Source organism: Ichthyophthirius multifiliis (assembly GCF_000220395.1).
Source record: "Ichthyophthirius multifiliis unplaced genomic scaffold scaff_1120509250956, whole genome shotgun sequence".
In the NCBI taxonomy this organism is placed as follows: Eukaryota; Ciliophora; class Oligohymenophorea; order Hymenostomatida; genus Ichthyophthirius; species Ichthyophthirius multifiliis.
In genome coordinates, this window is record NW_004086341.1 from 1 (window position 1) to 52,230 (window position 52,230).

The 52,230-nt window shown below is 15.4% G+C and overlaps 6 protein-coding genes and 1 non-coding gene across 7 annotated transcripts, besides 153 other annotated features; 5 read left to right on the forward strand and 2 right to left on the reverse strand. All coding sequences in view use genetic code 6, as the record gives it.

Moving 5' to 3' along the window:
* The first annotated feature begins 1 nt into the window (after position 1).
* Positions 2–99: a microsatellite.
* Positions 3–99: a microsatellite.
* Positions 13–55: a microsatellite.
* Positions 13–87: a microsatellite.
* Positions 100–1,515: 1,416 nt separating the features above from the next.
* Positions 1,516–1,581: a microsatellite.
* Positions 1,527–1,581: a microsatellite.
* Positions 1,528–1,572: a microsatellite.
* Positions 1,582–1,604: 23 nt separating the features above from the next.
* Positions 1,605–1,698: a microsatellite.
* Positions 1,605–1,741: a microsatellite.
* Positions 1,647–1,706: a microsatellite.
* Positions 1,648–1,729: a microsatellite.
* Positions 1,649–1,704: a microsatellite.
* Positions 1,742–1,864: 123 nt separating the features above from the next.
* Positions 1,865–1,967: a microsatellite.
* Positions 1,950–2,013: a microsatellite.
* A 27-nt stretch (positions 2,014–2,040) lies between these two features.
* IMG5_118640 (hypothetical protein) lies at positions 2,041–5,374 on the forward strand (the record flags this gene model as incomplete). The annotated part of the gene is made up of 7 exons (XM_004034477.1): positions 2,041–2,136; positions 2,184–3,112; positions 3,160–3,232; positions 3,456–4,139; positions 4,180–4,398; positions 4,525–5,040; positions 5,084–5,374. 7 exons carry the CDS (start codon positions 2,041–2,043, stop codon positions 5,372–5,374), a joined length of 2,808 nt encoding a protein of 935 aa, XP_004034525.1.
* Positions 4,129–4,178: a microsatellite.
* A 28-nt stretch (positions 5,375–5,402) lies between the features above and the next one.
* Positions 5,403–5,453: a microsatellite.
* Positions 5,411–5,492: a microsatellite.
* Positions 5,493–5,728: 236 nt separating this feature from the next.
* Positions 5,729–5,794: a microsatellite.
* Positions 5,752–5,793: a microsatellite.
* Positions 5,795–7,054: 1,260 nt separating the features above from the next.
* Positions 7,055–7,149: a microsatellite.
* A 632-nt stretch (positions 7,150–7,781) lies between these two features.
* Positions 7,782–7,838: a microsatellite.
* Positions 7,839–8,335: 497 nt separating this feature from the next.
* Positions 8,336–9,724, forward strand: IMG5_118650 (hypothetical protein; the record flags this gene model as incomplete). Its single annotated transcript, XM_004034478.1, has 4 exons — positions 8,336–8,732; positions 8,773–9,119; positions 9,230–9,386; positions 9,507–9,724. 4 exons carry the CDS (start codon positions 8,336–8,338, stop codon positions 9,722–9,724), a joined length of 1,119 nt encoding a protein of 372 aa, XP_004034526.1.
* Positions 9,148–9,221: a microsatellite.
* Positions 9,148–9,226: a microsatellite.
* Positions 9,725–10,044: 320 nt separating the features above from the next.
* Positions 10,045–10,100: a microsatellite.
* Positions 10,101–11,067: 967 nt separating this feature from the next.
* Positions 11,068–11,120: a microsatellite.
* Positions 11,072–11,128: a microsatellite.
* Positions 11,129–11,280: 152 nt separating this feature from the next.
* Positions 11,281–11,388: a microsatellite.
* Positions 11,336–11,413: a microsatellite.
* Positions 11,369–11,416: a microsatellite.
* Positions 11,406–11,457: a microsatellite.
* A 101-nt stretch (positions 11,458–11,558) lies between these two features.
* Positions 11,559–11,640: a microsatellite.
* Positions 11,641–11,832: 192 nt separating this feature from the next.
* Positions 11,833–11,875: a microsatellite.
* A 119-nt stretch (positions 11,876–11,994) lies between these two features.
* IMG5_118660 (hypothetical protein) lies at positions 11,995–16,878 on the reverse strand (the record flags this gene model as incomplete). Its single annotated transcript, XM_004034479.1, has 13 exons — positions 11,995–12,003; positions 12,045–12,055; positions 12,387–12,400; positions 12,690–12,894; positions 12,939–13,371; positions 13,533–13,588; positions 14,944–15,201; positions 15,275–15,367; positions 15,406–15,745; positions 15,790–16,113; positions 16,165–16,338; positions 16,391–16,603; positions 16,714–16,878. The coding sequence occupies 13 exons, from the start codon at positions 16,876–16,878 to the stop codon at positions 11,995–11,997; spliced, it is 2,295 nt and encodes a 764-aa protein (XP_004034527.1).
* Positions 12,469–12,543: a microsatellite.
* Positions 12,469–12,557: a microsatellite.
* Positions 12,536–12,578: a microsatellite.
* Positions 13,385–13,475: a microsatellite.
* Positions 13,385–13,486: a microsatellite.
* Positions 13,385–13,490: a microsatellite.
* Positions 13,407–13,475: a microsatellite.
* Positions 13,479–13,516: a microsatellite.
* Positions 15,198–15,261: a microsatellite.
* Positions 16,614–16,695: a microsatellite.
* A 1,452-nt stretch (positions 16,879–18,330) lies between the features above and the next one.
* Positions 18,331–18,366: a microsatellite.
* Positions 18,367–18,803: 437 nt separating this feature from the next.
* IMG5_118670 (TB2 HVA22 family protein, putative) lies at positions 18,804–19,416 on the forward strand (the record flags this gene model as incomplete). Its single annotated transcript, XM_004034480.1, has 4 exons — positions 18,804–18,985; positions 19,039–19,102; positions 19,158–19,228; positions 19,279–19,416. 4 exons carry the CDS (start codon positions 18,804–18,806, stop codon positions 19,310–19,312), a joined length of 351 nt encoding a protein of 116 aa, XP_004034528.1. The 3' UTR covers positions 19,313–19,416.
* Positions 19,392–19,448: a microsatellite.
* Positions 19,417–19,450: a microsatellite.
* A 193-nt stretch (positions 19,451–19,643) lies between these two features.
* Positions 19,644–19,688: a microsatellite.
* Positions 19,646–19,688: a microsatellite.
* Positions 19,689–19,726: 38 nt separating this feature from the next.
* On the reverse strand, positions 19,727–20,805 carry IMG5_118680 (hypothetical protein). Its single transcript, XM_004034481.1, has 2 exons — positions 19,867–20,805; positions 19,727–19,813 (listed from the first exon to the last, which is right to left on the reverse strand). Exon 1 carries the CDS (start codon positions 20,366–20,368, stop codon positions 20,045–20,047), a length of 324 nt encoding a protein of 107 aa, XP_004034529.1. The 5' UTR covers positions 20,369–20,805; the 3' UTR covers positions 19,727–19,813; positions 19,867–20,044.
* Positions 20,806–20,945: 140 nt separating this feature from the next.
* Positions 20,946–20,990: a microsatellite.
* A 147-nt stretch (positions 20,991–21,137) lies between these two features.
* Positions 21,138–21,188: a microsatellite.
* Positions 21,148–21,188: a microsatellite.
* A 193-nt stretch (positions 21,189–21,381) lies between these two features.
* Positions 21,382–21,435: a microsatellite.
* A 168-nt stretch (positions 21,436–21,603) lies between these two features.
* Positions 21,604–21,645: a microsatellite.
* Positions 21,646–21,721: 76 nt separating this feature from the next.
* Positions 21,722–21,763: a microsatellite.
* Positions 21,764–22,222: 459 nt separating this feature from the next.
* Positions 22,223–22,254: a microsatellite.
* A 257-nt stretch (positions 22,255–22,511) lies between these two features.
* Positions 22,512–22,563: a microsatellite.
* Positions 22,521–22,583: a microsatellite.
* Positions 22,584–22,875: 292 nt separating this feature from the next.
* Positions 22,876–22,972: a microsatellite.
* Positions 22,973–23,254: 282 nt separating this feature from the next.
* Positions 23,255–23,288: a microsatellite.
* Positions 23,289–23,293: 5 nt separating this feature from the next.
* On the forward strand, positions 23,294–23,374 carry IMG5_118690. Its single transcript has one exon. It is a non-coding gene; the product is annotated as a tRNA-Ser (tRNA).
* A 95-nt stretch (positions 23,375–23,469) lies between these two features.
* Positions 23,470–23,517: a microsatellite.
* Positions 23,518–23,960: 443 nt separating this feature from the next.
* Positions 23,961–24,009: a microsatellite.
* A 75-nt stretch (positions 24,010–24,084) lies between these two features.
* Positions 24,085–24,184: a microsatellite.
* A 772-nt stretch (positions 24,185–24,956) lies between these two features.
* Positions 24,957–25,006: a microsatellite.
* Positions 24,971–25,008: a microsatellite.
* Positions 25,009–25,613: 605 nt separating this feature from the next.
* Positions 25,614–25,668: a microsatellite.
* A 272-nt stretch (positions 25,669–25,940) lies between these two features.
* Positions 25,941–25,975: a microsatellite.
* Positions 25,976–26,007: 32 nt separating this feature from the next.
* Positions 26,008–26,121: a microsatellite.
* Positions 26,068–26,100: a microsatellite.
* Positions 26,100–26,182: a microsatellite.
* Positions 26,152–26,212: a microsatellite.
* Positions 26,210–26,271: a microsatellite.
* Positions 26,218–26,273: a microsatellite.
* A 22-nt stretch (positions 26,274–26,295) lies between these two features.
* Positions 26,296–26,363: a microsatellite.
* Positions 26,364–28,811: 2,448 nt separating this feature from the next.
* Positions 28,812–28,849: a microsatellite.
* Positions 28,850–29,375: 526 nt separating this feature from the next.
* Positions 29,376–29,483: a microsatellite.
* Positions 29,484–29,798: 315 nt separating this feature from the next.
* Positions 29,799–29,835: a microsatellite.
* A 1,220-nt stretch (positions 29,836–31,055) lies between these two features.
* Positions 31,056–31,099: a microsatellite.
* A 3-nt stretch (positions 31,100–31,102) lies between these two features.
* Positions 31,103–31,141: a microsatellite.
* Positions 31,142–31,314: 173 nt separating this feature from the next.
* Positions 31,315–31,369: a microsatellite.
* Positions 31,315–31,386: a microsatellite.
* Positions 31,322–31,367: a microsatellite.
* Positions 31,335–31,421: a microsatellite.
* Positions 31,381–31,447: a microsatellite.
* Positions 31,390–31,508: a microsatellite.
* Positions 31,436–31,491: a microsatellite.
* Positions 31,448–31,504: a microsatellite.
* A 12-nt stretch (positions 31,509–31,520) lies between the features above and the next one.
* Positions 31,521–31,558: a microsatellite.
* Positions 31,559–31,840: 282 nt separating this feature from the next.
* Positions 31,841–31,921: a microsatellite.
* Positions 31,841–32,000: a microsatellite.
* Positions 31,845–31,921: a microsatellite.
* Positions 31,845–32,005: a microsatellite.
* Positions 31,894–32,018: a microsatellite.
* Positions 32,019–32,046: 28 nt separating this feature from the next.
* Positions 32,047–32,089: a microsatellite.
* Positions 32,087–32,202: a microsatellite.
* Positions 32,088–32,178: a microsatellite.
* Positions 32,088–32,180: a microsatellite.
* Positions 32,103–32,183: a microsatellite.
* Positions 32,104–32,203: a microsatellite.
* A 3,735-nt stretch (positions 32,204–35,938) lies between these two features.
* Positions 35,939–36,050: a microsatellite.
* Positions 35,947–36,036: a microsatellite.
* A 64-nt stretch (positions 36,051–36,114) lies between the features above and the next one.
* Positions 36,115–36,149: a microsatellite.
* A 1,024-nt stretch (positions 36,150–37,173) lies between these two features.
* Positions 37,174–37,212: a microsatellite.
* Positions 37,177–37,222: a microsatellite.
* A 142-nt stretch (positions 37,223–37,364) lies between these two features.
* Positions 37,365–37,433: a microsatellite.
* Positions 37,390–37,449: a microsatellite.
* A 51-nt stretch (positions 37,450–37,500) lies between these two features.
* Positions 37,501–37,666: a microsatellite.
* Positions 37,502–37,610: a microsatellite.
* Positions 37,505–37,608: a microsatellite.
* Positions 37,519–37,688: a microsatellite.
* Positions 37,520–37,695: a microsatellite.
* Positions 37,531–37,686: a microsatellite.
* Positions 37,537–37,709: a microsatellite.
* Positions 37,650–37,711: a microsatellite.
* Positions 37,670–37,719: a microsatellite.
* A 128-nt stretch (positions 37,720–37,847) lies between these two features.
* Positions 37,848–37,880: a microsatellite.
* Positions 37,881–38,028: 148 nt separating this feature from the next.
* Positions 38,029–40,473, forward strand: IMG5_118700 (MORN repeat protein; the record flags this gene model as incomplete). Its single annotated transcript, XM_004034482.1, has 4 exons — positions 38,029–38,143; positions 38,235–38,315; positions 38,375–40,210; positions 40,260–40,473. The coding sequence occupies 4 exons, from the start codon at positions 38,029–38,031 to the stop codon at positions 40,466–40,468; spliced, it is 2,241 nt and encodes a 746-aa protein (XP_004034530.1). The 3' UTR covers positions 40,469–40,473.
* Positions 38,186–38,230: a microsatellite.
* A 303-nt stretch (positions 40,474–40,776) lies between the features above and the next one.
* Positions 40,777–40,818: a microsatellite.
* A 705-nt stretch (positions 40,819–41,523) lies between these two features.
* Positions 41,524–41,667: a microsatellite.
* Positions 41,668–41,816: 149 nt separating this feature from the next.
* Positions 41,817–41,864: a microsatellite.
* A 398-nt stretch (positions 41,865–42,262) lies between these two features.
* Positions 42,263–42,326: a microsatellite.
* Positions 42,263–42,343: a microsatellite.
* Positions 42,271–42,319: a microsatellite.
* Positions 42,275–42,343: a microsatellite.
* Positions 42,287–42,345: a microsatellite.
* Positions 42,302–42,454: a microsatellite.
* Positions 42,308–42,363: a microsatellite.
* Positions 42,455–42,791: 337 nt separating the features above from the next.
* Positions 42,792–42,822: a microsatellite.
* Positions 42,823–43,276: 454 nt separating this feature from the next.
* Positions 43,277–43,316: a microsatellite.
* An 18-nt stretch (positions 43,317–43,334) lies between these two features.
* Positions 43,335–43,376: a microsatellite.
* A 1,492-nt stretch (positions 43,377–44,868) lies between these two features.
* Positions 44,869–44,916: a microsatellite.
* A 370-nt stretch (positions 44,917–45,286) lies between these two features.
* Positions 45,287–45,332: a microsatellite.
* A 381-nt stretch (positions 45,333–45,713) lies between these two features.
* Positions 45,714–45,778: a microsatellite.
* A 73-nt stretch (positions 45,779–45,851) lies between these two features.
* Positions 45,852–45,908: a microsatellite.
* A 58-nt stretch (positions 45,909–45,966) lies between these two features.
* Positions 45,967–46,004: a microsatellite.
* Positions 46,005–47,887: 1,883 nt separating this feature from the next.
* Positions 47,888–47,917: a microsatellite.
* Positions 47,918–48,280: 363 nt separating this feature from the next.
* Positions 48,281–48,346: a microsatellite.
* Positions 48,347–48,382: 36 nt separating this feature from the next.
* Positions 48,383–48,418: a microsatellite.
* An 83-nt stretch (positions 48,419–48,501) lies between these two features.
* Positions 48,502–48,592: a microsatellite.
* Positions 48,513–48,592: a microsatellite.
* Positions 48,514–48,592: a microsatellite.
* Positions 48,514–48,598: a microsatellite.
* Positions 48,521–48,598: a microsatellite.
* Positions 48,552–48,637: a microsatellite.
* A 458-nt stretch (positions 48,638–49,095) lies between these two features.
* Positions 49,096–49,213: a microsatellite.
* Positions 49,113–49,138: a microsatellite.
* A 245-nt stretch (positions 49,214–49,458) lies between the features above and the next one.
* Positions 49,459–49,505: a microsatellite.
* An 888-nt stretch (positions 49,506–50,393) lies between these two features.
* Positions 50,394–50,460: a microsatellite.
* Positions 50,461–51,902: 1,442 nt separating this feature from the next.
* Positions 51,903–51,987: a microsatellite.
* Positions 51,907–52,011: a microsatellite.
* Positions 51,915–52,042: a microsatellite.
* Positions 51,981–52,062: a microsatellite.
* Positions 52,063–52,089: 27 nt separating this feature from the next.
* Positions 52,090–52,150: a microsatellite.
* Positions 52,096–52,142: a microsatellite.
* Positions 52,151–52,158: 8 nt separating the features above from the next.
* Positions 52,159–52,204: a microsatellite.
* The last annotated feature ends 26 nt before the right edge of the window (positions 52,205–52,230 follow it).

Consider the following 52,230-nt stretch of genomic DNA (forward strand, 5'->3'; position numbering starts at 1 on the left):
TAATATAAAAATATAAATATATAAATATATAAATATGTAAATAAATAAATAAATATATATATGAAAATCGATAAATATATATATATAATATATGAATATTTTTTTTATATATTATTTAATAAATATAAAATAATTACTTATTTTATAATTTTTATATTTTTTCTTGTTCTATTTCTTTAAATATTTAATTTATGCTATCTTTTATTTGATAATTTTCTAACTCTTCTGTTTTTTTTATACTTTTTACCATGCCTTTTTTTGTTAATTTATTTATATAATAATATACATATACTTTTTCTAAAACATCTTATGCACTTTTCATTTCTTTTTCTTATTAATAACCTTCTTATGCGAATTTTTTTAATAAAGTTTTTTACTCATTTAATATTTTCCTATATTTTACTGTTATTTCTGTTTATATTTATTCACTTAAATTACGTGATTATTCACTTCTATTCATAATGTTTGTTTTAAAACCACCTAATATTGTGTAAAATGTTCTTTTTATATTTTTTTTATAAAAAAACTATTTTATTTTTTGTATTTATTATTTACTGCGATTTTCCTGTTTATAATTTTTTATATTTATAATGTTATTTTTTCCATTGTTTTTGCATATGTTTATTCTGCATTCGCCCTTTCTTCTAAAATTTCTATTAAATCTTCAAATATATTTATATTTTCAGATTATAATTTCAATAAATATTCAAATTTATCCCATAATTGATTAGAAAAACTCATAATTATAATTATAATTTATTTTTATTTTTGATTTTATTATTTTTAATTAATATAAATAAAAATATAGATAATATTTATTATCAAAAAAACATTTTTTTATAAATATATATTTTTTATTTAATTATAAATTAATATAATTAAATATTTTTATTAATATCTAATCTAAAATAAGAAAAATTAAACTTTTTTATTATTTTAAAATTTTATATGATTAAATGTAAAAAAAAAGATTACAATATATTATTATTTTATTAAAATATTTGAAATAATAGAATTTTTATTTAAAAAATAAAAAATTTATATTAATAAAAATTTAATTTTTATCGAATATATATTTAACAATAAATTGATTAAATAATTTTTAAGATTCTCAGATTTATAATTTTATAAAATAATATTGAATATTTAAATATTTTTATTTATTAAATATTCAATTATGTAATTTAAACTATTTAAATATTATATATAAGATATATTTAATAAGAATAATTACAAAATTGATAATTATATATTATTTAGAAAAATATAATTGAATTAATAACAAAAATCATAAAAAAAAAATCATTTTATATATAAGTAAGTATATTAAATTAATTATTTTCGAAAAAAAAAATATAAAAATAAAAATAACTAATTTATATATAAAATTATATATAATTATTATAAAATTAAAAGAAAAAAATTTATAAAAAAATAATAAAATTTCTTTAAAATAAAAAAAATATTATAATGGTTGATAGAAACTCAGATAAAATTTAATTCAATGTGAAATATAAAATATAGACAAAAAAATATAAAAAAAAAATAACAAAATAAAAAAAAAAAAAAAAATGAAAAAAATTTATACATAAATCTAATAATGCTATATAATATGATAATATGATATAATTATATATTTTAAAAAAAAATATATATATATAAATATATATATATATATATATATAATAAATAATATATTATATAAAAATAATTATTTTAATTAATATATATTTATATATATTTTTGTTAAATTAAATTATATATTTTCTTTTTAAAATTTACATAATTAAATTTAAGAAAAATTAAAATAAATATATATCAATCTATTTAACAAAAAAACTTTCGTTTTTTAAAAAAATCCTAATTTTTAAAACGAATAAAAAATAATGTTAAAAACGATTAATATTTTTTATAAAAAACTAAAAACAATTTTGAAAATTAATACTTTTTTAAAACAAAATAAAAATTATAATTAAGAGAAAATAATAATAATTATTAAAAAAGAAATAATAAAAAATAAATACAATAAATATAATAAAAATGAAAGTATTAATTGCTTTATCTTTAATTTTATTAATAGTAAACGCCACTATGGTTGTTGAAAAAAGAATCATAACTAAGAACATTATATAATAAGTAAACAAATAAAACGATTTACTATTTAAATATTTCAAAAAAAAAAGTTATCCAAAAGCCGTTTCGGTAAAAACGTTTTCACCGCCATCTAATTAGAACTTTCTTCCAAAAATACTGATAACATCGTTAACAGAATCCTCTAATTACTCCACGAACTCGACGAAACCTTAAGAAAATAATTCGAATAGACCTCAGATGATCTCTAAGCCAAATAAGACTGGTGTAAGACTGAATTAGACTCTTTAAAAGAACAATTAGAATCCAAAAAAGAAAAATTAGAAGCCCTAAACATCTAAATTCCTACTTTACAAAGTCAATTATCTGAAAAAAAAGAAGAATTATAATCAGAAAAAGACTCAGAATCCCGTGCCGTATAATTATTAAGAGAATTATTAGAATAAGACAGTGAAGGAAAACACGCTTATGAATTATAAAGAGATCATATTAACAATATGGCCGAAGCCTTAAAAGAAGCAAGAAGATTAATTTCTTAATTATAAAGAGGAACTTTCCTTTAAAAATCAGGAAATGTCTTAGCTGAATTAAAAGCTCATCATACCAGTTTTTCCAAAATTTTATCCCCATCTAATAAATAGATCTTCAATATTTTAATGAATATGTCCCAAAACGTTGATATTTTAGCTGATTAAGTTAAAGTTAATACTGTTATTACTATAATTGACGATTTATTAGCTCATTAAATTGAAACATTATAATTTTTGGAAAATTCAGAAAAATAGAGACAAAACGAAGTCAGTGAAAAAAAATAAAACTTCGAATTATAAAGAGATAATGCTCATGCTAATATCCTTAAAATCACTTCCGAAATATCAAACTTATAATCTAATCATAACTAAGCTACTCATGATAAAGAAGTCATTTCTGAAGATTTACGTATTTTATAAGAAAGACTAGAAAGTACTTTCAATGCTTGCAATGATTCCATTAATAATTTATCTAAAGAATTGGAAAATCTGTAATTATATATACATATATATTATATACATATTTTATTTTATTTAGTTCTGAAGAAGTTAGTATTGTTAAATAAGTTATTGAAATCTTCGAAAGTCATCCCATTTAAGATATCAAGCCTGTAGTTGATAATATGAATTATTCTGAATGAGATTTTATTTATTGGTACTTTTTTTTTTTTTTTTTTCATTATTATCTAATAATCTATTATAGTTTAATATAAAAAAAATTATATTTAATAAATTGATTTGAAAAAAAAAAAAAAAATTATATACCTTAGTTTTTATTTTGTTAAATATATAAAAAAAATATATATAAATAATCTTTAAAAAATTATATATTAGACACAAAAAATAAACATGTTTGTTGATTACAGCAATAGTGAATCCGAATCCGAAATTAATAAATAAAACCATAAATAGAAAATAAACCCAGACGTAAGTACCCTTAAACTCTAAGAAGAGCAAAACCAATTAAAAAATAAATAACTCCAAGAATTAAAATAAATAGAATAATAATTAACCCGACCTCATCATACATCTGGAAAAGTAGACATATGTCATATAAATAGTTATAGTTTTGACCAGCAATTTTATAATTTTAAAAATAGAGGATATGCATATGATCCTACAACAGAAGAAAACCGTTTAATTGTAAATGATTCCAAATTTCCAGAATTAGCTTAAAAAATCTTCCATGGATAATCCATTGATCCAACCCATTTAGATAATTAGGGAGTTTTTGTTTCTTAATCAAAAGAAGAAAAAGTAAGAAGCAAGGATTTAAAGAAAAAAAGATTCAAATCAGGAACTGTTACAAACGGAAATTACTAAGGACCTTGGGCAAATTATGAAGGAGAAGTTATAAAACAACCCGAATTAACCCAAGAAGAGAAACTTAAATTAGAGACTAAAGAAATAGAAAATAAAAAACAAAAAGAAGAATAATAAAGAAATAAAGAAAAGGAAAATTCCGAAACTGAAGATAACGAAGATTCTAAAAAAACCAAAAAAGCCTAAAAAAACAAAGTAAAATAAAAAAATATAAAAAAAAAAAAAAGAAAAAAAGAATGATGCAACATCTATATTCCATGACGCTATTCCATTCTATGATTATAAAGGTAGAAGTTTCGTCCATCCACCCGTAGATTTAAAATAAAGAGAACATATGTGTTATATTCCCAAAAAATAAGTTCATTGTTGGACTGGTCATACAAAAGGAGTTTAAGCGATAAGATTTTTTCCCAAATTTGGTCATTTATTATTATCTGCATCTTTAGATACTACAGTAAAACAAAAAAAATTATTTATATGATATATTACTTTTTAAAATTTCTTGTTTCCTTTAATTAACAAAAAAAATTAATTATAATCATCTTTTATTTTAATTAAAAAAAAAATTAACTATTAAAAGGTAAAATTATGGGATGTAATAAATAATAAGAAATGTGTAAGAACATATATGGGACATAATTAAGCAGTAAGAGATATTGAATTTACAAATGATGGTTTACATTTCTTATCTTGTTCATATGATAAGAATGTGATTTATTGGGATACTGAAACCGGAAAGGCAATAAAGACTTTTAATATAAAAAAATTCCCATATTAAGCCAGATTTAATCCCGAATAAAGTAAATAACATGCATTTCTTTTAGCTTCTTCTAATAAAAAAATCTCCTAATATGATGTCCGAAGTGGAAATAGGACCTAAGTATATGACGAACATTTAGGAGCTGTAAACACAGTCACATTTATAGATGCAGGAAGAAAATTTGTATCAAGTTCAGATGATAAGAAAGTCTTTTTATGGGAGTTTGGTATTCCTGTAGTCATCAAGCATCTTGCAGAACCGGATATGAGGGCTATTACTAATACAGTTATTCACCCTTAAGAGAAGTTTTTTGCTGGTTAATGTTCTGATAATAAAGTATAGAAATTTTTTACTTTTTATTTAAAATAAAAAATGATAGGTATAAATATATGATACTAAAGGAGGAAATTTTAGATTAAATAGAAAGAAAGTCTTCTAAGGACATTCTTCATTAGGATATGCTATAGGAATAGACTTTTCACCAGATGGATAATTTTTAGCTTCAGGTGATGCTGAGGGAAGGGCTTTTTTCTGGGATTGGAAAACTTGTAAAAACTATAGAGTTATTTAGGCACATGATGGGGTTTGTATAGATGTTAGATGGCATCCTATTGAATAATCTAAAGTAGCAACTTGTGGGTGGGATGGTTTAATTAAATATTGGGATTGAAAAATATAATAATAATATATAATATATATATAAATATTTTTTTTTTTTTTTTTTATAATTTTTTTTTTTTTTTTTTTTTTTTTCGTTTTATTCTTTTTTTTTTTTTTTTTTTTTTTTTCATGAAAAATAATCAATTAATAAATTTAATAATTAAGAAAGAATTAAAATGAAAATAATTAAAGCAACAATTTAACTATTTAATTTTAGGTTTGTACTGCTTTCATTTTTTTCTTTTTATTAACTTTTGTTCTATTGGTTAATGTTTCTTGATTTTTTTTATTATTATTCATTATTATTAGAATTTACATAATAATTATTTACTTAATTTACATTATTAACATAACTATTTATATAATTATTTATTACTATATTTTATGATTATTATTATTCTTATTATTATTATTCTTTTTATTATTATTAGTTTTTCCCTTTTTCCTCATATACTAATTATATTTTTAACTCATTCATTTATTTTTCTTATATGTTTCTTATTTATTTCCTGATTTCCTTACTTTAAATATTTACCTAATATTAATTTGCTATTTAAACCAATTTTTTGCACGGTTTATTTATATCTATTTTTTAAAGCTTTATTAATTATTTATAAAGTTCATTTTTTTTTTCATTTTTTTCTTATTTTTATATAAAAATATTCAAATTTTAAATATCTTTATGCACCTTTTATAATTTTTTTTTTTTTTTTTTTTTTAAAAAAAAAAAAAACTTATATAAACAACTTAAATTTAATTATTAATTTCGAATAATTTTTCTAGATTTTCCTTCAGTAAAAAATCTAAAAAAACTCTATTTTTTCCGTCTTTATCTTATTAAAAAATATTCTAAACGAAAATTTTCTCATCCATCTTAATTTTCGTCTATATATTTTAACATTTAATTAATTCTTATAAAATAACTTAATTATTATTATTTAATTCGAGGGCTTTTTAATAATTTTTTATAGCATTTTCATAATCTTCATTAATTAAATTAGTTTTAGCCAGCAAATAGTAACCTTTTGAACTTTTACAATCAATTTTTAAAGCCTCAAAACAAGCCTTTTCCGCATCTTTTAAATATTAAACTTTTAAATGTGTTTATTTTAAATAAGTTAGACAAATATTTTAATAAATAATCACTTTTAAATTTTTTATCATCTTTTTTTCTTTCTCTGATTTACCATTATCATCTATAAATTCAAGATCTTCGTCACTAAATCCTTAGTTTTTCCAATTCTGCTTATTATTTTTTATATATCGAAATATAGTTATTGCTTATTCATAATATTATGAAGCTTCAGCATATTTCTATTGTTAAAATTTTTAGTTTCCAGCTTATTTTAAAAGATCAGATACAAAATATCTCTAAATTGGAAGCTAATAAATAACATAGGCATATTTTTCGTAATAAAATATAGTATGCTTTATAAATTAAGGAAGACTTTCGAAATATTTACGCTTTTTTTATGATTCTGAAGTTTTTAATTTAATTGCATTTTCAAATAAATCGTTGTATTCATCCATTATAATATAATATTTTAATTAGAAATTATATATGTATATAAATATATATAAAAAAAAATATATATATATAATTTTATTATATAAAAATAATAAGAATGTTAAGTAATAATATTTTATATATATTCAAATATTTTTTTTGAAAATAAAATAAAAAACGTAAATATAAATATATATATAATATATATATATATATATATATATATATATATATATATATTTATATATATATATCTATTTTTATTTATATATTTATATTTTAAAAATAATGAAATTAGAATATACATTAAATATTTTATATTTAAAAAACATCATTCTTGAAAATTATTTAAATAATTCGTATTCTGTCTATCTTATAATATATAATAAGTACTATTAACATTATTGTCAAATTGATTATTTTCTGAAAAAAAACTTTCTCTTTAATAAATTCTTTCAAACACTTCTCTTTCTGTATTATTATTAATATTATCAATATTATTAATTTGCATGCTTTAATTTAAATAAGAATCGCTTTCTTAAAAATGTGAAATTTATTTATCTACTGCTAATTAATAAAACTCATTGAGTAATTTTATAAAAGGAGATAAATGCTTAAATGAAGAAGCGTTTACTTTTTTTAATTATCTTCTTATATCTAATAAATATAATTATTATTAATCATTATCATTAAGAATAATATCCAAAACTTTCAATAAATAAGATTTTAAAGTTAATCTTATATCTTATGAGTTTATTTTTTTTTAATAAAATTCTTAAATATTATTAATATTAATTTCCTTATTTTAATTTTTTAGATTTGTTTATTTTTCTAGTTATACATTTAGCTTTTTTTATTCTGCTTTTTCTTTACTTATTTTTTGATATCCCATATTTTTTATTTTTGCGATTAATATATTTTTTTTTATTATATATAATAATTTTTTTTTAAAAGTATATATATATTTATATATTAAATAACATATATTTTAAATTTTTACAATTTCTTTTTTTATTTTATTTTAATCTTAAACAAATTTATATCTAACAAATTATGAAATTTATAATTTTTGAAATTAATTTATGTGTCTAACATATTGTAAATTATAATTTTATACTTTATTAGTGTTATTGTATTTTTTAAAAAATTTAAGAATTATTTTAAATGGAAAAAAACAGTAATAACATTTTTTTTTTTAAAAAAAAAAGAAAATATATACATATATATATATATATTAAAAATTTATTTTTTCTTGATTTAAATTTTTATTTTAATTTTATATTTATAAAAATTATTTAATAATTTTCTATTTCTTTCAAAAATATATTAAAAAGTAATAAAAAAAAAATATTTAAAACAAAATTTATTCATTATAAAATAAATAAATATACACAATAAAAAAAAAAAAAAAGGAATTAAAAATCTTTTTTATTATTAAAAGAAAAAAAGTAAAAAAAAAAAAAAATGGAAGAAGCTATCTCACAACTAATATCAATGGGTCATGAAGAAGAAATAGCAAGAAAGGCAATTCAAGCCACAAACACACACGAAATATAAAAGAACATCGAATGGTTAGACAAATACTATGATGATCTCGCTATAAAAATGTCACTAGAAGAAGCACAAAATGAAAAAAGCAAACAGGAAGATAATAAAGAAAATACAGAAAATTAATAGATTGAAACATAATAAAAACAACCAGAAACATAATAACCATAAGAATAATGGGTATCAGTATCATAATTTGTAGACTAGAATTTATCTAAATAAGTATAAGAATTAGGATACACAAAAAATATAGCAGAAAAAGCATTATTTATGACTTAATAAAAATCTATAGAATCTGCTTTAGATTGGATTGGTAAATATTTTTTTTTTTTTTTTTTTTCAATAAAAATTAGAATAAAATAAGGAAAATAAAGATTTCGAAGAAGAACTTTTAGTTAGCATTTAATAATAAGAAAATAAACCAAAATTAACAGAATAAGAAGCCAAATAAAAAGCAAGAGAACTATAGGAAAAATTAAGACAAGAAAGAGTAAAAAGAGAATAATAGGATTAAATTGAAAGAGAAAGAAATAGAATTAAATCTAATAAACTCATGGGAAATGCATAAAGGGAAATTCAAGAAATGAAACAAAAACAAGAAGCTTTGTAAGCAAAAAAATAAAAAGAATAAGACATGATAGAAAAATAAAGAATACTTGAATAATTAAAAAGAGATAAAGAAGAAAGATTTGGAAAAAAAGTATAAAATATATAAATTTTAAAAAGATTATATATATAGTATATATAAATATATATATATATTTATATATATTTATTTATATATATTTATTTATATATATATTTTTAAAGTTTGATACTTTATCTAAACCTGCATAATCTGAAAAAAAAGAACCTACTTAAATTGAAAAATTTGAAATTGCATTAAAATAAATTAAAATTGCATAGCCACGAAATCTATTTTTAGATAAGGCTTCTATTTGTTTAAAAACAATATAAGTTTATATAAGTACTAATTTTTATAATATATATTTTTTTTTTTTTATTAAATATGCATATTATATTTTTTATATATAAATATAAATACATTATTATATATAGAATTGTTTTTTTAAATTTAATATAAAAGATAATATTGTTAATAATCCCACAGAAGATAAATATAGAAAAATAAAGCTTGAAAACAAAGCTTTTTAATAAAGAGTTTGTGAATGCTTTGGTGGAAGAGAAAGCTTACTAAATTTAGGATTTATAGAAGAACCTGAATTTCTAAATTGTATAAATCCAGATTTTCAATTACTTTAAAATGCATTAAGAATATTAGAATAGGAAATATAAACTTGTTGAAAAAAATATTTTTATTATTAAAAATTTTATCATTTTTTTTTTATAAATATAAATCAATTAAATAATTATTGTTCTTATTATAATTAAGAATCATACATATTTTCTAGATTTTATTTATATTATCCATTAAAAATAATAGTAATAGCAATTGCATTTAAAATCCTTATCATATCAGCTTTTAATTCCATATAAAATCCTTTAATACCTTCTTTTTGGCAAATTATGACTAAATAAATATCTAATCCTTAATTTTTTATGTATTTAAATTCATATATATTACTCTATTATATTAAAACCTTGTCTTTATGACAATAATGAAAAATATATAATACAATAAGCAATAATTAAAATAAATAAAATAATATACATAAATAAACTTTAATTTATATTTACTCTTTCGAAGTAATAAAAATACCAAAAGATTTCAATTATTTATAATTTTATATATTCCTATTTCTTTTTTTATAAATTCATAAATCCGGGAAAATATACTCATAAATACCCTAAACCTAAATAAAAAATTAGATTATCTTTTATAAAAAACATATTAGTCACTTCCTTTTTTAAAAAATAAAAAAAATACAGTATAATTATTTATTAATACATCCTTTTTTAATTTAACTAAATTATATTTAATCTATTAATAAAAAAATTACTGTTTTTATACATTTTTATATTTATATATAAGCTTTATTATTAATCTTCTTTATTATTTTTAATTTAAGTTTATTTTTGAATAAAAAAAAATACTCATAATAGATTTCTTATTGTCTTGATATGAGTATATTGAAAATATAATATATTATAGAAATGTATTTTAAATCCATATATTTTGATTTAAATTAATATTAACTAATAAGGAATATAAAATGCAATAAAAGAATATATTATATAAGTTTATATATTTTTTTTTAATATATAAAGAAAAATTATTATGATTTAATATTTTTATAAAAAAGCATTTTAATTCTTCCCCTATATTTATTTTTTTATTTGTATACAATAAAATTAATATATATGAATAAGTAAATCTTTGGAATTTATTTTAAATAAAAAATAATTATATTATTTAAAAATAAAAATAATAGTATAGTTATAAAGATTAATAAGAAATTGTATATACCAATCTTATTTAATTTTTTTTTTATAATATCAAATAAAAAACAGAAAAATATGATTAAGCGAGTTTAAACAGCCAATAAAAACGAAAAAAGTCTATATTATAAATAAACTTAAAAGAGAAAATATTTTTATTCATTTTTTATTTTTTTAAATTAGTAATTATATGATTTTTTATTTGATTTTTTTAAATAAAATTTTATTTGAGGATAAAAATTATAGGCTTAAAATATATATAAAATAAAAATATATTAATAATATATTAAATATAAAAATAAATATAATTTTTTTTAATTAATTTTTCAATAAAATAGAAAAATAAAATATTAAAAAAAGAAATGATAGATATAATTAAATAAAAATAAATATTATGGATGAATGAAAAAAAAATATAATTTAAAAAGAAAAAAAAAATATATTTAATAAAATATATAAAGAATAAATAATTATAAAATAAATATCTTTTAAAAAAATTAATAAATATAATAAGAAAAAATATAAATTAAAAAAAGTTAAAAAATAATTAATATAAATATAAATATAAATATAAATATAAATATAAATATAAATATATTTATATATATATTTTATATAAATGTATTATTTAATATTTTTATTTTTGTTAAACAATTTTGTTTGTGTAATTATATATGTTATATATTTTTTTGTAAAAGAATTAGTTTTTTTAAATATTTTAAATTTATAATTATTATTATTTTTTTTTTATTTTTATAAGTTTTAAATATTTTTTTTTTTATTTTTATTAACATTTATATATTTATTATATTTTTTTTTTAAATTAATTATTTATTTATATAAAAATACATAATTAAAAATTATAGAATAGAAATAAAATATTATATATATAATTTAATTAAATTAATAAAATATTTTTTTTTTTTAATATTAGAAAATATATAATTTTTTATGCAAATTTCTATAAATAAATTATAAAAATTAAACTAATTTAACTTTTATTATAAAATAATATTAATACATAATTTTTTTAAAATTAATAAATACATATTTTTATATTTTTATTATAAATGTTAAATTCTAAAATAAAATTCAATTAATATTTAAGTATTATTTTTTGATTTTAAACATAAATTACTTTCAAATTAATAGAATTTTTTTTAATAAAAACAAAGTCATTTAATCTATTTAAAAAATGAAAAAAATATAAATTAAAAAAAAATACCTTCTAATAGTCTTTTAAAAGGAATAAGTTATATAGCTCTTTTTATAAGCAAATAGTCTTTTTTAAGTTTTCTTAAACAAAAAAAAATAATCAAAAAGAAAGCAATAACATATACAAAGCACCCAAAAATTAAAATGTACTACAAAATTAACAAAAAAGTATCTTTTATTCTTATATTTTCACTTTCAAACAATTCTATCATACTCTTGAGAATATGCAAAATCATTTAATATTAAACTATCACTTATTAATATTCTTAAGATTAAATTAATTTTTAATATGCTAATATATTATTATCTGTTATAATTTAAATAGAAACAGTATTTAAAATAGTTTTAATACAATTAGTTAAACCTCTAAAAAAAAAAATTTAATTAAAATTAAAAATATAAAATACAAAAAAAATTATAAATGACAATAGTATATAAATAAATATATTTTTAAATAAAATAAATAAATTAAAATTATTTTAAAATAAATATAATAAATTAATATATTTATATATTATATATATATATATATATATATACATATTTTTATAATTTTTTTTTTTTTTATGTGTATTTTAAGTTTAATTGTAATTTAATTTTTTTTTAATTAATATATTATTATTTATATAAATTATAAGCTTTTTTTTTATATTACCTTTTAAATAATCCCTATAGATTCTCAATACAAATATCTCGATGTTATTACCTAAAATATTTTTAATCACATGTATTTCCAGTATTTATTTCATAAATAATCTATTTAAAACTTTCTCCTGAACCTTCTAAAGAAATATCAATATAATCAAAAGTAAAAAACTATGATGTAATGAGTAAAAGATCATCTCTTAAATTTTTTAATTCTTTCTTTTAAAATTAATAAAAGAACTATTTAAAAAATTTAAACCTTATTATTTATTTTCCTATATAATAGATACACCATTATTTATTAAAGTAAAATATTAATTTAACAGAATTACATTATGAGTGCTAAACAAAGTAGATAACTATAAAGATGACTCTAAATATTTCCTATATCTTTCTTAAGGAGGTCCAAAAGTATTAGGAAACTATTGCATAAAACCAAAAACTGATAAAAAAAAACCTGTAGAAAGTAAACATAAAAACATTAGAATGTAGAAAAACGTGTTAAAATTAATTTAAAGATTACCAATTCTTTCAGCTAAATAATTATTTTTTCTTTGTTTTTTGCTCTTCTTTTACTATCCCTAATTAGATTAATTGATTTATTCTTCTCTATTATTATAATTACTAAAATCAATATGTAAATAATCATCATTAATAGAATTCAACTATTGAATGATAAACTATAAACCTATCTAAAGAAAATTGTATATATATAAAAATATATTAAATATAATATATAAATATATATATATAATATATATATTATATATATTTATATATATTAATATATAAATATTTATTTATAATTAATTAATTATTTTATATTGAATTAATTATAAAATAATTTATTTACCACTATATTTTCTGCTTCATCATCTGTCATTCTTGCAATTACTACAAGTATTCTTTCTGTATTAAATTTCATTGTTTTATATGATGGATATATAAATCCAAAAGATAATGTTATTAATAATATAGCTAAATTACACTTATAATATTCGTATCTATAATTGATTATTTTAGAGTATCTAAATCTTTTGAAATTTCCATTTCAGTTGTATGTATTAAAGTATACATTTATTTGATATTATTAGTTAATAAAAATCTCTATGTATTTTAATTATCTATTATATTATGTGTTTACGTTAGAGTCAATTAATAAAGACTTTCTCCAGCTTTTTTTAGAAATTCAGTAAACGGTAAATTTATATATTATTATTTATTATCACTTTTAATTTAAGCTTCGAGTTGATAATCGAAAAAATTATTCTAATAATTATATATTACAGATTTATTTAAAAAACTAAATATTGCATAAACAAAATCCTAATACCCATCTTTTGCATGATCTATCATGAAATTTTTAAATATAGGTGTTTAATCATACTATTATAGCACTTACATATTATATAGAACCAAAAAATCCGAAGTAATTAAAGCCTAAGAAATCGGAACTAATAATTTAGCGCATCTTCCCATTTCATTCATAGATGCAGTATAGTCCGTAAAAGATTAAGATATAGTAATAGTGAGAATAATAACGACTCCAATAAATACAATAAACTAAAAAAAAAAAACTGAATATAGAATATTTAAAAAAAGTGGAGTCTATAAATTTTCTGAACTAAAAACAATTTATTTTATTATAGATGTTTCACTACTATTAATACTATTTGATTAAGATTACTGATATATATGCTAATTGTTTTATTAATTTAATACTTTTACATTATCATTTTAATTCTATATATTGTTTTCATTAGAATCTAATTCAATCCTTTTTTATTATTCTTTTTCTTATATTTCATCACTAGATTTATCATCTTAGTTATCATGATTAAATTACTCTTGTTATTCAGATATTTTATAATATTGGCTTTTAAACATTGATTATTTTTCTTCATTTTTAAGCTCGTTTTCTTCTTATAATGGTGTTTAATTTTAGAGGGTTTTTTCATTATTTTTTATTCCTTATTTCTCGTTTATTTTTTACATATTTTAAAATTATTCTTTTGTAAAAAGTTTATTATCATCATCTGTTTATGTAGTTAGTAAATAATTAGTTTGCAAATTCACATTTGTATGTATGTTTTCATTAGGAACATTTTTTATTTCTCCATTTTCATCTCTAATTGTAGAAGGTTGTGGTAATATATAATTTTAAAAGTCTTAACTTTATTAAAAATCTTAAGATTATAGATAGTTTTATTATGAATTTAATGCTTCTTCTTCCTTTTTTTTTTAACTTTTGTTTGTATTTCTACTACTCATACTCAAAGACATATTAACTTCATCCCAAGGGAGTAGTTTTTCAACTTCTACAATAAACAGCCTCACAGTTTATTTTATACCTTCAAATTCTTCAATTTTAATATTTATTACAGATTCAAAGCTTTAACAATTAGCCCTTCTACCTTTAATAAAAGTATTTAAATTTATTTTCCAAGTATTTCTATCAACATTCCATTTTTTATAAAAGCTCTTATGATGATTCAAAAATTAAGTAACGAAATTGTTAATATCTATAGATATATATATATATAAATATATATATATATATATATATATATATATATATATATTTTTAATAAATACCTTAAGGAAAATCAGTTCTAAATTTTAAAAAAGCATAATCTTCTTTAGGATTATAATTTTCGATAAAATCCAAAAATTATGGTATAAAAATTCCTTTTTTTTTTTAATTAAATTAAAATTTAAATATAAACCTATATGGCATTATTTCAAATAAGATATATCAATACCTGTTGCCCCCATAATTTCTACAAATCCTTAAGACAAATCTTCTATATATCCTGAATCATTAAGTATAATAAAATGGCTTTAAGTTTAGACTTTAATAATCATGGCTGAAAATACAAAATCTTCTTATATTAGGAAATAATAGTTAATAAAAAGCTTACAAAGGAAAATAAATCCATTGCTATTTTTTGCAAACATAGTCCTATAGCTTCTCACAGTTTTTGCAATTCCAGTTTATATAAGTCTTTATAAAAACGAGTCATGTAAAACAGCTATACAATCAGGTATTAAATCAACTACTTTGTTCTTTTTTATATATATATAATTAATAATAGAATATAAAAAAAAACTTTTAATTGAAATTCGCCTCTTTGATAACCAAATATTTAAGGAATTCTTTCACTATATTTAAGAATTATACCAGAGTCTTTTTCGCTTTTAAAGCTTGCAATCACACTTCCTACATTTCCTGATAATACAGTTAAAGAAGTAATAGTATTAGAATCAACAGTTTTATCTTTATTATATAAATCTTATAAGTCATTTTCTATTTTTCGGGTAGTTATTGGATCGAAAACAATAAAAGATTTTATTAAAGCATACATTTTCATAAAATAAATATTTTCGTTATGTTCTTGTATCATTTATTACATACCGTTTTCTACATTAGTAATCTTTTTTTATCATTATTTTTTATAATAAAATAGAATAAATTATTAATTAACTTTTTCTAATAAATTAATAATATCAGATTTCATAATATTAATAGAAGTATAACCTTTAATCATTTTTTCTATTAACTCAATTTTTTATTTAATTAAATTTCCAAGAAATTTCTTAAGGACGTCTTTACTTGATTCAGATAGAACCATTTTTTCAAATTTTATATTATTAAAAGCCTAAATATATTATTAAAATTTTAAATAAATATTTTATATTATATAATAAAACGTTGCTCCTATCTTTTTAATTATAAGAATAACTATATGCTTTATCTCTTTCCTTTAATCTATTTTCTATTAAATTAGTAAGACTTCTTTCAACAGTAGAAAAAAATGTATTTTTATTTTTTATTAAAGTTGTCATAACTTTATTTTAGTATAAAGCTTTAATTTAATTTTTCTTAAATTTAATTAGAAAAAACCAATATCTGAGGCAAACTTCCTTTAATTAATTATATATTTATATATTTATATATTTATATATTTATATATTTATATATTTATATATTTATATATTTATATATTTATATATTTTTTTATATTAATTTTTACTTAAACCATTGTTTCTTCATTTTTTTTAATTAAATGAGCTATTAGTGTTTCAAATTAATAATCAATAAAAGACATAAACCATTTTTCAAATAATTTTTCATTTTAACAAATTCTTGAAAAATCTACACCTTTTATTTTAATATCTTTACCTAAATCAATAACCATTCCTCCTGAAATAGTTTATTTCTCTTCTCCTGCTTAACTATTTAATTTTTCATTTTTACAAGGACATTCATTTATATTACAACAATTTTTATGTAACTACAATGATCCAAAAAGTAATAATTTAGAATTAGATTATGTATAATTAAGTTCATATAATTCACTTAATTTTTCAAGATAAAGACATGTTGAATAAGGATAATCTATATTATAGATATAATTTTGCTTATATTTTATATATTTTAACCTCCTAATTAATTAGGGTTTATAGTCATTGCAAATATAAACTTGTTATTCCAAATAGTTTTAAAAAATCCATAAACAATTACAATTAAAATTAAAAAAATAATAACATAATTTTAATCATTTAAAACATTACTACTTTCCCTTAAAAGAAAAAGAGATATAAAAACTTCATAAACTGAAATAAGCCATCCATATATATCACTTTTTTTAAAAAATAAAATAAAATAAATATAATATATAATTATAATATTTTTTTTTATAAAATATTAATATTAATTTAAACATAATTAATATATACCTTATATTTTTATCAACTAAAGGAAAATGCATAAAATATTCAATAATTAAAAAAAACCCAAAAGTATGTGCTAATATAAAAACAATATTCACATTTTCTAAATAAGAGCTCAAAACTAATAAAATTTCTAATAAAGGCTCAAATGTTTTAAGACTAGAATATCTAGATTTTAATTAATTTACTGCATTAAATTCAGGATTATGATATACAAGTACAATAACCAAAATAATAATAGTTGAACTAAGTAAAAGAAACCCCGAAAATAATACATAAATAGACCTATAAAGTATTCCATCTCCATAAAAAACAATGTTTTTTTCACATCTACTACTAACAACAGGTCCTTCACTAGAAGAGCAAAAATACGCTCCAAAAATAAAATCAAATTTAATCAAACAATAAATCCATTTTTAATGTTCGAAAAAAATCTAAAGGCTCCCAATCTAGGAATCTTTTTTTTTTATAGTATCACAATCATCTTTAATATTGGCATTGCTCAATATCAAAATAATATAAATAATATAAATTTCATAAATTAAAATTGCAGTCAAAATCAAAATAGGAATATATTAATTATTTATACTTTTTAATAAAGGAGTTAATCTAGAATACTCAAAAAAATTAAATAAATATTAAAAATATTAATCTTTTATTTGTTTCCCAGTTAATGAACACATAAATCCACTTATTTATATAAAATATAAACATACTAATGCTACATAATATCCGCGAGTACGATTTCGCTCATTGTCTTTTAAAAACATTAATAAAAATAAATTGCTTAATGCATTATAAAATCGATCTATTAAAGGCTTTTTGACTTCAAAGATGTTCATTTTATCTTATTTTTTATTTTATTATTTCTATAGATTATTTAGGATGTAATTTACAAGTTTAAATAATTTAAATAAATATATATATATATATATATATATATATATATATATTTTATAAAAAATAGTATTTTTTTAAAAAAATTATGTTTAATTTTTAATTTTTTGTTGAGTTAATTTTTTAAATTTTATTATTATTATTTTTTATTTATATATTTTTTTAAAAAAAGTTAGTATTTTTTTTTATTTATTTTTTATATTTAAAAAATTATATATAATATCATTATTCAATACAAAAATTAATTTATTTCAAAATAATATAGAAAAAAATATAAATATTTTGTTTAAAGGAAAAAATCTATTATCAATAATAAATATTTTTTTAATAAAAAAATTAAATTAAATTAAGTATTTATTATCAAAATAATATATATTATTTTATATTTATTTTATTTTTCTTATTATAAATTTTATATAAATATTGTTTATTTTCTTATGCAATAAATAAATCCTTTTTTAATATAAAATAAATAAAATAAAATATAAAAAAAATGTTGTGCTGTCTTTGCACTTTATTATGTATTGCATCTTTATATATTTAATATATCTACCCAACATATTAGGTAGTATTAGCTTTCTAAAACAAATAAGAAGACTTACAAAAATGGTTAAGTGTTTGGACTTATATTGGAATGTTATTATTTGTAGAAAGTTATTTATGTTTCATCCCATTGTAATAAAAAAATAAATATGCTATTTTATATTTTTTATAATTTAAATTAAAAGGATACCTGGATATTGGTTAGTAAGAACATTAGTTATATTATGGTTTTATCATGATGAATATAATGTATATATAAACGAATTATATTTTTATGTTTTTATAAAATAATAATAATAAAAAGGGATCTTAATATTTATATGAAAAGTTCATTTCTAAAAACGTTCCTTAAATTCAAAAATTACTTGATCATGTGTAAAATATAATAAATTTATAGATTGTATTATATATTATTTTTTAATTAGGAAATTTATGAAAATCTAACTTAATGATAATTGATGACAAAATAATTAAGAAAAAATAAATAAAGATATAATTTGAGAAATAAATATATTAATTATATAGATTTTTTTTTATTTATTAATTAAAATTTATAAGATATTAAATAATATATATAATAAAATAAATATATATAATTTATAACTTTTTCTTTTTTTTTTTATTTATAAAAAAAAAAATTATATTAAAAATTAAAATAATAGCTAAAAATATATATATATATATATATCTTATATTAAATTAATTTATATATTTTTAATAAAAAAATAAAATAAAATAAAATATATAAAATATTTTAAACTTATATATTTATTTTTAATCTCTTTTTTTTATAAAAAAAAAAAAAAAATAAAAAAAAAAAAAAAATAAAAAAAAATTCCATAAAGTAATCATATTTTTTTTTTTTCTCTTCATTATCTAGAATTAATAAATCTCTTTAAACTACTTTCTTATTCTTTAAGAATATCAAGTATTTAAATTATAATCTTTAATTCTTCGTTTCTAATAAAATAAATAAATATTATAAATAAACAAATAATAAATATAAAAAATACCTTGTTTTGCTTCTTTCTTCATATTATAATTATTAATCATGGCAAAGAGCCTATCTTAATTATTTTTATTCACTAGAATCTTTAATAATTCTATCTTAGAAATCTTTATCACTTTAAGCTTAATTAATAGCCTAATTAAGTAACCCAATATCCCTTTCAACTTCAAGAAGATTTCTTTTCAAATCATCTGAATGATGTTAAGTTAATTCTTAACTATCTAAATTATTTTTTTTTTCTAAATTATAAACTCTTTTTTCCTATTCTAAAGATTCTCCTAATTTTTCCATTATTTAATCACAAATATCCAATATTTTTTATACTGCCAAAGGATCAGCCTATATAGGAGCAGAAGATGAAATCTAAGATAATACCTTAAAAATTCCATTTAAAGATTTCTTATTGAATTTATGATTTTCTGCTATATTATTAAAATGTCTTGAAACTTAAATTAAGTTCTTTTCTGGGATTTACATAAAAGATTGATCTTTTCTAAATTCTCCATGAATAACTTCCTTAGCCCTCATTATAGTATATGAAGCTTTTTCATAATCATCCTAAATGTTTGACCAGTTTTATTCTATTACAATTAATTCTTTTTATAAACGTTCCTTATTTTTTAATAATTCTTTATATTATTCATTATATTCGGAAAATTATAAACTTTTCTAGTCTCTAACTTAACTTTTTACGAATATTTCCTATAATAATTCTTCAGATTTTAACTATGCAGTTTATATTTGGTCTTCTAAATTTTTCAATTCAATACTACAATTATGTTATATTTCATCATTATGAGCAGTATCATCTTCTTGTTCGCGTGTTGCTTAGTCTTTTAAATTATTTAACAAATTTAATGTTTAATCTACTACATTTGTATCCGATAATTAAAGTTATATTGTGTCGAATAACTTTTTCCCAAAAGCTGTTTTATCAAGCTTTATTTTATTTAAATATAAAAATTATGGTATATTTTTTTATTTTATTTTTACTTATTATAACTAAAATATAGTTCTTTATGATTATGTTGTATATGCTTATATAATTAAAATTTAAAATATTACGTATTTTATCATTTATTATTTTCCTTTTCTTATATTTTTTTTTTTCTTTTAATTATATTTTTTAATTTTAAATATATATATATATATATAAACAATTAATATTTAGATTATTTTTCTTATTTAATATTTTATTTTATTAACAAAAAAATACATATATAACAAGAAACGTAAAAATTATTTCTTTATAAAATGTCAAAAACGGATTTTCTTAAAAACGAAAATATAAAAAATAATAAATATATAAAAAAAAAAAATTATATATATATATATATTTTAAAAAAATAATATTAGTTATTTATTAATATAATATACATTTTTTGTAATGATTATATGCTTGTATTTAAAATAAACTTTTAAATAAAAAATATTTTATATAATAATAAAATAAATATATATAAGATATAAAAATTTATTATTTAAATTTTTTTTATATATTAAATTTTAAATTTTAGTTATAATAAATAAAAATATTATTAAATAATATATAAGAAAATAATTTAATAAATATTATAATAGTTGTTATAATATATTAATTTAAAATAATTATATATACATTACATAATTAAATTTAATTTAAAACAATAATTAGCATATTAAATTAAAACTTGAAATCAATTTTTATTTTATTATAAAGTTTGTATATTTAAAAAAATAAATAAAAAATAATTACTTTAATAAAAAATAAAAAAAAATAAAAAAAATTATAAAATAAATAAAATGAAAGATAATTAAAAATTTAAGACATTTATTAATATTAATATAAATAATAATATACATTAATTTAAAGAAATAAAATAAAATATATATTTAATATATAATATATAAATTTTATATATTTTAATGTACAAGTAATCAAAAAAATTATTTAATATATATTTATTAGTATCATTACTTCTTTTTTAAATATTTAATACATGTTTATAAATATTTTTAATGATGAGATCTACATTAATTAGGATTTTTAGTTCTAATAAATTCACTCATTTTTACAAATATTTTTTATTCAGATCTATTTTTTTAGTTTTCATCAATAATAAGATATAAGTTATTAAAAAAGAACTAAAAATAATTATATTATTCTAGTTTATTCCAATGATATTTTATTTATAATTCTTCATTATTTTTATTAAGAAATTCTTAAAGAGAACTTAATTTTTCTTAAATATGTTTTATTATTTTATTTAAAGAAAAATCATTTTTATTAATTAAAAGTTAGAAATTAAAAGATTTTCTTTGTTTTTTTACAAATGTATCTTTTGTTTATTATTTTATATTTTTTTTTCTTTTTTTTATTATATTATTTAAGCATTTTATTATTTAAAGCATTATTCTAGTTTATTAATTTCTTGTTCATGATCTTATTAATATTATTATAAATTCTTAAATTATTAATATATTTCATTATTAATTTCAATATCACTTTGTATTTCTTTTTCTGTTAATAATTTTTCCAAATCAATTTATAATGAGAAAAAATCTTAATTTTTATAATTTTAGTCTGTATTATGGTAAAAACTATAAGATTACTATTATTCTAATTCGGAGTTTGTACAGAAATAGTCAAGGTTTTAATAAGAATACATTTTTAGTTATTTTATTTATATATTTATTTATTGTTATTTTTCTATTAATTTATATATGTTATTTTATATTTATATTAACCATTAATATATAATAGTATAACATACGTTATATAGCATCAGTTTGATATCTTTTATATATTTTTTAAATTTAAATATATTAATAAAATATATTATTATAAAAGCGGCAAAATTAAATTTTTGCTAAAATTTAACTTTTATTATTATTTTTTTTTAAAAAATAAAATTATTTAAAAAAAATGCTTAAATCATAAAAATAAAAATATTAAAAAAATTTTACACACCAAAAAGTAAATAAAACTTGAAAAAATAAAAAAATATAAATAAAAATATTTATATGCTTTATATAAATTTTATAAATATTAAAAATGTATTTTTAAATATTATTTAATTTTTTTAAATCTTTAAAATTTTAAAATAGTATTTTATATTATTATTAATTTTGAGATTTTATTAAATATAATAATATCTAAGAATATTCACAAAAAGAAAATAATTTTATTTTCATAAATATACATAAAAAATAATAACTTATTATTTTTTATATGATTTTAAATATAAATATAAGTTTAAAAATTAAAACTTAAAAAATAATAATATTTTTTTTAAACTAATTTTTATATTAATTTTATTATTTATATATTCAAATATTTTATTTATATATATATAAAAAATGCTAAATTATTTTATTATTTATATATTGTTTAAAAATTAAATAACTAAACTTTATTTAAATTATTTTAGTTATTTAATTATTTTAATATAGACAATTTGTCCGAGTGGTTAAGGAGGAAGACTAGAAATCTTTTGGGTTTACCCGCGCAGGTTCGAATCCTGCAGTTGTCGATTTTTTTTTTTTAAAAAAAATATTATATAAAATTAGCATAAAAATAAATATGCATATAATATTATTTTTAGTTTAAAAATAAAATTAAATTAAATAAAAAAAATATATATATTAAAATAAATAATTATATTTAGAAAAATAAAAAAATCATTTAATTTCTTCTATTTTAGGAAATCTCATTTTTAAATTAGGTATTTTTGTTAATTTTTCTTCAAAAGATTTAATTATTTATTTTTTATTTTTCGTATGAAAGAAAAATTTTTTATCATATTTAATAAAAATGTAATTCATTATAATATTAAATAGCTAATCATATTCATCTTATTATTTATTTTAATAATAATTTTCTAAAGAAATTAAGTTTTTGTATATGTAAATGTCTTAATGGCTATTTTTTTAAACTATATATTTAAATTACTAACTATTTTAATAAATATCTATATATATTTAATTTATTTTTTCTTATAGTTTATTTATATCATCAAGTACAAATTAATTGTAATTTTTTATATTAAACTTAACTAATTCAATTAAAGTTAATTTTAAGTCAGGAATATATTTATAATTTGAATAAATATTCTTATTTAAAAAAAAAATGTATATATATAAAATAAAATTGATATTTATAAAAAAATAAAAATAGAGTACTTTAATAATTTATCTATATATACCGAATTTTTGTTTCATATTTAAATTTTTATATAAAAAAATATTATATATATAAATATATATATATATATTTTAATATATATATATAATTATTAATATATATTCTATATTATAATATATATATATATATATATATATATTTTAATTAACTATATATACACTATTTTAAATGAGAAAAAAAATAACATATAATCAAAATATCAAAATATATATAAATTTTTAAAAAACTTTAACATTTAAAAATATAAAAAAAAATAAAATAAAATGGGAAACGAATAATCATAAAACTTACATTAAAATTAGCCTTCATAATACTATGAATAATAACATTTTCCTCCTGTTGACCGTTTTCGTCCCTCATCAAACAAATATAATAACTACATTTACCCCTAATCAGAAAATTAGCAAATGTAAGATTCATTAAGAAAAAGCAATAATAATCATTCTTAATATTTATAATAATAATAACCTTATTAATAAAAAGAAAACTAACGTTTTAATATGACTGAAGCGAGTATAAATAAAGAAGAAGAAAAAGAGTAAATAGAAATACAGCCATATAAATAATTTAGACCAAGAATGTAAGATATAGATAGCAGACATAGTGTATATTTAGAAAATGTAAATAAAAATGATGAATTACTACGAGAAATAAATAGAACATAGTTCAAAACAGAAGCTTCAATCGAACAAATGAATAAATAAGAAAAATAGTAATTAATTATTAACTAATTAGGTCGTTTAGCTTATTTAGAAGAAAGAATAGAACTGCTTCAAAAAGAAACCAGCAATTAGGTTTTTCACCTTTAATACAAGCATAAAAATATACTCAATTATTAAGCTGATTATAATAAATTAAGAGATGAAACAAGTAAATAAATTGTATGAAAAATATATATTTATTTTTTTATTAAAAAAAAAAAAAAAAAAAAAAAAAAAAAATTTTAAAAAAAAAAAAAAAATTAAAAAAGTTGCACATCATGCTAGAATATATGCATTTGAATAACAAACCAAAATGAAAGATTTTAGCCGAATAAATGATGAAGTGGAAGAAAAAGAAGAATAAACTAAAGCCTTAATCTAAAAAATCAACCTTTAAAGTGAACAATTAGACTATTGGAAATAAAAAGCTAATATAGATGATAATTGTATATCTATTATTACCAATTTAAGGTTTAGAACTTAATATTTAATGTAGGAAAATTAAAGATTATAAGATGCACTTTATTAAGATGAGGAATATGCGGATATTAAGTCAGTTGTATATGATGCTAAATAACTTTAAATGTAATAAGAAATATTTGAAGATGCTGAAAATTTGCTAAGGGATGCGTATGAGTCAGGTACTTATGATAATATAATGAATGATAAATAAACAACTAAAAAAGGTGATTAAAAAATTGAGAGTGTAAAAAAAATTATTAATAATACAGAGATTAAAACTAATAAATAAAAAAGATTAAGTTGATTATTAAATATTTATATATAAATTATTTTTTATAGATAAATTATAAAAAAAGAATAATTTTATTTATATTTTTTGCATATATTTATGTAACTTTTATTGATAATTTTTTTTTTTAAATAAAATTTAAATTTTTTTTTATTAATTCATAAATTAAAAATATAAAAAATAATATTTATTTCACAAAATTATTAATTTAATTTTTAATATTTATCTAAAAATTATTTATAAAAATAAAATTGTTATTTATTAAATGAAGTATCTAAAAAAATATATATTTTGTAAATTATATAATTAAAAAAATATATTTTTCTTATTTTTATTGAAATAAATAATTAAAAATTAATTATATATTTTATTTAAAAAATACAAGAATAAAAAAAAAAAAATTTATTAAAAAAAATTATAAATATTAAAAATTATTTTAATATAATATAAATAAAAAAATAAAATAAAATAAATATAATTATATTAAGCTTTCATGCAATAATAATATTAAATAAATATAACAAAAATGAATAAATAATAATAATAAAAAAATATAATTAATAAAAGAATTTAAAAATAATTAAAAATAAATAAAAATATTAATATATATATATAAATAATAAATATATATATATATATATATATATATATATATTTATATTTAAATTTATATTTATATTTATATTTTTTTTTCTTTTATAATTTTTTTTTATTTATTAATATATATTATTTTATTATATATATCATTTTTTTTATAATTATTTTATTTTATATTAAAATTTTATCTCAAGAAGAATATTATAAGTTATTATTAATTAATATTTATCTTTTTTATAAATTATTTTGATATAATATATTTTTTTATATTTATATTCAAATATGTTTTATCTTCTTTATTTTTATTTAATCTATCTGTAATAAGATTTATTTTTATTTAAAAATAAATTCTTTTTGAAAATTTTATTCTTTGTTTTTTTAATTATTTTCAAAATTTTAAAATTTATAGATTTCTTTTTAATAAACTAATATTAAGAATTCATTTAATAATTTTTATAAATAATCAAAATATTTATTTTTTTATTTTAATTTTTATTACTTATTTTTAATAAATTAGATTATTATTATATTTATTTATTTTATTTCTTCTTATTATACTTTTTTTTTCAATAATTTCTAAGTTAAAATAAGCTATATAGTATTAATAAAATTCAATTATTTAGTAAGTAAAAAATTTATGTTTTTTTTAAATATATAAAAAAACTTAAAAAATTAATTAAAAAATAATTATAAATTTTTAAAATTAATAAAAAAAATGGATTCAGATTATTTATTATATCGTCAAATATTTTGTAATAAAAAGAGTTTAATGAGAAACAGGTTAAGAGCCATATTAAATAGGAAAGCTATAAATAAAACCCGCTAAAAATATTAGGATAATATTTTTTCTATAGAAAATTTCATATAAGATATTTAAGGTAATCTTAGTATTGGATTATAAATAATAAAGCTCAAATGTTATATAAATGAAAATATAGAATATTTCTTAAATAATGTAATACTCAATGAATAAATAATAAATGAATCTATTTATATACTTAAGCATATTTAAAATTAATAAAACAAAGAATTACTTATATCTTTATTCGAATTTCTTTAGTTTTTCTTATCGAAATTCAATAATAATTTATTTATAGAAAAATATTTTCTTTAAAACGGATATATTGAAGATCTCAAAACTCTAATAATTGAAGATGAATAAAATAATTTCAATGAAACAAATATTTAAGTGATTTTTAATTTTGAAATTTATATCTAAATATAATATATATTTTATTAATTTTTTATTTTATATATATATATATAATAAAAAAAAGGCTCTACGTTTGTTAATAATAGTTATATAAAATAATAAATTAGTTGTAGAAAATATTCATAACTCATAATTTCAAAATTATTTGCTTGGAAAATATTCTTAAGCTTTAAAAGATTAATAATCTCTTGACTATTCTCTCTGTATGAAAATTATAATATTTATATAATTATTAATTAATGAAAATATGACATTTCAATAAGCATAATTAGTATATAAAATATATACTTTTTATATATTTTTTATTAAAAAAAAAAATCAGTTTAAAGGATGTATTTATTTTACAGAAAAATTATTTAAAAATTTACTTTAATAAAATTTTCCTCTTTTAGGTTCAAGTATATAAATATTTGGGATGAGCTTATATTCTATTTCACTTCATTTAAAAAAGTATAATATATAGGATTTACCATCTTAAATATGTTTATTATTTAAATCTTTTCAAATACTAAACTATAATGGAGTTTCTTTAGAAGAAAAATTTAACTTAATGAAATACGTGTTAGAAAATATAGATATATTAAGAAAAAACTATATCATGTTTGAAATATCACCCTAATTTCTTTAAATAGCTATTTAATAATAAATGAGTGAAGAAATCTCTACTGTTGTTTATTCTTTAATTTCTAAATTGATAGACCTTGATTAACTTATGTTTGATTATTTTACTTAAAATGATTTTATAAATAAATATATTTTTCTTTTCACAAACTCTTTACATGAAGAGTAAATGTTAAATATACTTTTTTACGTTTTTATTAAGTCATAAAAAGATATGTAAATATTTCCACTTGTCACAGATTAAGTTTTTCTCAAAAATTTAATTAATTTAGGCACACAAAATCTTAATATTTAAATTTAATTTATGGCAATTCGTTTATTATAGTTATGCTTTTAACTTGGATGCTTTGGTGTTTCTTAAGTTTAATAAAATTATTTTGATTTTAATTTTGATTAATAATTATAAATTAACTTTTCACTTGAAAATTAAAATGGCTAACTTAGTGATTAATCCAATAATATTATTTATTAAAATATTTAACAAATATAAGGCTTATCTTTAATAAAAAATTATCTTGATAAAGATGAGACTCCTGAAGATTAACAAAATAGAAATTATATTAGTTTACTTATGAATTATTATTATATAAATTAGTAATGAAAAATTTTATTAATTAGTTTTATATTTAATTTTAATAAAATATAACTAAATAGTAATAATCAAAATAGAATAATTTATATATATAATTTATACATATTTTTTATCAAAAAAACACTTTTTTTTTATTCGGAATTTTTTTAAAGTTTATAGTTTAATTAAATTTATATTTGAAAAATAGAAAAATTAATTAAATTTAAATTATAAATTATCCATACTATCTAATAATATATATAATGCTTTAATTTTATTTTATATTCCAAAAATATAAAAATTTATCGTCTGTAATATTTTTATTAATTTTAATATTTTTAATTATTTTAGGAAAATATTAATTATATTTAAAAGGTTATTTTTACATATATTTAAAATAGGTTTTATGTTTTATTTTTTATGAAAAATATTTATAGATTTTAATAAACTTAATAAATATATTGTCTTAACATAAAATTAAGTAAATTATTTTTAATATTTTATATGGTTAAGAAATTATTTAAATAAAATTTATTTTATTATTTATATGAATATTGTATAAAAGAAAAAATATTTTATAATTTGAATATTTAGTTTTATTTATAAATTTTTATTTTACAAATTAAAAAATATAAAGTAATAATAATAAAAAAAGGATAAATATTATTAAAAAAAATTAATAGAATTAGTATTTTTTTATAAAATAAATAAATAAAAAAAAAATATTTATTAAAAAATAATTCTAAAATAATATACATATAAATTATATATATAATAAATATTAATATATTAAAAATAAAAATAAAAAAAATTAAAAATTAATTAAAATTACATATAAAAAAATAATTAAATATTAAATGTTGTAAAATGTAAATAAAATATAAATATATATATAAATTATATATATTTTTTTTTTTTATAAATATTTTTTAAATTTAAATATTTATAGATTAAATATAATTTTTTTATATTTATTCAAATATTATATTTTTTTATAATTTTTTTTATAATATAAACATAAACTACATTTACATTTTATTTTTTATTTTTTAAACATATATTATTAACATTTTTTTATGTTTAATTCCATTTTTTATATTTTTTTTAAATAAAATTTTTATTTTTTTAATATTTATTAGTACTATAAATTAATTTTTACATTTAATATTGTATTCTTTTTTTTACTTTATTTAAATTTAATAATATTACTTTTATTTTTAATTTTTTCTTTTCTTATTAGTTTTTATAATTTTAAATAATGTAATATATATAAAATTATTAATATTTAAATTATAATTAATATTCCTTATTTTTATATATTCTTATTCTTATTATTATAATAATAAAAAAAATTTATTAAAATAAAAATTAAAAAATATTTAAATAATTACATATAATTTATAGTTTTTAATTTACTATTAAAACTAAATGTTTAATACATAAATAAATATAAAAGTAAAATGAAAAAATTATAATAAATTCTTATAAAATAATTAATATTAAATTATAAAAAATAAATTTTTTGTTAATTCAACGACTATATTCTTAATTATTTCAATATTCTGATTAATAAGAACTATTTTCAGTTTCTTCATCCGAGCTTGTACATAATAGTTATTTTCTTTTTTTTCTTTTATTATTATTTTCCTCTTAATAATTCCTATTTACTTTCTATGTATTTCTTCTTTATTTTTTTTATTAATTTTCATTTTCAAAATATAAATATTATAATTTTTCAATAATAGTTTATCCTGTTTAATTATTAATTCCAAGAATTTTATTGAAATCGTTTTTATTTTCAATTTTTTAATAGAAAAATTGTAATTTTTCATAATCATCCTCGTTTAAATTTGCAACAATTTTTTTCTTTCTCTAATTTTTAATGTTATTTTTAAATACTTCAGGAATTTCTACATCATACTTCTTTTCATAATATAGTAATAATTCGATTTTTTTCTTACAATCTTTTTATTTTTTTTCATTTATTTCTTAAGTTAGGCTTTCTTGTTTAGATTTATATGATGTCTTTTTATTATCTTAGATTGTTTCTTCTATTTATGTTTCTTATTTAATTAATAGTTCAGGAAAAAATCTTTTAGTTTATTCTAGTTAAGGTTTAAATTAGTTCAATAGAATATTATTTTTATCAATTTTTTAATATATATATGATAATTCTAATAAAACTTCACTTACTTATTTAAGTTTGCTTAGTATTTTTTCAGTTTCTTTTTGTTTGTTTATTGAAGTATGTATAAAGTTTATAAATATACTAATATTTTATTATATTAACTTCAAATAGAAATGCTAAATATTTGTATTATTATCATAAGATTGAAAAAGTAAACTATTCAACATATTATCATTTAAATTCATAGTTTTTTTTTTTTTTTTTTCTTACAAAATTATAATTATAATAATATTATTTTGATATTTTTTTTAGAAGAATAAAAATAGTTATTTGAGTAAAAATTTTGATAGAAATTATTAGAAATATTCAATAAAAAAAAAAAGCAATTAAATAATAAATTAAAGGTATTAATTTAATTTACATATACAATTATATAATTAATATTATAATTATTAATATTAATATAATTAATCAAAAATTTATATTATTATTTAAATTTATGTTAATTTTTAAAAAATAAAATTATTATTATTAATATATTATACGTGTGAATTTTTTTAATTAACTAAAGGCAAATATTTTATTTTTATTTTAAATAATAATTATACTAACATTCTTTAATTAATAATTATTAAAATTATTTAACAATAAAAGAACAAAAAAAATTAAATTTAATTTTTTAATACCAATATTAAATAAAAAAGTATATAATATAAATAATAAAAATATTAAATAAATAATATATTATATTACTAATAATAATTAAATAATATAATAATTTTAAAAATATAATTTATTAATTTAAAAAATATAATAATAAATATATAATATATTAAATATTAAATTATATATATATATATATTATATAATTTATATAATTTGATATAAATTATTTTAATGATAAATTTTAAAATTTAATATAAATAATAAACTAAAATATGTTTTAAATATTTTAATAATTAATAAACTTTCGCAAAAATATTAATAAATCTAAATTATTTGATATTAATAAAAGTTTTTGATTGTAGTTTTTTTTTTTATATTAATTTAAAATATTTAAAATTTTAGCTTTTAGTTTTTAAGATAAGTAATTTTCATAACAATTTCATAATTATTTTTTATATTTATACATTATATAGGATTTTTTTAAAAAAAAATATTTTATATATTTTTATTTTCATATAAAAAATTAAAAAAAAAAAATTACTATTTTTAATAAAATAAAAAAATAGTAAAAATAAAAAACATAATGAAAATAAAAAATTAAAAAAATAAAAAAAATATAAATAAAAAATTATATTAAAAATAAAGAATATATAAATTAATCAATAGTAAAAATTAAAAAAATATATAAAAAAAAATTTAAGAAAAAAAAATAAATAAAAATTAATTTAAAGGATAAATTAATTATAAATACACAAAAAAAAAAAAATTATAATAAATAAAAATATTTATAAAAATATATATTAATATTTTTATATATTTTATATTTATATATTATATATTTATAAATTTATATATATATATTTTTATTTAAATATATTTATATATTTTATTATATATGCATATATATATTAAAATATAATCATATAATTTCAGTTTCATCTTCTATTCTTTATTATTCATAATTTTTAAATTCATTTTAATATGCATTAATTAGTTAACTTATTTCGAAACTATTACCTGTATTAAATCTTAATTCAATATTATCATAAAACACAAATGTGGCAGATTATGGAAAAGCTTTTATCTCTTTTACATTAGAAATAGTATTTTAGAATATGACATTTTTTTTCTCCTCATTAATTATTCTAAAATATTTTTAATTAATACATACATAAACCCAATCTTCTAATAAAATATCCCATTATTTAGCTTATTTGAGTGTTTTTGAATAAGACTACACATAAAATAAACTTGATCCATAAAGAAAATTTCCTTAAATAGAATTAAGTAATAAAACTGAACTTATTTTTACAAAATTTCCTTTATATTATATTTCTATTCCGCTGCTAATATTTTTGATTTCATCTTTGATAGTTTCTATATATAAAATTAAATTATCTATCCAAACCTATTCATTTTATTATTTAAAAACAATAACTGGTAAAAAAGACTTCATATATTTAGCCAGGAAATTCTTTTATATATTATCTATACTCTCTTAATGATATATCAATAGGAAAAAAGCACCATATAGGTAATATTCTTCCATTTTTAGTATATATTTTGTCTATTTGATCTCATAATATACTTAAGCAACTATTAAAGTCAATAAAACAGGGTCTGTAGAGTAAAAATCATTCGATATCCATAAATATTTCACCATTTTTATTTTAAATGAAGGCCTTTTTTTTATTCCTAAGGATGAATATAATACGTTTTTTAATTTTTGGGATATTTCCTCTTCTTCTTCTTTTATTATTTTATAAAGTTATTCGTGTAAATCGAGTGTTTTAATGCTTTTGTTGTCATATTAAATTTATAAACGGAATTCTTGGAAAACTTAAAGACCTATTTTTTGAGCTAAAATACCTATAATTTTCTATGTATTAGCCTGTTTTTCCATTTTTAAATCGAAAAATCTATCATCTAATAGATATATGGTTATTTTAAAGAATTCACTATTTAAATAGGAAGAAGCAGATGATAAAAAGGAGGAAATTTTGGAAATATTGTCTTCATTTTATTTTAAAATTTTTTCTATTTAAGAACTATTTTATTCGTGGAAATCAAAAAAATTAACCGGCAAGCCCAAAAAACTTAAAAAGAGTTCGGATTTCCCACTTTAGAGTATAATTTATGGATTTTCAAGTATTTTTTATAAAAAATTCTCAATTTATAATTTCCTTTCTTCAATAACTTTAGTTTTCAAATTAGTTAAAAAATTTAAATTAGATAAATGAGGTAATATTATTTTTAATTCTTTCATATTTTTTTAAATAAACTCTTCTAATTTAACCATTTCCGAATATCTTAAAAAAATCTTATTTTTTTGTAAATTTTACCCCTTTTTTAGAATTATTTCGATTATATAAACTGTATATTTATTCTTTATTTTTGTATACGAAAATCTCTATTCAGTACCTATAATATTAACTTAGATAAAAAAAGAATTTTCCGGTAATTTTATTTATAAATTTTTTATTATTTAAGTATATATTTTTTATATTATGGCATTTTTTTAATCTTTTGTGTTTACAGAAAATATTAAAATGTCGTTTTTACCAATAATTTTTATTAAATTTTGAAAATATTTAAAATCTTCTAAATTTTATAAAGTAGAATATTCATTTAAAATAAGTAATTTATAAAATTTTTCTTTTTTAAAATAAATTTCTTCTGATGTATTTTAATTATCATTATCATTTTATTTTTTAACACTAATTAATAAAAATTACGTAAAAAAATACACTTCTACATTTTTTTCTTTATTTTCTTAAAAAATATACATTTTTTCACTCCATAAAAAACTATTTTTTTCCAAAAAAAATTCTTTAATTTATTTCTCGTTTTCAAATAAATTCCATAGATTTTCCTTTATTTCTAAAGTGAATTTTCTCCATAATTTCTCACTCATTTTTTTCTTTATATATTTTTCCATTTAATTATTGTTTTCTTGACAAATTTCTTAAAATTTCTTCACTCCCTATTCTATATTTTCATAATCAATATCATCTTTTTCACTATATTTTAACATATCCTATAATAAAAGGATATATCTGGGAATTTGTTAAACAGGTTTTATCATTATTGAGTCTAAATATAGTCCTTTTTGTTCCTTTTATTTCATAAAAGTGTCTAATTATTCATTTTATTATCTATTTGTTTCCACTAATTTTTATGAATTCTCATAATTATTCAAATAATCCTAATAAACTGCGAATCTAGGGGCATAGTCAACACAAATTTTAGCTGAAAAAGGTTTAATAGAGTTCATTTTTTATAGGAAAAAAGTACTAAGTTCGAAAATTTAATCAACATTAGAAAATATTTTCTAAAGTTTTTGTTAATTGAAAAATTTAAGATTATCAAATGGAATATTAAATTCATTTTTCAAAATTTTCAAACTATCATTATATTTTTATTCTTTTTAAATTAATTCATTAATTATATTTTATTTATATTTAAAACGCTAAAATTTAATTTTATATTTTCTTCTAATTAATCTTCCCTTAAATAAAGCTTATATTTTTACGATTTACTTATAAAATATAGTATCTTATTTGATTTTTGTTTAAATATCTTAAGAAATTATTGATATTTCGGAATTTAATACGTTTTTTTATTTTCCGATTACTTTTTTAGATATTGTCGATAAAAATTATGAAAAATTGGAACTTTTTACATCCGACATAGATACACTATTATTTTCGCCTATATTTATTTAGTATTATTTACTTTTTTTATATTTTATATTTTACATAATTAACTTAGTTCATCATTATCATTATCTTTTTATTTTATATTTACGTCCATTTTTTTTTTTATTTATTTGGAAATAATAATAATTAATAAACTAATTTATTATCATTAAAATTTATAATGGATTTATAATGTTATTAAGTTTTTTTATAAGATATAAATATATATTTACGTTATGCATTTAATAAAATAATATATTTAAAGATATATATTTTTAAGTGTATACCTTTTTTTTATTTGATTGAAATAAAAAATCAAAATCAAATAAAACAATTAACATATTAAATAATATTTTTAATACATAAACTATGTATTATTTAATAAACATTATCAATTAAAAAAATAATAATTATACTTTTTTTATTATAAAAAAAATTATAAATTTAAATAAAAAATTATGGAACATATATGTAAATAATATTTGTATTGTATAAAATGTTCAAAAAATGCTTGCCAAATATGCCATATAAATTTACAACATGAAGATTACATAATTGATATAGACTAATGTTATACCTAAAATATTAATATACTTACTTAAAACACATAAGATTACGCTATAATATAAAAGAGCCTTGAATAAATCAAAAATACATGTGAATTACATATATAATAATTAAGTGCAACAATAAATAATATATTTTTTAACAGCAGAATAATTGATCTATATAAAGAAAAAAATTACACTAAATTTATACAGTTATTATTAAAAAACTATAATTATATTTCTCAAAATAAATTAGAACTAAAGCATAATAGAAACTTATAAATAGATAAAAATTTTATGTAAGAAAATTTTTATTAATCAATATAAACATTAAATGAATATTTCTAACATTAAATCAACTTTATAAGTAATATTATACTATAAAATATTCAAGATACCTAATAAATATAATAATAATAATAATAATAATAATAATAATAATAATAATAATAATAATAATAATTTTAATTTTAATAATAACATTTATAATAATAATAGCAAGTATAATAATTATTATTAAAGTAATAATAAATTCCATAAGAAATTTTAATTAAAAAAACTAATTGTATATAGTCTTGTTTAAATAATGAAATTGTTTAAAATAATAAATCCATAAATAATGATAATAAAAACGATCATTTTAACTTTATAGCCTTTAAAAATACATAAATATATAATATTTAAACATTTTCTTTATTAGATTTGAATATGTGTAAAGAAATATGTCAATAAAAACAGGTAGTAGTTTGCTTTTCGTTTTAAAAATAGATAAAAATATTATTTTTTGATGAAATTAATTAAAAATTCAATGAAATAAAATAACATATATTCTAAAATGACCAATATGAAGGAAATATAAAAAAATTTAAATAAATACATTTTGGCACTAAAAATATTATTTTTGTACTTTTATTCAGTGGTGAAATATATGTTTGGAAAAGTAATTAATAAATGAAACTTTTCTATAAAAACGTAAGTGATTTCGATATTATTATTAATAAAAATAGTCTTTTTTGTATAATATACACTTTCAGTTAATAAATAGTTATGTATAATGCCAAATAAGGGACTAAAATCGATATTTTTCATACTAAATAGTGCTCTTAATTAATTTCTTGGATAAATAGTAATAATATATATATTTCATTTATACATAATAATAATTTTTGTGCTCTTCTTTTACATAAAAATAAAACTGAAGCGGAAAAATGCGAAATATTATATGAAACAACAACTTATGACTTATAAGCTATTAGTAATTTAAAATATTATAAAGAAGATTAAGTTATATGTACCAGTCCTAAAGGAGACTTATATATTTTCGATATATAGAGCTAATAATAAACTTATATAAAATATAAAAGAGCTTAAGAAAACTAATAAATAGAATTACTAGATTTATAAATTTTTGAAAATAAATATGTATTTATGTGTTTTAATAACCTTATAAGAATTAAAAATTTAAGAAATTTATATCTTCCTTAAACTATTTTTAAATGCGCTTCTATGGAAATAAAAAATAATAATTTTATTATTTATTATTTAACTTATAAAGATGATTCTATATAGATACATAATATTTAATTCTGATAAAATAAAATAAAATAAATAATATATTTTAATTTTATTTATTAATATATATATATATATATATATTATATATATATATATATTTTATTTATAAGTTATTATTATTATAAAATTTTTAAAATTTATTATTCTATATTGTTCATCAACATATATATTAATTATTTTTCATATTATTATTTAGAAAATATTTTTTAATTAATAGGTTACATAATTTTATAATATGTATTATTTTTATTATATATATATAATATTAGAAAAAAAATATATATTATATTTATAATAAATATAATATATATTATAATTTTTATATTTATTATATAGACTTAAAAAAATTAAAATATAATGTATTTGGATACAAATAATAGTATATAATTTATATTATTTTAATTTTTTTTTTTATATATTTATTTTTTATATTTAATATTATATTTTTTTATTTATTATAGTTTTTTTTAATATTATATTTTTTTTTTTTTTATATTTTTTATTATACATCTTTTTTTTTATATAAATATTATATTATATTTTATATTTTATTTTATTTAATATATTTATTTTTATTTAATTTAATTAATTTATTTTAAATTAATATACAAAATTAAATTATAATAATAATATTTTATTTAATATATCCATAATATGAAGAATAAAATAAAATTTAATAATTAATTTATTTTAAAAATTATACAAATACAAATAAATATGTACTCTATTTTATATTCAAATAAAAATTAAATTCAAATATAAATTATTCATACTAATTATATTAATTTTGTTTTTCTTTCCTTTCATTATATAAATTGAAATAAAAATAAATAATTTTTATCTTTTTAAAATCAATAGAAATACAAAAATAAAACAAATATAAAATAAATTTTTTAAAATATATATATAAAAAAATGGGAAATTAGTGCTGTTCTTAAAGCGAAGCATAAAATTAATAACCTTAAACAAACATTCCAAACAATTTTACCGAGGAATAAGCTGAATAAAATTTATAAGCCAATTAACATTGTAAAATATAATAAAAAAAATACTTATATATATTATTATTATAAAAAATTATGAAAAAATAAAAAAATTAAAAATAAAATAAAAAAAATAGAAGTAGAAGTACAAGTTCATGCAAATTAATAGGATGAAAATGAGGTGTTAGAAGGTATAGAAAATACAATATAAGTAGATGGTAAAAAAAAAAAAAATAAGAAAAAAAAATTTAAATTAAATAAATATTTAAAAAATTAGAAAAAAAATTCAAAATAGAATTATAATCACTCCGGGAAGCTCTTTAAAAAGCTGACGCATTTAAAGAAATATTCTATAATAGTTAAAATTTAACACGAACAATATATGAACTTGAATAAATATTAAACTATTTTAGCAAAACAATAGTAATTCCTTTACATATCCTTAATGTAAAATCTGATCTTTTAGGCCTTTATGGCGACTTATAAAATTTCAGATCTTTCCATTCCCGTTTTACTTTAGAAAAATCATTTTACGAGCACCTTCCTGCAATAACTCAACTTTTAAATTTTATAAAAAATTTTATTTCCTCAAATTCTAAATACATAGAAAAAGGTGTCATAAATTACTAATAATTAGTTTTTGATTTAAATACTGATTAAAATTTTGATGAATCTTATAATAAAATAAAACTCTTAAGAAGTGCCTAAAATGAAGTTTCTGGTACAAACTTTTCCACTTTACCCAATTATTTATATGTGGCCTTGAAAGATAAAAAAGGTTTCGAATTATGGGAAACAATACTTCCTTACTAATTTGAAGTTTCGAATAAAGATTTTGTAGAAGTATATATAAACGAGACCTATAGTTTTGATGTAAAAGATAAAATATTAGCCCTATTATATAGTATGGACTTAAATAACGACTAAAGGATTGATATTTACCAATTTCTTTCATTTGTGGAAAGTTTCGACAATTATTTTGACAATGACGGCCGCATAATTATCGAAAAATTAGATGAATTATAAAGCCTAATCCATGTTTAAAGATTTCCTCCTAAATAAAATGTTAGTAAGTAAAACTGCTACGTTTACTAATCTGGAATGGAATATGAAGGAATTATGAACGATAAAGGTGAAAGGACTGGACATGGAGTTTTAAAAGATGAAGAATATGAATTTCAAGGCGAATTTTTGAACGACCTTCCTCACGGAAAAGGTATTGAAATAAGAAAAAAAGTAAAATATGAAGGAGATTTTTTAAATGGACTTTACCATGGATAAGGTACTTTGAGCTTTCCTAATGGAAGATCATATACAGGAAATTTTATAAATCATTAATTTCATGGACAAGGGGAATTAATAGGCGATGATGGTATAAGATATAAAGGAGAATGGAAAAACGGGTAATTGGAAGATGGAGTAATTACTTATCATGACAATTCTTATTACATAGGAAAAATCAAAAAGAACTTTTTTAAAGAAGGTAAAGGAATATTTTACAGCGGAGAATATTCATATACAATTTTTGAAGGAGAATGGTATTAAGATAAGCCTTTTCAATGCAAACAATTCAGTCTAGATGACGGAGTTACAATGATTTATTAAGGACAATTCAATAATTATTATATAGAAGGAAAAGGTTCTAGATTTTATGCTGACGGAAGTGTCTATGAAGGGGAAATGTTAAGAGATAAAAAACAAGGGGAAGGTACATGTACTTATAAAGACGAGTCTATGTTTACTGGTATTTGGGAAAATGACTTCTAGGTAGATGGAACTTATTATTATAATAAGAAAAATCTTAATAATTACTACAAGGGTACTTGGTAGAATGGAATTTAGAATGGAAAGGGAAAACATTAATACCCGTCAGGAGGTATTTATGAAGGTGAAATTTAAAATAATAAAAGACATGGATATGGAGTTTATAAATACTCCAATGGCAATGTCTATGATGGATAATGGGTTGAAAATAATTAATAAGGAGATGGAAAATTCATCTTTTCTTCAGAAGGAGATGGTAGTGGAGATGTTTATTACGGGTAATTTGATAAAGGGAAATTCTAAGGATTTGGACATTACATTTATAAGAAATCTAATAAATAATATATCGGTATTATTTTTTTGTTTTATTATTATTTTTATTTAATTAAAAAAAAAAGGGTTTTGGAAAAACGATATGTGGGAAGGACATGGAAAATTCATCAATGGTGATGGAAATATAATTAAATGTGGTATTTGGAAAAATGATAAATTAGAAACTGCAGGTAATGAAAAAGATCTTGATTTCCCTTAAAATTGGTAATAGTATAAAATTAATTTAGATGATTTAAATCGTGTTTAACCAAATTCTCAGTAAAATAATGTTTGACATGTATGATTTAAAAAGAAAATGGAGGATAAAAATTTTTAAAAATAAAATTTAATTATTTATTTTTTTATTATAATTATAAAAATAATGAATTATATATATATATTATTTTAGATAAGAATTTTGAAATTATATTATTATGATAAATTAATTAAATATTAAAATAAATATTTTATATTCATAATAAAAAAATAATATTATTTTATATATTAACTAAAGTATAAAAAAAAAAAATTCAAACATATATTTAAATAAACTAAATCTTATGTATATATATTTATGATTTTTTAACTTTTCATATTTATTGATAATTTTTTTTGTATTAATTAATTTTTTATTATAATTAATTTAAAAATATATTTATTTCATCATTCTTTTTATTCGAATCAACAAAATTATAATTAATTTAATGTATTTAATGTTCAATAAAATCAAAATTATTATTATTATAAAGGTATTCAAAAGAATCAATTTACTAGTTTTTCTATTTTATTTTTTATTCATATTCTTCTTAAACTTCCTATAATATTTACTAGAAATCCTCTAATTCTTAATTTGATTATTATATAGTTTAATCTTTATCTTTAATTTTATTTTCTAAAGTTTATATTTTTATATTTAACTTAACAATTTAATTTTCTAATTATTAAATTTTAAGTAAATTTAATTAATTAGTTTATTACTACTAATTTTAGACAGCTTAGTTTTCACAATTATTTTAATCTTACTATATTTTCAAAAAATTAATATTTAGCTACTCTAGTTATGTTTTTAAATTATTATTTTCATTATTCAATTATTGAATTACTTTAAGACTTTCATCTTTTTATAATTCTAACTATTAAATTACTACTTTAAACTATTCAATTGATTTAAGATTTTAATTGTTTTATAATTCAGTTTTTTATAAATTGATTTTCAATGATTAAATTAATTGCAAGTTTTCATTCTTTTATTATTCGAATTTCTAAACTTAATTTTTAAATTATTAAATTTCTTACAAACATTCATTATTTTATATTTAAAATTTTTAAATTTAATTCTTTAATTATAAAATTTATTTTAAGTTTTCAGTTTATTGTTATTCTAATTTTTAGACTTCATTTTTTTAAAATTCTATTTATTTCAAATTTTCGGTTTTTTATTATTCAAGTTTTAGGCTTTCGATTTTTAACTATTCGATTTATTTTAAATTTTCATTTCTAATTTTTTCCAATTATTAATTTTCATTTTTAAGAAATTCAATATATTTAAAGTTTTCGTTTTTTAAAGATACAGTATTATTTATATTTTCATTTTAAAATTATTCAATTTAATTTAAGTTTATAATTTTCATTTGTTCAATTTATTTAATATTATCTAATTTTACTTATTCTAATTTTAAATTATCATAATTCAATTTTTCGATTAATTTTAAATTTTCATTTTAAGTATTTTTTAATTATTAATATTGATATATTAATTTTTTATTTTCATTTTATATTTATTCATTTATTTCAATAAATTATATATTATCTTTATTTAATTCAGTTATTTTTAAAGCAGATTATTATAATTATTGTTTTAAATCTTCAGATTCAATATTTTACTTTTCAATTTATAATTAATAACTTAAAGCTAAATCTTAACTTTATTTTAATAATTATTAATATTTCAACAATTCTTATTTAAATATTTTTTATTAAGACTAATCTTTTTCTACAAAGCTTTAAGTTAAATAATCTTTAATTTGTGATATAGTAGTTGATATTTGTTCATTTTTTTCATCAAACTATTGTTAAAATCTCAAAACCTAAAAATATTATAAATAATAAAAAAAAATATATATTAATAATAAAAATATATATAATATATATAAATATATATATATAAATATATATGTTTATATGTATATAAACATTTTAAATTAATTTAAATAAATATTATTTTAAATATATAAAAATATCTATATAAATATAATATCATATAATTTATTTTTAAATATATTATTTTTATTTATTTTTTATAAAATATTATAAAATTACATCTTCTTCTAATTATTATTTTTCTTTTATTAATTTAATAATGTTTTGTTGCTGTATACTTTTTTCATTTTCAATTTTTTTTTATTTTTCTTCCATTTCTTTAACTTTATTATTTTACTTCTCTATTGTTTCATTCAGATTATTTTTATCTTCATTTAATTATTATATTTTTTAGCTAAGATTTTTTTAAGATTTTTCTTTTACTTTCATTGCATTTTCTAATTCTTTTTAAAGTTTAATTATTTAGTTTTAAACAGCTTTCATATCATCAGCTGTATATATTATTTCAAAATCTTCCATTTTTTTTTTATTATTTTTTTTTTTAATTATAAAATTTTAATAGAAAAATAATTAATTATCTATCTCCAATAAATTATAATTAAGAAAAAATATATTATATATAAAATATTTATTAATAATTATCTATAATAATTTAAAACATAATTTTTTATATTTTTTTTCTTTAATTTTCTATTTTAAATATTATTTAAAATATTACCAAATTTTAAAAGTTATTTTAATTAAAATATATAGTTTTTTTATTTAAAAACTTTTAATTATTCTCATTTTTTTATGAAAAAAATTCACAAATTTAACTCGAAAATAAATTTAAAATTTGAAAAATAAGAAAAAAAAAAATAATAATAATAATAGAAAATATAAGATTATTTTAAAAATAATTTATAAGAATATATAAATATATTAATAGTTTTTATTTTTTGATTATAAAATATAGAAAAATACCAAAAAATTATATTATTTTAATAATTAAATTAATAAATTGAAATTATATTTAAATAAAAATATATGTAACATAAAATTATCAAAAAGACGATAATAAATTTACATATTCATTTATATTTTACAAATTATATTTATATTTTCTAATTTTCTCCATATTATTAAATGAAGTTTAAAAAGTAAAATATTTATTCTTTAATATTATATATAAAAAATAAACAATTGAAAGTTAAATACAATTTAATAATGATATTTTTTTTTAAATTTAAAAATAATATAAATATATTATTTATCCCTCTTTTAAATTAACTTTATTAATATATTTTTTCTAAAAATATTGTTTCTTTCAATCAAATTTATTAAGTTTAATTTTCATCATTAAATACAAATTATTCGAAGCTGACCATATTTTTATTATCATTGTTATTATTATTATCATTATAATACATAATATTATACAATTTATTTGGAGTTTTTTAAAAATCTAAATTCTAATTACTTAAACTAAAAGCATTATACTTTTTATTTATTCTAATATTTTAAGAAGTTTTACATCTGTTTAGTTATTTACTAAACATATTATATCTGTTTTACTAACTACTTTATATAAAATTTCTTAAATTTAATTAAGATTCTTATTAAGTAAACATAGAAAATCTTAATAAATTATTATCTTTTAAAGACTTTTTTTATTGTTTTTTTTTTTTTTTTTAAATAAAATATTATTTATGAAAAAATAAAACAAAAATTTATATATTACTTAAGAATTCGCATTTAAAGGTGTTCTAACATCCCTTAATAATTATTAGCTTTATGAAATTATCAAATCTGATTTTTATTAAAAAACTTTAAATGATGTCTAAATTTTTCTTTATTTATTCATAAATATTTATTATTATTTATTAAAGCATTTAATTTCATTTAATGGGCGTGCTTTGTTTGTAATAGCTTTAAATTAATATTTATTAATGATATATAAAATATTAATCTTTAATATTATATATATTTTATTATACATTAAGTTTAATTTAATTGAAGTAAATCTTAATTTATTTAGTTATTATATTAAGTTGTTCCTTTCTCATAAAATAGTAATCCTTTCTACATTTTTTCACCTATTATTTTCGATAAATCTAATTAAAATGATTTTTTGAAACTATCTTCTATATAAAGTGTTTTTTGTAATCTTTTTTTTTTTTTTTTCTTTAAATATTTTTTTTTATATATATATATAGTTATATACATATTTTGAAGTATTTATTTCTTTTTAATTGATAAATTTGCACAACTCCCTTAAATTTTTAAAATAAATATAAAATAATAAGAATTAAATAATTTCTATTTTATTGTTTACTATTTTTTAAGTTTAAAAAATTTGCTACTTTTGTTTTTGCGAAATCAATTTGTTATAAATAACTTGTATATTCATCTAATGTATAAGTAAGTAAAAAATAAAAGTTTGAAATAATATCTTCTATCTAATATTTTTTAATTTGATATTCGACTTTTTTTTTTTAATAAAAAATAATACAAATTTTGGAATTTATCCATTTAAATTTCCTTTGAAAAATATTTTTTCTAAAATAACTTCTTTTTATATTTTTCCATTATTTTCTTCTCTAGATGCATAAACCTATTAAAAATAATAATAATATTTATTAAAAATAAATATTATAATAATTACCACTACTATAACTAATTATGTTTTAAATAATAAAGATTATTATATAATTTATTAAGAAAATATTTATTTCTAATCTTAGTCAATTCTAATATTATTAATTATATTAAATCTTTATGTTTTCAAATCAATTATCATTGCATTTAATTGAAAATAATTTTTGCTATCTTATATTTATAATATTAAATATATATTATTTTATTTTACATATTTATTTGACTTCTAACCAATTTACACTAAAAAAAGATTGAGGGCCTTTTAGTTTTTAATTATATAAATATTTAGAACTTTAATTCTATTAGATTAAAAGTTAACCATGGACTTAAAACATATGTTTTTATACTATTTTTTATAATTTAATTATTTTTTATAAATTTTTTACTTATATTCTTTTAATTTTATTAGTTATATTTTTTAACTTCTAAGTATATTTTTTCCTTTTAATCTTAATAATGTTTTAATGATTAATTTTTAAATTGTTTGCTTATATAATTAGTATTAATTTGTGATTCATTATTATAATAATTTTTAATATTTTATGAGCTTTAATTATTATTAAGTTTATTTTATTTTATATTCATTAAAGTTTTAAAATTTGGTTATTGAAAAAATTCTATATTTTAATTATTTAATTTAATTTACATTAAAGCATTTACATTTTATACATCAATACTTTTATAATCTGTTTTTAATAAATATATTTATAATATTTTATATTTTAATTAACTAGGTGTTTTAAGTATAAGCATATCTTTAAAATTTTTTTGAGAAACACTTGTAAATTTTCTTTTTTACAACATTTTAATAATATTTTTTTTTTAAATGTAATATATTTTTAATAATTTTTATATTAAATTAAATATTAAAAAATCATTTGAATTTTATTTTTCATTCTTATATAAATAAAATATTTCAATAAAAATGTTATTAATATGCATTTAATTTTAATATTTTAAATACCATTTTTTAAGTTTTAAATATTAATATATCATTTATATTAACTAAATATAAAAGAAAATAAAAAAATAATTGCTATTTAATAATTAAACAAAAAAACAAAAGATAATTAAAAAAAAGAAATTAAACAAAACAAAAATTCTTAAAATGTATTTATTCAAATTAAGTAATATGATGATTACTAAATATTCTTTTTTTTGCTACCTAAGCTATTTATAAAAACTAGAAAATAACTATATAGAAGACATATTCTTTTTTCAAAAAGCAAGAATGAAAAGTTAACAAAAGACAGCAGTAAAAGATACAAACCTTTCAATTACAGATGACAAGCATTAAACAAATTTTTACAAATCTTCTCTTTATACCAAATTAATTGCAATAACCGAACTTAAAACATTAATTGGTCCTCCTATAAAAATTAAATCGTAAAAATATAATAAAAATAAATTTAAGAATCATTCAATAAAGAAAACTTAACTAAAAAAATTAAAACAGACGAAAGTATTAATTAAAGGTAAATAAAAAAGATCTCTCACAATAAATATAGCTTAAAAATCCTATAAAAACTCCTCCTCCCCCCCCCCCCCCACAACAAATCTCTCTATTCTATTCATATTATAAATAGAATCTATATAAGATATAAGATAACATATTATTTCCCTCTAAATAAGAAGGCAACAGGAATAAAGGCATATAATTAGAATTTTTAAAGCATCAATAAGAAATAGAATATTTTAAAAAAGATTAATTTTGTTTAGCTTAATTGTTTTATTTAATAATTTTATTATATTTCATCTTTTTTTTATTCTATTTATTTTTCTTCTCATTCTCTCTATTTATTGGACTTCGCCTTCTCCTTTTATGCGATTATATGAATCTGATTTTAAATATAAAATACCGAAATTACAATTAATAAAATAATATATCAAAAGACAAAAATAAAATTTTCCCAAATTATCTTCAAAAAATCAAATTGTTATTTAATCTAATAAAATCCAAAAATAATCATAATCTCTTTTTTTATAAAAATATAAATTAAATTTATATTTTTTAAATTATATTTGATTTACATGACCTTATTCTCATTAATAATCCTCTATTTAATATTTTAAAAATATATAATTTAACAAAATTATAATAATAAATAATAGTTTATCTTTTAACCCTATTATGTCTATTAATGAGTATAAAATTAAAATTAATAATGATTTTATCATCCCTAATAATAAATAATTCTTTAAAGACATATTTTAGTATCCTAATATATATATATATATATATTCATATTTTGTTTTCTATTTAAATGTTTTTTTAAAATTGAGCATGAAAATCTGATCGGAAAAAACTACTATATAATATAAAAATGTGAAAGTAAATATTAATTATTACTTTAATTTTTTATTAAATTATTAGTTTTAAATTAAAAGATATTTTTAATTTTACTAAATATTATATACAAAAAAAAATGATTAAAATTAAATGATATAATAATATATTATAAAAGATAAATTTTGAATATTAAACTAAAAAATAAAAAAATATAAAAAAAAAATATTTTTATATTTATTTTTTTCCTCAAATTTTTTATTCAACTTATTAATTAATTTCAATAATAGTAGTTTCACTTTCATAATTCCACCATAAAGTAAAAATAAAAAGAACTAAAGAAACCCAAATAATAATCTTTTAGGTTTTACTTAATTACTTACTAACTTATTTTGTTTATTCATTAAGAAAACAATCCTTTTTATGTTAATTATTAAAACTATTTAATCCATGTAACTAATGCAAATCTTCAAAATCTTCTTCGCTATCTAAAATATGTTTTTAATCTAAATAATCTTAATAATTAGACTTAAAACTATATTAGAAAACTTTATCTTTTTACCTCATTTTGAGAATTTTGTTTCCCTCGCAATAATCCAGACTTTCAGGTTCTAACTAAGGATTAGGAGGAATATATGGAGGTTCATTTAATAAAGGATTCTTAAATTCTTCTTAATAAATATATTGTTCGTTTTCTTATAATTAGTTTTCTTATAATTAAATATTTTTAAATAAGAAATCTTCTTCAAAATCTAATTTTCATTAATTAAATATAATTAATATTTATAATTACTTTTTTATTTTATATTAGGTTTGGCTTATTTTATATCTTTTGTTTGTTATAAAGCTTTTTACTAAAGAACTTAATTAATTTAATTTTTTAAAATCTAACTTTATATTTATTATTAAAGTTAAATATCTTTTTATTGTTAAAGAAGTTAATCTTGTTCTTATCTTTATTTAGAATCAATTATTACCTTGCTTTAAGATTGCATATTTTTTTTTTTCTTCCTCCTTTTTTTATATTTCTTTTAGCTTCTTAAAGTTTTAATTTTAATATGTTTCTATCTACTTCTTGCTATAATTATTATTGTTATTATTATTATTATTATTATTATTATTATTATTATTATTATTATTATTATTATTTTTTTTATAAATATTATTGCAGTTATATTTCTTTCATTTTTTCTTCTTTTTATTTTTCTTCTTGTTTTTTTTATTCATCAATAAATTTTTTTTATTATTCTAATTATTTTTGTTGTTATTGTGCTAATATTAATTATACTACATTATTATTACCATATTTTTTTTTTTTATTTTATTATTGTTATATTTTTTATTATTATTCATATTATTGTTATTATTCTTATTATATTTATTATTGTTATTATTCTTTTAATTCTTTTTATTTTTATACATATTCTTTTTATCTTTTTAAATAATCAGCATATGAAGGATTACATCTTAGCAAATATTCTTAATAATTTTCTTTTTGACTATCAAAAGGTTCATAATATTTTTAATTTTTATCAATTTAATTATTTTAAATTTCATCAGGTGTAAATTCAACATCATTTTATTTAAGCCATTCTCTAATTTCTTTTAAATTTTCACTTTAAATTCTTTTAAATTCATTTTTAATGGACTCATCGTTTGGATTAATTCCTAATTTTTAAGAAATATTAATTAATTTTTATGAAGGTTTATTTAAATCAAGCTTTGCAATTTTCTCGATTTAACTTTTTGATTAATTTGCTAATTAAAGCTTTTATTCAAGTTCTTTAGCTTCTTCCAATTTCCCTGCTTATTCACACATTTTTATCATATCTTTACCTTTTCCATCTATAAGTTTTCCTAATTCTATAATTTCTTTAGGTATCTTTAGAAAAATAAAATAAATAAAAAAAATTAATTTTTTTTTTTTTTTTTTTTTTTTTTAAAAATAATTTTTTTTTTTTTTTTTTTTTAAAAAAAAAAATAATTTTAATTTAGTTTTTTTTTTAAAAAAAAAAAACAAAAAAATAATTTTTTTTTTTTTTTTCGGCTTTTTTATAAATATAAAAAAAAACAAAAAAAACCGTATAATTTGGATTTTCTTCAAATGCGTTTTCATAATCAAATCCATAATAATCATGGTATTTATTAAATATTTAGACTAATTATTCAGTTTTCTTCTTCGCTTCTTCTACGGACAATTTTTTTTCCTTTTCTATATTTATCTCTTGCTGAATTTTAGACTTTTAATTAGTCTATTATAGTTATTATTACTACTACTATTAATACTAATACTACTATTATTCTTAATGTTTCTTTTGGAAAATATTATTTTCAGTTTACTTTTAAAGAATTGGATTTAAATTTTTATTTTAAAGCACTTTAATCTCATTTTTTTAACTCTTAGGAATACTTAAATTAGAAGTATTATTTTCATTACTTTTATTTTCTAATTGTTCCCCATTTTTTTACGATTATAAAACTTTCATTTAATTTTCAATTTAAACTATAAGTTCTTAAATATCATCTTCATTAGGTTCAATTTATAAAGCTTTTTTTAAATCCTATAAACATAATTTTTAATCAAGTTCTTTATTTTATTTACTATTTAATTTAAATCTAGCAAGTGCTCTTCTATATAAAGCCTTTTTTATAATAAATATATATATATATAAAAAAAATATAGAAATAACTTTCGTTGAATTTGGATCTATTTCTAAAACAAAAGTACAAGCAGCAATTGCATTTTTAAAATCATTTAAACGTATATAAGCTATAGCTATATTTAAATATAACATATGAAATAAATGCTTAACTAAATTATTTTATTTATCTATTGCACTTTAAAAATTTATATATTAAATATCTTTATCGGTTAATGTTTAATTTTTAAAGTTTTCTTTATTTGGCTTTATGTATTTAAATATTGATAAAGCTTATTAATAATAATTTAATGCATTTTATATCTTTTATTATCTATATAAATCATTTCCTTAACTCTTTAATAAATCTGCTACAAAATAGCATTAATAAAAATCTTACTAACGGACATGAATGTATTTAAAATAATTCCATAATCCACTTTATACAAATTGGGGTTGGTTTAGAAATTTTACACTTTCATCCCTTATTAATGATTATTCTATTATTTTTCTTAAATCAGACATTTTTTGTTTTTATCTTATTTTAAAAAGAGGATAATAATTTTATATTATATATTTTAAAATAATTTATATAATATTAGAAAATTATTTTTATTATTATTATTTTATAATATACATTTAAAAAAAAAAAAAAAAAAATTTGCATTTTATTAATTTTTTGTTTGTTTTTTATTTCAATTTAAAAAAAAAAAAGAAATAATGTTATTTTTATTTTTTTTCAATATAAATTATTTTTTTTAATTAAAAAAAAAAAAAAAAAACTAATAATATACATATATAATAGATTTAAATAATTTTTTTTAATTAACAAAAAAAAAAAGTAGTTTTGTCATAAAAAGTAATTAGGGAATTCTGTTTAATAAATAAAAATAGACTAATCATTTGATTTTTAAACAATTTTAATTTTCTCGTTTAGTTATTTATGAGAAAAAAACTTATTTTAAATATCGAATTTTTATATAATTTTAGATCTACGATCAACCCAAGAAGATAAAAAGCAAGGCGAATATCTAAATGGAAATTTACATTTTTATTATTATAATAAAACCAGTTTATTAATAAATTTTTCTTTATTAAAAGGCGATTATTTAACTTTATCTTAAAAAAAACTGCTTTTGATTCTTAATTATTTATCTATCTAATCTAGATTTTATTAAATTTTATCTTAAACATTAGTAATTTATTTATGTTATAAAATTTCTTATGAATAATTTTTTTTTTATTTGACAATTTGTAATCTATATCATTATTTAAATTATAATTACTTTAATTATTTACAAATAATCTTTTTTTTTATTAAAAGTCCTTTTAATACAATTATCAGTTATAGCATTTATATTCTAAAAGCTCCTCATGTTTTTAATATTTTTAATTCTTTCTAAAGTTTCTTATGTACAACTTACTTATTTTTCAAATTAAGCCTTTTCAATTAATTCATTTAATAATACATTGGCTTATTTTCTTGTTAAATATTATTTTTCTTTCATTTTTTCCTATAAATTAATGTTTGTATTTGCACTTAAAGTAAGCATTTTTAATCTTTTCTTTTATTTTTTTCCTTCATATTAGTCTTTATTTTAATTAAACAATATTTTTTCTCTCAATTCTTCTATTTTATTAATTTTGTGATTAAAATAAATCTTTTCTTATTCTATATTTTACTCTATTTTCTTTTTCTTTAAAATATCGTAAAAATACATAAATTCTTTTAAAGATCTAATTTCAAATGAATCATAATAAAATTCTTTTTTTACTTCTTTTCTATAATTTATTTACAGTTTTTTTTTATTATTATTAGTTTAATTTGAATCTATAAAAAAAGATTTTGCCCTATGGGATTTTATTAATTCTATTTTTTATTTAAGTTATATTTATTCTTATGAATTTTTTTTTTATTTTTCTTATTGATTATTAGATATTAAATTTAAAGAATTATTTCTAATGTATTTGTCTTACATTTTTTATTTTCGATATATAAATAAGTCTTCATTTTATTTTTAATATAGTTAAAATTACTATTTATTTAGTATTTTAAACATTAAATATAATTTTATTTAATTTAATTTAATAATATTTTATTTTACTTTATTTAATTTTAATTTATTTTAATATAATTTAAATAAATTTAATATATTTTTTATATTTTAATTTATTATTTAATTGTATAATATTTATTTATATATTTTTTTTTATTTATATATATATATATAAAAAAAATATACGACTAAAAAGAAATAAAAATAAATAATTAAATAAATACAAAATATAATAAATAAATAAAAAATTATATTAATATTAATTTATATAATAATAAATATTTAAATATAAAATATTAAAATATTATAAAAAATCCATAGATATATAAAAACTATA